The sequence below is a fragment of the Vulpes lagopus genome, chromosome 2, assembly GCF_018345385.1.
Source record: "Vulpes lagopus strain Blue_001 chromosome 2, ASM1834538v1, whole genome shotgun sequence".
Lineage (NCBI taxonomy): Eukaryota > Metazoa > Chordata > Mammalia > Carnivora > Canidae > Vulpes > Vulpes lagopus.
The window spans coordinates 127,338,951-127,403,307 of NC_054825.1; the positions used below are offsets into that span (position 1 = coordinate 127,338,951).

A 64,357-nucleotide genomic window follows, 5' to 3' on the forward strand; every position below is an offset into this window, starting at 1 on the left:
GTGTTATACTATATGTCGGTAAATAAAACTTCAATAAAAAATATTTTAAAAAATTAACCTTCCCTGCATAATCCCAATGTTACCAGAATTAACAAAAATAACAATAACTTCCCTTAATATTTCTAATATCAGATCTATACACAAATTTCCCCAGTTGTTCCCAAATGTCTTCTGGTTTTCTCCAACCAGGACCTGATCCATGAACACATCCTATATTTGACATTTTGTCAAAGTCTAAGCCATAACCTCTGGGGCTTTGGTAGAACCACGGCGCAAGATATTCGTACCCAGTGCTAACCCTCTGCCTACTGGCCCCAAGCCCGCCCAACACACCGGAAATCCGCAAGGAGCCACGGTGTCTCCCTGGGAAATGTAGTCCTGAAGGTCCTGGCTCAGCGCGCGGCATTGTGGGAACGGATATCCCGGATTTCTCCCTGCGCGTGAGAAGTTCTCCTCACTTCCCGGCTTCCGCCCTCTCTGGCCCTGCGGGCGCGGCCTCATTACTTTCAGGTGAGAGGGGAGCCGGTGCCTGGTCCTCCGCGCGCCTGGTGGGGTGGGCTTGTTCCCAGAGGAAGGCACCCGGACGACTAGGGGCATCCCAGCTGACCCCAAGGCGGGAGCACCCCGCCTGTACCCGAGACAGATACGAGCGTCGCCCTGGCGGAGGCGGTTGAGGGGCGGGCGGGGCGGGCCCTCCCCGCGGGCTCTGGGGCCTGGATGGGGCGAGTGCTGTGAGACGACGTTCCCAGTAGCCCGAGCACGGGCGCTGATGCGCCGGCAGGGGAAGATGCCTTGCTGGCGGCGGTGCGCAGTGTGCCTTTAGGATACTGCATGTTGACCGTGAACCTAGCATGAAGCACGGGCTTGAGCCTCAAAGCCAGAAAGACCGAGTAAATTCCGCCTTTGTCACTCAGGTGTAAGTCAGGTTCTCATCTGAAAATAAAGATATTAGTAAAAACTGCTTCCTGGCGTTGTTTGGAAAGAGGTACGTCAGCATCTATGAAGCATGTTGTCAGTGTGAGTTACTAAACAGTAAGTTCAAGGTATAAGCCGACTGGTAGTGTTGTCTCCCATCATATTTAGAAGACACTTTGCTCTTTTTTTTATTTAATATTTAAATTAACCTTCACAGCCATTCTATAGGTATAACCACAGAATTTTTCTGAATTTTATTTTATTTAAATTCAATTAGTTAACACAGTGTATTATTCGTTTCAGAGGCAGAGTTCAGTGATTCATTAGTTGCATGTCAATCCAGTGCTCATTACATTACATACCCTCCTTAATGCCTGTCACCCAGTTCCCCCCCCCCCCTCCCCCAGCAACCCTTTTGTTTCCTATAGTTAGAGTCTCTTATGGTTTGTTTCCCTCTCTGATTTCCTCTTATTTTTCCTCCCTTCTACTATGATCCTGTTTTGTTTCTTAAATTCCACATATGACTGAAATCATATAATTGTCTTTCTCTGATTGAGTTATCTCTCTTAGCATAATACCCTCTAGTTCCAGCCACATCATCACAAATGGCAAGATTTCATCCTTTCTGATAGCTAAGTAATACTCCATTGTGTATATATACACTTCCTCTTTATCCACGTATTGTCGATGGACATATGGGCTCATTCCATAGTTTTAACCATATAATTATAAAAAGACAAAATGGACTCAGAAGAGGGAAATTATAGACTGAAGGTCAAAAAGATAAGGAAGCCAGGATATAAATACAGATATGCTTTACTCCCAAATTTAGCTATTCCTAATATCCTGCCTACCAGAAACCCAGCACTGCAGCCTTCACAGCACTAGCAAAGTGACTTGTCCCCATATTCCCAGGACTATGACTGTAAAGTCAACATTAACTAAATGACACTCTGTGACAGGTATATATATTCCGGGGTTTCTGACATGTCTCCAGAACTGGATAAGACAGCCTCCTGGCACCTCCTGTACTGTTCAGGCTGTCTCGGTCTTGAAGGCTCAGTCTGATATTGTACTGCAGTGCTGTCCAATAGATAAAGTGAGCCATATATATAATTTTAAATGTAGCCCCATTAAAAACTAAAATGTGAAGTTAGTTTTAGAGCGTACTCTTTATCTCAATATATACAAAACATTATTCAACATGTGGCACTAGCCACATTTCAAATGCTCAACAATGGGATGTGGCAAGTGGCTACAATAATGGGTAAGGAGTTCTAATGAATTTGAAGACAATCAAGTTTAAAGCCCTACCAATGGGTCCGAACCAGGATGATTTTGCTCTCTAGAGGACTTTTGGAAATGGCTGGAGATGATTTGGGCTGTCACAACAGAGGAGGAGTGCTAAGAGCATCTGGTGAGTAGAAACCAGAAATTCTGGTAGACATTATACAGCCCCCACATGACAAAGAATTAAACAGCCCAAAATGTCAGCATTGCTGAAGTTGAGAAACTCCTCTCAATGAAAGTTTCATTTAAAAGGAATTTGTTTCCTAGGCCTAAGTCTCCATGCCTCTGGAACAAAGTAGCTCTTGTGTAGCAGGGAGGAGAGGAGCCCCACCTGGGGACAGGAGTCCCACCTGGAGGAAGAGCTCATCTGGCAGGAACCACCCTCACCAGAACTTCAGAACAGATGCAGAAGAACCCAGAAAGGAGTTGTTCCTAATTTGCTCCACAGAAGCAGTTCTTAAATTACCTTGTCCAGAAAGAGCCAGACTTGATGATGTCACCACTGTGTGACATCACTGTGTGACTGTGTCACACAGCCAGACTGTGTGACAGTGGAAACTGGACCAGGTTGCAGAAAGTAGTGAGCTGGGGTTGAAAGAGATAGGTGATTATCAGGCCATATGGGAGAAGCCACAGCCAGGGCTGAGGAAATTTAGTCCAGTCCTTCTTAAACAGCCCCCCATTTTCTTCATTTTCCCTCTTGCCAGATTCTGAGCCACTTTCACATTGTGTCTGTCACAAGTGGCATCTAAATATAGGCTGAGGCTTCCTTTATCTTGAACACATAGAATTATAAAATGACTGACAGTATCAGAGGGGATTTCTACCTCTGACTTGAAATTTAAAAAACAAAAAAAAGTGGAGCCTGAGATGTATATCCCCAGTCACTCAGGACAGAGCTAGGGGCAAAGCAAAGTGTGGTTCATTTTGTCACACATAAGTCACTAGAAGTGCCTTATCAAAAATCTTACCAAAAGGACAAAATGATTTTAAATTTTTTTTTAATTTTTATTTATTTATGATAGTCACACAGAGAGAGAGAGAGAGGCAGAGACATAGGCAGAGGGAGAAGCAGGCTCCATGCACCGGGAGCCCGACGTGGGACTCAATCCCGGGTCTCCAGGATCGCATCCTGGGCCAAAGGCAGGCGCTAAACCGTTGCGCCATCCAGGGATCCTGACAAAATGATTTTAAAATATTTTGGCACTAAGCATCTTTTTTCCCCCCAGAGTTTTCTGTTGATTTTATAACTCAAGGTATAAATAATAATAGGATATTAATATTACCCTCTTTTAATTTTGTGTTAATTAGAGGGGGACATAAAATTAATAGGAAAATAATTTACAGTGACCCAGTGAAAAACAGCAAGGTTACATCCATAGGATCACATCAGACTGTATTACATATTCAGGGAGTGCTGTGTCTATGTGGTGCTTCTTCCCCTTTCTCAAATGTCAACAGAACATTATTCCATAGGGAGGCCCTTTCCCCAGCTGATGTGATGAGATTTTTAGGCAACTGAATCTGGAAGCTCACCAGACCTCTTATAATTCCATTCCTCTTTCCTTATCCCCAGCTTATCCTTCACAGTTCTCTGTACTCCCCCAACAACAGCAGAAAATGAAAACATCTCAGGTGAGTTAATTTATATATACCTATTTTATAATGAATTTAAAGGTAGTTAACACAGAAAAGTAGCAATAGAAATGGATCCAAACTATTCAGGGAAGGTACAAAAAAGCAGATGAGTAGTTCAGCAGAGTTGGCCTATAGATAGATGCTGCTCTCTGAAGTTACACATTGTCCCCAGTGCAGGTGCAGATCTCTTCCTGACCTTTCAGATAGCCATGGAAGAGAGTCGGACAGTATTTGTTTCAAGATTTGCATCGATAAGAATCTTAAATTCGACGTTCCTCATGATCCTAAAGTCAGGCACAGTGTCTTTGTTGGTCTTCAGATAGAGGATAGTCCAGATCTTTCCAATAACAACCCAGAAATAATTGTAGAATATTGTTTTCACTTTTTCCTCAATGGAAGTAAGGGGCACGTTGCCAAAGCAGGGTTTTTGTTAATACAGCTGTCAATGTAAATAAATTAGAAGTAGACCTTTTTCTGATCATCCTGCTAGATCCAGAGGTAATACTGAAACTAATTGGAGGTCAACATGAATAAGTCATATGTTCATGTCCTAAAAATAGCTCTTTTTAAATATTTCTCTCAAGTCCCTGATTCAAACAAGTTGTTTAGCAAATATCTTAAAAGTTCTGTTCTCTAGCAAATGCTATCACACGGCCATTCACGTTTCAGACTCTTCACGTTTCAGTCTCTCCTCCTCTGCCTGTGACCTGCACTCATCCGTGACCTAACTACAGTCAAATCCAGTGGGTCTCACCTTGTGCTTACCTCACAGACCTGTCTGCAGTGCCTGACTCTACCCCTACTCTGTCCTTCTGGAAGGTCTCCCATGTTAGTGTCTGTGACAGCCTCTGCTACTGTCCTGCCTCTTGTTTCTTTCATGGAATCATCTTTTTTTTTTTTTTTTTTTTTTGCCCTTTCATGTGTCTCATCACAATTTCCGTGCCTTCTCACTATTTTTCCAACTGGTCTTCTTGACTCATTTCATCCCCACTCTGGTTTCAACAATGATGTATTTCCTAGTTCTCACAGATAGAACTCTGCGGCCCACTGTGACCAATAGCATTTTTTTTATTGTTAATTTTATTTATTTTTTGAGAGAGAGCATGAATAGGGAGAGGGACAATCAGAGAGGGAGAGAGAATCCAAGCAGACTCCCGGCTAAGTGTGGAGCCCTACTTGGGCCTTGATCTCACAACCTGAGCCAAAATCAAGAGTTGGATGCTTAGCCAACTGAGCCACCCATGTGCCCCACCAATAGCACTTTTTATGATGATGGAAATGGTCTATATTTGCATTGTCCCAAATGATGGCCACTAGCCACATATACCTGTTAGATACTTGAAATGCAGCTAGTGTGACTAAGGAACCAAATTTTTATTTTTTTAAATTTTTTTTTAAAGATTTTATTTATTTATTCATGAGAGACCCAGAGAGAGAGAGGCGCAGAGACACAGGCAGAGGGAGAAGCAGGCTCCACGCAAGGAGCCCAATGTGGGACTTGATCCCGGGTCCCCAGGATCACACCCCGGGCTGCAGGCGGCGCTAAACCGCTGCGCCACCGGGGCTGCCCGGAACCAAATTTTTAATTTAAGTTTTAAATAGTCTCACATGGCTAGGGATTGCCCTATTGAACATAGGTGACTCAACATCTCTGTGCAGGTATCTAAAAGGCAACTCCAGCTCAACTGATTCAAAGTAAAAGTCAATATTTACAGTCCTTCCCAAACTAATTCCCCTCATCTTTCCTTATTCGATGGAAAATAGAATATCCCTGGTCAACCAGACACCCAAGCCATGGAAGTGCAGTACATCCCTGGCTTCTCTTGTTCTCACTGTCTCAACTCCTGCCATGATCTGGTGTGTAATTGTGTCTTGCTACTTTTCCTATTTGTCAAAGATACACCAATTTTACATTGTCAAACCTAATGTATTTTAAATGCATTCCTCTACTTTATTCCTCAAACTGCTGTCTCATGGTCTCACACCTGAACTGTTGGAACAGCTTCTTTACTAACCTGCCTACTTCTTTCTTTACCTACTCAAGCACATCTTCCACATGGGTAGTTCATCTAAATGCTAGTGAGGTAATGTCTCATCTCTATTTAAATCACCTCACTGGCTCCTCACCCCACACAATAAAATTCCCAGTTTCTCAGAATAACGTTTAGGCTTTAGAGGCCTTACCAGCTCCTAGTTCTGTTTTTTACATTATTGGTGCTCTGACTTTTTTGACAGCCTTTTACTGAGCAGCCAAGATGTTCCAAGGAAGTGATATGTGCTATATTTAAAGCTTAAACTATACAGATGTTTTTCTTTCCAAACAGTGTTCACAATCTAGTAGGGGGTGCGATATTTAAAATTTTACTATGTGACTTTATTGTACAGCAAAACCTCATTTGGTTTTTTAAACATATCCTCCTATTCCTAACTGCTTCATATCATCTTCTCATTGTCTTCTCTGGAATGACTTTAGAACCACATCCTCATTCTGTTCACCTGATGCTATGGATTGAGTCGTGTCCCCCCACAAATCCATATGTTGAATCCCTAACCCCCAGTGCGGCTGTATGTAGAAATAGAGCTTTCAGAAGGGAATGAAGATTAAGTGATGTCATAAAGGTAGGATACTAATCCAATAGGATTAATGGTCTTACAAGAAAAGGAAGAGGTCTTTCTCTGTCTCTCTCTCTCAATACATAGGCACCAGGCAAAGGCCATGTGAGGACACAGCAAGAAGCCATCTGTAAGTCTGGAAAAGAATGTCACCAGAACCCATGCATCCTAATACTCTTATCTTGGACTTCTGGCCTCCAGAATTGTGAGGAAAGAAATATCTACCATATAAGCCAGTCTGTGGTATTTCATTATGATAGCCTGTGCAACTAAGATCCCTGGCTCTTTACTTTCTCTTTGTTTTCATTTTATTTTTACTTATGGTAAAGTCCAGATAACATAAAATTTATCATCTTAGCCGTTTTTTTAAGCTGTACAGTTCAGTAATGTTAAGTACATTCATATTGCTGTGCACCCAAACTCTAGAACTCTTCATCTTGCAGAACTGAAGTTGTATACCTGTGAAACAACAGCTCTCATTCCTCCCACCATTCACCTCTGGCAAACATCATTCTGCTTTCTATTTCCCTACTCATATATGCGAAATCATACAGTATTTGTCTTTTTGTGACTGGCTTATTTCACTTAAAATCCTCAAAGTTCATGCATGTTATAGCATGTATCAGAATTTCCTTCTTTTTAAAGGCTGAGTAATACAGCATTGTGTGTATATACTACATTTTATTTATCTCTTCATCAGGTGATAGACACTTAGGTTACTTCCACATTTTGGTTATTGTAAATAATGCTGCTATGAACACAAGTGTACAGATACTTCTTTGAAAATCTGTCAGTCTAATGGATATATATACCTAGAAGTGGCATTGCTATATCATGTGGTAATTCTCTGTTTAATTTTTTTAATAATAAATTTATTTTTTATGGGTTCAATTTGCCAACATACAGAATAACACCCAGTGCTCATCCCGTCAAGTGCCCCCTCAGTGCCCGTCACCCATTCACCCCCACCTCCCACCCTCCTCCCCTTCCACCACCCCTAGTTCATTTCCCAGAGTTAGGAGTCTATATTCTGTCTCCCTTTCTGATATTTCCTACCCATTTCTTCTCCCTTCCCTTCTATTCCCTTTCACTATTAAATATATTCCCCAAATGAATGAGAACATATAATGTTTGTCCTTCTCTGATTGACTCATTTCACTCAGCATAATACCCTCCAGTTCCATCCACGTTGAAGCAAATGGTGGGTATTTGTCATTTCTAATGGCTGAGTAATATTCCATTGTATACATAAACCACATCTTCTTTATCCATTCATCTTCCGATGGACACCGAGGCTCCTCCCACAGTTTGGCTATTGTGGCCATTGCTGCTAGAAACATCGGGGTGCAGGTGTCCTGGCATTACATTGCATCTGTATCTTTGGGCCCAACAGTGCAATTGCTGGGTCGTAGGGCAGGTCTATATTTAACTCTTTGAGGAACCTCCGCACAGTTTTCCAGAGTGGCTGCACCAGTTCAGATTCCCACCAACAGTGTAAGAGGGTTCCCTTTTCTCCCCATCCTCTCCAACATTTGTGGTTTCCTGCCTTGTTAATTTTCCCCATTCTCACTGGTGTGAGGTGGTATCTCATTGTGGTTTGGATTTGTATTTCCCTGATGGCAAGTGATGCAGAGCATTTTCTCATGTGCGTGTTGGCCATGTCTGTGTCTTCCTCTGTGAGATTTCTGTTCATGTCTTTTGCCCATTTCATGATTGGATTGTTTGTTTCTTTGCTCTTGAGTTTAATAAGTTCTTTATAGATCTTGGAAACTAGCCCTTTATCTGATACGTCATTTGCAAATATCTTCTCCCATTCTGTAGATTGTCTTTTAGTTTTGTTGACTGTATCCTTTGCTGTGCAAAAGCTTCTTATCGTGAGGAAGTCCCAATAGTTCATTTTTGCTTTTGTTTCCTTTGCCTTTGTGCATGTATCTTGCAAGAAGTTACAGTGGCTGAGTTCAAAAACGGTGTTGCCTGTGTTCTCCTCTAGGATTTTTTTTTTAAATTTTTATTTATTTATGATAGTCACACAGAGAGAGAGAGAGAGAGAGAGGCAGAGACATAGGCAGAGGGAGAAGCAGGCTCCATGTACCGGGAGCCCGATGTGGGATTCGATCCCGGGTCTCCAGGATCGCGCCCTGGGCCAAAGGCAGGCGCCAAACCGCTGCACCACCCAGGGATCCCTCTTCTAGGATTTTGATGGAATCTTGTCTCACATTTAGATCTTTCACCCATTTTGAGTTTATCTTTGTGTATGGTGCAAGAGAGTGGTCTAGTTTCATTCTTCTGCATGTGAATGTCCAATTTTCCCAGCACCATTTATTGAAGAGACTGTCTTTCTTCCAGTGGATAGTCTTTCCTCCTTTATCGAATATTAGTAGACCATGAAGTTGAGGGTCCACTTCTGGATTCTCTATTCTGTTCCATTGATCTATGTGTCTGTTTTTGTGCCAGTACCACACTGTCTTGATGACCACAGCTTTGTAGTACAACCTGAAATCTGGGATTGTGATGCCCCCAGCTATGGTTTTCTTTTTTAGTATTCCCCTGGCTATTCGGGGTCTTTTCTGATTCCACACAGATCTTAAAGTAATTTGTTCTAACTCTCTGAAGAGAGTCCATGGTATTTTGATAGGGATTGCATTAAACCTGTAAATTGCCCTGGGTAACATTGACATTTTCACAATATTAATTCTGCCAATCCATGAGCATGGAATATTTTTCCATCTCTTTGTGTCTTCCTCAATTTCTTTCAGAAGTGTTCTGTAGTTTTTAGGGTATAGATCCTTTACCTCTTTGGTTAGGTTTATTCCTAGGTATCTTATGCTTTTGGGTGCAATTATAAATGGGATTGACTCCTTAATTTCTCTTTCTTCAGTCTCATTGTTAGTGTATAGAAATGCCACTGACTTCTGGGCATTGATTTTGTATCCTGCCACGCTGCCAAATTGCTGTATGAGTTCTAGCAATCTTGGAGTGGAGTCTTTTGGGTTTTCTATGTATAGTATCATGTCATCGGCGAAGAAGGAGAGTTTGACTTTTTCTTTGCCAATTTGAATGCCTTTGATTTCTTTTTGTTGTCTGATTGCTGAGGCTAGGACTTCCAGTACTATGTTGAATAGCAGTGGTGAGAGTGGACATCCCAATCTTGTTCCTGATCTTAGGGGAAAGGCTCCCAGTGCTTCTCCATTGAGAATTATATTTGCTGTGGTCTTTTAGTAGATGGCTTTTAAGATGTTGAGGAATGTTCCCTCTATCCCTACACTCTAAGGAGTTTTGATCAGGAATGGATGCTGTATTTTGTCAAATGCTTTCTCTGCATCTATTGAGAGGACCATATGGTTCTTGGTTTTTCTCTAGCTGATATGATGAATCACATTGATTGTTTTATGAGTGTTGAACCAGCCTTGTGTCCCGGGAATAAATCCCACTTGGTCATGGTGAATAATCTTCTTAATGTACTGTTGGATCCTATTGGCTAGTATCTTGTTGAGAATTTTTGCATCCATGTTCATCAGGGATATTGGTCTATAATTCTCCTTTCTGGTAGGATCTTTGTCTGGTTTTGGAATTAAGGTGATGCTGTCCTCATAGAATGAGTTTGGAAGTATTCCATCTCTTTCTATCTTTCCAAACAGCTTTAGTAGAATAGGTATAGTTTCTTCTTTAAACATTTGATAGAATTCCCCCAGGGAAGCCATCTGGCCCTGGACTTTTGTGTCTTGGGAGGTTTTTGATGACAGCTTCAATTTCCTCCCTGGTTATTGGCCTGTTCAGATTTTCTGTTTCTTCCTGTTCCAGCTTTGGTAGTTTGTGGCTTTCCAGAAAAGCATCCATTTCTTCTAGATTGCCTTATTTATTGGCATATAGCTGCTCATAATATGTTTTTAGAATCGATTGTATTTCCTTGGTGTTGGTAGTGATCTCTCCTTTCTCATTCATGATTTTATTAATTTGAGTCTTCTCTCTCTTCTTTTTAATAAGGCTGGCTAATGGTTTATCTATCTTATTAATTCTTTCAAAGAACAAACTCCTGGTTTTGTTGATGTGTTCCACAGTTCTTCTGGTCTCGATTTCATTGAGTTCTGCTCGAATCTTTATTAACTCTCTTCTTCTGCTGGGTATAGGATCTATTTGCTGTTTTTTCTCTAGCTCCTTCAGGTGAAGGTTAGCTTTTGTATTTGAGTTCTTTCCAGGTTTTGGATGGATGCTTGTTTTGACATGTATTTCCCCCTCAGGACTGCTTTTGCTGTATCCCAAAGATTTTGAACGGTTGTATCTTCATTCTCATTAGTTTCCATGAATCTTTTTAATTCTTCCTTAATTTCCTGGTTGACCCTTTCATCTTTTAGCAGGATGGTCCTTAACCTCCACGTGTTTGAAGTCCTTCCAAACTTCTTGTTGTGATTTAGTTCTAATTTCAAGGCATTATGGTCTGAGAATATGCAGGGGACGATCCCAGTCTTTTGGTATCAGTTCAGACCCGTTTTGTGACCCAGTATGTGGTGTATTCTGGAGAAAGTTCCATGTGCACTTGAGAAGAATGTGTATTCAGTTGAGTTTGGATGTAAAGTTTTGTAGATATCTGTGAAATCCAATTGGTCCAGTGTATCATTTAAAGCTCTTGTTTCTTCGGAGATGTTGTGCATAGAACACCTATCAAGTGTAGAAAGTGCTAGATTGAAGTCACCAAGTATACGTGTATTATTATCTAACGATGTCTTAACTTTGGTTATTAATTGATATATTTGGCAGCTCCCACATTTGGGGCATATATATTGAGGATTGTTAGGTCCTCTTGTTGGATAGATCCTTTAAGTATGATATAGTGTCCCTCTTCAACTCTCACTACAGTCTGGGGGTAAATTTTATTTTATCTGATAATAAGGATGGCTACCCCTGCTTTCTTTTGAGGACCATTTGAATGGTAAATGGTTTTCCAACCTTTTAATTTCAGGCTGTAGGTGTCCTTCTAAGATGAGTCTCTTGTAGACAGCAAATAGATGGGTCCCGCTTTTTTATCCAGTCTTGACACCCTGCGCCTTTTGATGGGGTCATTAAGCCCATTCACGTTCAGAGTTACTATTGGAAGATATGAGTTTAGTTTCATCATGATATCTATTCACTCCTTGTTTTTTTGGATTGTTCCACTGGACTTCTTCTTAAAGGGGAATTTTAAGAGTCCCCCTTAAAATTTCTTGCAGAGTTGGTTTGCAGGTCACATATTCTTTCAGTTCCTGCCTGTCTTGGAAGCTCTTTATCTCTCCTTCCATTCTGAATGAGAGTTTTGCTGGATAAAGTATTCTTCATTGCATGTTTTTCTCATTTAGGACCCTGAATATATCCTGCCAGCCCTTTCTGGCCTGCCAGGTCTCTGTGGAGAGGTCTGCTGTTACCCTAATACTCCTCCCCATAAAACGCAGGGATTTCTTGTCTCTTGCTGCTTTAAGGATCTTCTCTTTATCTTTGGAATTTGCAAGCTTAACTATTAAATGTTGAGGTGTTGAATGGTTTTTATTGATTTTACGGGGAGATCTCTCTATTTCCTGGATCTGAATGCTTGTTTCCCTTCCCAGATAGGAAAGTTTTCAGCTATGATTTGTTCAAATACATATTCTGGCCCTCTGTCCCTTTCGGCGCCCTCAGGAACCCCAATTAAACGTAGGTTTTTCTTCCTCAGGCTGTCACTTATTTCCCTTAATCTAATCTCATGGTCTTTTAATTGTTTGTCTCTTTTTTCCTCAGTTTCCCTCTTTGCCATCAACTTGTCTTCTTTGTCACTCACTGGTTCTTCCACCTCGTTAACCCTCGTCGTTAGGACTTCTAGTTTGCATTGCATCTCATTCAATTGATTTTTAATTTCTGCCTGATCTAAATTCTGCAGTCATGAAGTCTCTTGCGTCCTTTATGCTTTTTTCTAGAGCCACCAGAAGCTTTATAATAGTGCTTCTGAATTGGCTTTCTGACATTGAATTGTAATCCAAATTTTGTAACTCTGTGGGAGAGAGGACTGTTTCTGATTCTTTCTTTTGAGGTGAGGTTTTCCTTCTAGTCATTTTGCTCAGTGCAGAGTGGCCAAAAACAAGTTGTATTGGGAAAAGGAGAAAAAGAGAGGAGAGAAAGAAGGAAAGAAAAGAGGAAAAGAAAAAAGAAAAAAGGAAGAAAAATAAAAAAGAAGAAAAAGAAAGAAAGGGGAAAAAAGGGTGGGGGAAGCAATCAGAAATCAAAAAGAAAAAAAAAAAACCCAAAAGACACGGTGGAGTATCTTCTGTTTCTGTATACTTTAAGTCCCTTGACTTCCCCTGGAACTTGTCTGTCTAGCTGGTCTTCTGGGGTGGGGCCTGTTGTGCTGATTTTCAGGTGTTAGCACTTGGGGGAACTGCACTGCCTCCTGCCTGGTGCAGGGCCTCAGTGGGGGTTGTTTACCCCATGAGGCCCCAGGAGGAACAACCACAGTGGTGCTAGCCAGCTTTGGAGCCCTGGATTCTGCTCCCACAGTAACTACAGAGCTCACCGTCTGCAGGGGCCTCGAAGCTCCGGGGGCGGGGCTGCTGATCTGCTTAGCTTGGGGCAGGAGCGTCCTTGCTGTCCTGGGCCCTCCTGGCCTCTGTCTGTCCCGGGGGAGGTCTGATCCTGGGCTTTGTCCCCAGTGCCCTGTGCTCCCGGCCAGGCAGCCCCCTCTCCAGAGCCGCCGAGCCCCTCCGAGCTGCTCCCGGGTGAAGCCGTGTGCGCTGCAGTGCTTTAGGGAGCTCGGCGCACTCCCCCCGGGGCGCACGTGACTGTTAGTGTCCCAGGGAGCCTGAGGGCATCCCCGCCCTCCTGGGGTCTTGCTCTAACTCCCTGGGAGCCCCTTTCTGTCTGGGGAGATTGGTGAAGCTCTTGCTTCTCTGGGATGTCCTGTCCTGGGGACACTCGCCGGGGCCTTAGCCTGGCTCCTCTCGGGGCCCCACCTCCTTGGATGCTTTTTGGTTTTTTATTTCTTTTTTCCCCCTGTCTTCCTACCTTGATAGAAGCGTGAACTCTTCTCACTGTATCATTCAGCTGTTCTCTCTTTAAATCTCAGGCCGAATTCATAGATTTTCAGGATGATTTGAAGGTTATCTCGGTAATTTGGTGGAGACAGGTGACTTGGCGACCCTACTCTTCTGCCATCTTCGCACATGGCCTCTGCTTAATTTTTTGAGGAACCACCATTCTATTCCACAGGAGCTACACCATTTTATTTTTATTTTTATTTATTTATTTATTTATTTATTTATTTTTTGCTACACCATTTTAAATTCCCACCAGCATTGCACAGGGATTCTAGTTGCTCCACATCCTCGCCAACACTTGATGTTTACTGATAATGACCATTCTAATGGATGTGAGGTCTGGCTCTTTACTTTTGATCTATCCTAAGTCAGCTTGGGTTGCCAAGTCCAGGAAACAGTGTTCTTTTTTTCCCCCTTGTCTCCCTCTAGGCTAGTTTCCCCTTTACTGAATCTGCACAGCCCCAACTTCATCTCATAACATTGGCAAAAGTCACCTGATAGTGTATTTGTCCAGTTAGACCATTATCTTCCAAGTTTGGGAACTACCATGGGTTCATTTTCATAGGCTCCATTCTAAACCCTGAGTTTCTCTAGTTGAGATTGCTCATTAAACTGTTTTGAATAAAAGATTATTCCCTCTCTGTAGGGAACTGGGCCACTGAACAAATTGGGTTTCTATTCTTCTCGGAAAAACACCTCATTTCTTACAAGATGGACAGAGCCCAAGCAGTTACTATATTTTGTTCTAGAAATCTGTGCATACCTATTCTGTGCATGACAAAAAGACCTATTCTTTTGAATGACGCATTCTCCAAAAGAAAGTTTTCCTGACATCCCTGTCTTTTGCTTTCTTCAAAATGTCAGTTAGCTTCTTCATCTTTAAGACCAGATCATCTCCAGACTGCTTGCATGCTTAGAAAGAAGTACTGAACTTCTTGTGGGCAAGCACAATCCCCTTGTAGGAGATGATACATAGGAGGTAATAGGAATAATGTGAACATTTCTTCCTCCTAAATAGAAAACAAGTTATAATTAAAGGAACTAGTTGATTAATTGAGCATTTGAATTGAATCAGCATCAGAATTTATAATTGTCAAAGATTAATGTGGTAGGCTTAGTTGATCAAAGGCAGATAGTTGGAAAGGATCGTCAGTCCTGAAGAACAGGTGGGATTTTAATTGGTGTAGAGAAGAGGGAGGTTATTGCATTTTGAGGGAACAATATGAAGGCCTAAACAGCATCCAAGGTCCAGTGAGAATCTTATGCTCTGGAATTCCTCTTAGGGAATAACAAGAGATAGAGATCGAGATAAAAGTTGGGACCAGACTAGGTCTATTAGTTTGCTAGGGCTGCCATAATAAAGTATCTCAGACTGTGTGATTAATACAACAGATTTACTTTCTCAGTCTGAAGGCTGAAAGTCCAAAATCAGGGAATGGGCAGGGTTGGTTCCTTCTAAGGGATGTGAGAGAAGACTCTTATGGAGGGCTTTTCCCTGTGTCTTCACACAATTTCCCCTCCATACATATCTGTGTCCTGATTTCTTCTTAAAAGGTCACTAATGAAATTGGGTTAGGGCCCACCCTAACAACCTCAATATATGCATTTTGCATCAGACAAAAAGCATATAACACTATAAGTCCTTGGATACCATCCTTTTATCTGAGTTCTAACAGAACATGGGAAAGAAATTCATACAATAAATGCAGTTTTGTTTATAATGTTTTTATTTGTTTTTAATCTGTTTTAATTTGTTTTTAATCTGGAAGTACAAGCAGAATGTGAACAATGTGAAAGGGATAAGAGTCAAGATGACTTAAGTTTTTCTTGACACGGGCAGAATGATGATGATCCCTGTTTCAGAAGTGAATGAGAGCAGAGATCATGCACAGTTTAGTATATTTCTAAGTTGTGTGTGTCTGCATGTGTGCGCACATGGGTATGCACATGCAGTTGTTAATCAGCCTTCTTTTTGCTAATTTTAAAAGCTTTTTAGGGCAGCCCCAGTGGCTCAGTGGTTTAGCGCCACCTTCGGCCCCGGGGTGAGATCCTGGAGACCCAGGATTGGGTCCCATATCGGGCTCCCTGCATGGAGCCTGCTTCTCCCTCTGCCTGTGCCTCTCTCTCTGTCTCTCATGCATAAATAAATAAAATCTTAAAAAAAAAAGCTTTTTAATTACTAATGAATTAATCCTTTTTCTGACATGTGTGACATATATTTCCCTGTTTCATCATTTGTCTCAACATAGTTTGCTAGACCAGGTTCTTTTATTTTTACCAGTGACATCTTGGGAAATTTTTAACTTATGGAAAGATACAAAGGGATAATGTAATAGACATGTTCCTACTTTCCCAAAATATTAACTAAAATTTGGTTAATTTTTCTCCATGCACTCTTTATTTTTTTTCCTTTTAGTTATTTCTTTAACTGAGGTACAATTTTAATACTAGTGAAGTGCATTTTTATGTATGAACTGGGTGGATTTTTACATCTGTATTCATATGTACAGATGTAATTTACTACTCAGATTAAGATGAAGAACATTTTCATACCCCTGAAGTTTCCAGATGATAACTACTGCTCTGCTCTGCACTATTCTAACATCATATGTCAGGAAAAAAGAATAACTTCATTTTTAACCACATATGAATGGAATCATATATAATCTGTACTCTTTTTCAGAGATAGGGGAGACCTGACTTGCTTCTCTGTACATAACACTGTTGAGATCATCAGTCTTGCTGTGTTTCACTACTTCCTTTTTATTGCTGGGCAGTATTTCATTATATAACTGTATGATGATTTATTTGCTTGTTCTTTTGTTGGTGAGTTTTTCACTTGTATTTTTTCATTTGAGGACTATTATAAATAAAGCCACTGTGAACTTTCTTTTGTGTCTCTTGGTATATCTTCATTTCTTTTGGTTCTACCTAGAAATAGAATGGCTGATTCATAGAATGAACATATGTTCAGCTTTAACATATACAACAATTAGCTTTCTAAAGTGCTTGAACCAATTAATACTACCAGTGTTCTGGCTATACCAAATTCTCACCAACACTTGCTACAATCAGTGTTTTTTATTTTAGTCATCCTGAGGCTATATCATGGTCTCTCATTGAAATTAATAGTTTGCTTCTCTGTAATAAATACTAATTGCAAGTACCATATTTGTGTTTTGGCTGTATAGATATTCTTTTATGTAAAATACTTGTTCTGATCTTTATCTTAATTAGATTCTTTGCTTTTATATTGATCAGAGTTTTTTCTGTATTATCAATATAAGTCATTTACTAGATGTGTATGTTGCAACTTTTTTGGATTCTGTGGCTTGACTTTTTGGGGTTTTTTGGTAATGTCTTTTGATAAACCAAGTTCTTAAATTTAATAAAGATCAGTATCAGGTTTTCTTTAATTATAGCTCTTTTTGCATCTTTTTGAAAGCTCTTTCCCTTCTCCAAGATCACACAAATATTCTCCTATGTTCTTAGCAGATGCTTGATTATTTGAGCTTGATCCACCTGCAGTTGTTTTTGTGTATGGTATAAGGTAGTGTCAAGATTCATATTTCCATGTGGATATCCAGTTGCACTAGCACCGTTTGTAGAAAAGACCATCCTCTGTCACTGAATTACAGCAAGGCCTTTGTTGTCAAGTAAGTGACTATATATATGATATATAGACTATGTATTCTACTTCTTTGATCCAATTATTTATCTTTTTCCTGGTACTTCACTGCCATAATTACTATTGCATTGCATTAAGTCATAAAGTATAGTAGTCGGAGGCCTTAAAATTTTACTTCTTCAAAAACTTTAGTCGCTAATTTAAGTCCTTTGTATTTTCATAGAAATTTCATCAGTTTCCATAAAAACTCTGGCTAGGTAATTTTTCAAAGTAGAGGTGAAGTCTCTTGACATTTTTCATTAGATTTATTCCTATGTATTTGATCTAATTTGTTTTAGCCTTTTTTTTTTTTTTTTTTTTATTTATTTATGATAGTCACACAGAGAGAGAGAGAGAGGCAGAGACACAGGCAGAGGGAGAAGCAGGCTCCATGCACTGGGAGCCCGATGTGGGATTCGATCCCGGGTCTCCAGGATCGCGCCCTGGGCCAAAGACAGGTGCTAAACCGCTGCGCCACCCAGGGAGATTTATTTAGAGTGAGCTTGCAAGTGTGGGGAGGGGCATAGAGAGAATCATAAGCCAACTATACGCTGAGCACGGAGCCTGATGCAAGGCTCAATTTCATGACCCTGAGATCATGACCTGACCCTAAATAAAGATAAGAGTCAGATGCTCAACCAACAAAGCCACCCAGGCCCCCCATTTTGATACTATTATAAATACTGTTTTTTATTTTTTTTTTAAGATTTTTATTTATTTATCCATGACAGACACACACAGAGAGAGAGGCAGAGACACAGGCAGAGGGACAAGCAGGCTCCACGCAGGGAGCACTATGTGGGACCTGATCCTGGGTCTCCAGGATCACACCCTGGGCCGAAGGTGGCGCTAAACCACTGGGCCACTGGGGCTGCCCAAATACTGTTTGTTTGGTTTTTTTTTTTTCCAAATACTGTTTTTTAATTTCATTTTCTAATTGTTGGTTTATTAAAATATAGTGGATTTTTAATATTCTTATATCAAGCTATTTGTTAAATTCACTTATTCTGGTAACTTATTTGTAGATCCTTTTGGATTTTAAGTATGTGCAATCATATCTTTTGCAAATAAAGACATTTTTACTAGTTCCTTTCCAATCTTTATATCTTTAATTTCTTTTTAGCCTTATTCTTGTCTTTCCACTGCAAGGTTGAATACAAGTGATGATAATAGAAATCCTTTTCTTATATTTCAACCCAAGGGAGGAGCTCAATATTTCACCATTGAGTCTGGATTTAACTATAGGATTTTATTATACACCATTTGTTAGAATAAAGAAGTTCTGGGACACCTGGGTGGTGGCTCAGCGGTTGGGCATCTGCCTTCAGCTCAGGGCCTGATCCAGGGGTCCCAGAATCGAGTCCCACATCGGGCTCCCTACAGAGAGCCTGCTTCTCCTTCTGCCTGTGTCTCTGCCTCTCTGTGTCTCATGAATAAATAAATAAAATCTTTTTTAAAAAAAGTTCTGTTTTTGGTTTCCTGGGAGTTTTTAATTATACATAGATATTAAACTTTGAAATGCTTTTTCTACATCTAGTGAGATCATATCATTTTCTTCCTTTATTCTTTGTTAACAAGGTGAACAATGTTTAACTAATCTTGGATTCCTGAGATAATTCCCACATGGTCATAAAATACTGTCCTTTAATATGTTTCTAGATTCAATTTTTTTATATTTCAGTTTGTATTTTTGAATGTGCATTAGTGGAGAGATAATTGGCCCAAACTTTTCCTTTCATGTAATGTCTTGGTTGAGTTTTGGCATCAATATTATGCTCTCATAAAAAGCAGGTCCTCATTTTCTTTTCTCTGGAAGAGTTTAAGATTGCTGTTATTCTTCCTTAGATGTTTGGGAAAATATGCCAATAAAGCAACCTGGCCTTGAGGTTTCTTTGTAGTTGGTTTTTAATTATAAATTCAATTTCTTTAATAAGCATAAGAAAATCTGAATAATCTTATTTTTGTGTTCTTTTTTTAGCTTTATGGAGGTATAATTCACATACCATACAATTCATATGTTTAAAATATACAGTTCAGTGGATTTTTAGTTTATTAGCTGTTGTACAGTCATCATCACAATCAATTTTAGAATATTTTTATCACCTAAGAAAACAAACAAAACCAAAAAAAAATGTACCATTAGCTATCACCCCGCCATCCCAACATTCCCCACTCCAGCCAAAAGTAACCACTAATTTTGTTACTATAGATTTGCCTAGTATGCACATTTCAAATAAGTTAAATTGTATATAATATTTGGACTTTGTGACTTTCTTTCACTTAACATAATTTTCTCAAGGTTTCATTGTAAGGATATACTACATTTTATTTATCCATTCATCAACTAATGGACATTTGGGTTGTTTCTGTCTTTTGGCTGTTGTGAATAGTACTGCTATTAACATTCAAGACTTGTGTACATATATACAAGATATGTTTTTCCTTTCCAGTTTTGATTTTTTTTTCTTCCCTATATGCTTGGGCTAGAACTTCCAGTGTAATAAATGGAATTGGTTACAGTAGGCATACTTGTCTTATTTTTTATCTTTGGAAGAAAACATCCTGTCTTTTAGCATTATGCATGATGCTAGCTCTGGGTTTATCATAACTGCTTTTTTTTTTTCCAGTAAATTCTACCCCCAATGTCCACAATGAACTCACAGCCCTGAGACCAAGAGTCACATGCTCTACTGAGTGAGCCAGCCAGGTTCCCCATAAATGCTTTTTTCATTGTGTTGAGGAAGTTCTCTTTTATTCCTAGTTTGTTGAGTGTTTTTTTTTTCTTTTTTTTATCATGAAAGGGTATTAGATTTTGTTAAATGCTTTTTCTGTAATCAACTGAGATGATCATGTGGCTTATTTCTTCATTCTATTACTGTAGTATGTTACATAGATTGATTTTCATTCAGTGAGCCACCTTCATATTCCTGGGATAAATCCTACCTAGTCATGGTGTATAATCATTTTAATATACTGCTATTCTATTTGCTTATATTTTATTGAGGAATTTTGCATCTTATTCATAAAGGATATTGATCCTTAATGCCCTCTTATGATTTGTCTGGCTTTAGTTCAAAGTAACTCATAGAATAAGCTAAGAAGATTCCCTCTTCTATTTTTTGGAAGAGTTAGAGAAGGATTTATGTTAATTCTTCTTAGACACTTGGTAGAATTCATCAGTGAAGCCATCTGGTCATCAGTAAGCTTTTCTTTATGGGGAGGTTTTTAATTACTAATTCAGTCTCCTATGGATCTGTTCGTATTTTCTATTTCTTTTTGAGTCAGCTTTAGTACTTTGTATGTTTCCAAGAATTTGTCCTTTTCCTCTAGGCTATCTCATTTGTTGGTATACAGTTTTTTATAGTACTTTCTGATAGTCCTTTTTGTTTCTGAAAGGTTGGTAGTAACATCCCCCACTTTCATTTCTTATTTTAGCAAATTTGAGTGTTGTTAAAAGTTCATCAATTCATTTGATTTTTCAAAGAACCAGCTTTGTTCTGTTGATTCTATTGTTATTCTGTTATTTTTGTTTGTTTGTTTGCCCTAATCTTTATTATTTCTTTCTGCTAGTTTGTTTAGTTCACACTTATTTTTTCCAGTTGCTTAAGGTGTACAAGTAGGTTATTGATTTGAGATCTATTTATTTATTTAAAATTTTACCTATTTAGGGGATCCCTGGGTGGCGCAGCGGTTTGGCGCCTGCCTTTGGCCCAGGGCGCGATCCTGGAAACCCGGGATCGAATCCCACGTCAGGCTCCCAGTGCATGGAGCCTGCTTCTCCCTCTGCCTGTGTCTCTGCCACTCTCTCTCTCTCTCTGTGACTATCATAAATAATAAAATAAAAATTAAAAAAAAAATTTAAAATTTTACCTATTTATTCATGAGAGACAGAGAGAGAGGCAGAGACACGGCAGAGGGAGAAGCAGGCTTCCTGCGAGGAGCCTGATGTGAGACTCAATCCCAAGACCCCAGGATCACACCCTGAGCCAAAGGCAGACACTTAACCACAAGCCACCCTGGTGCCTCTAATTTAAGATCTTTTAAAATATAGGTTTTACAGCTATAAATTTCCCCAATAAGTACTGTATTAGCTGTATCCCATGACTTTTGATGTATGTTGTGTTTTCATTTTCATTTCTCTCAAAGTATTTTGTAATTCCCTTGTTAGTATTCTTCAATCTTTTGGGGGTTTCTTTAGAATGTGCTGTTTCATTTCACATATTTTTGAAATTCCCAATTTTCCTTCTCATTGATTCCTTGTTTTATTTTATTTTCATCATAGGAGATATATAATTTTAACCTTTAATATGTATTAAGACTTGTTTTGTGACCTAATGTGTAATCTATATTGGAGAGTGTTCATGTGTACTTGAGAAGAATGTGTATGCCACAGGTGTTGGCCTGGGTAGTCTTGTAGATATTTATCTTTGTATCTGTCTTGGTCTAATTGATACAGTATTAAGTGTGCTTTTCCCATATTAATTTTCTATTTAGTAGTTCTATCCATTATGAAAGTGGGGCATTAAAATTTACAGCTGTTATTGTTGAAGTGTTTGTCTTTTTAATTATTAGTTTTTTCTTCATGTGTTTGTATTTTAGGTATGTTTATAATTATTATATTGTCTTCATGTATTGATGCTTTTACCATTATAAAATGTCCTTATTCTCTCCTATTTTTGCCTTAAGGTCTATTTTGTCTGTTCCTAATATAGGCAGTCCAGGGTTCTGTTGGTTACTGCTTACATAGTATATCTTTCACCAGTCTTAATTTCACGCTATTGTGTCTTTAAATGTAAAGTGTCTCTAGCAGACAGTATATAATTGGATAATGGTCTTTTTTTTTTTTTAATCTATTCTGCCAGTCTCCACTTTTTAAGTATTTAGCCACTAACATTTAATGTGATTACCAATAAGTAGCATGTATGTCTTCCATTTAGACATTTCTTTTCAGTATATGACAAGTCCTTTTTGTTTTTATATTTCAGTTTTTTTTTTGCTTTTTTATTGAACTAATATTTCCTAGTGTACCATTTTATTATTTTCCTAGTGTACCATTTTAATTACCTTGTGACTTTACTGCATTTTTTCCATTAGTTGTTATCTTAATGCTAACATCTTAACCATGACAGTCTTACTCAGATGAATACCAACTTATAATTTCAAGAATATTCTAAGTCTTTTTTTTAAGTCTTTTTTTTTTTTTAATTTATGATAGTCACACAGAGAGAGAGAGAGGCAGAGACATAGGCAGAGGGAGAAGCAGGCTCCATGCACCAGGAGCCCGATGTGGGATTCGATCCCGGGTCTCCAGGATCGTGCCCTGGGCCAAAGGCAGGCGCTAAACCGCTGTGCCACCCAGGGATCCCTAATTTCAAGAATATTCTAAAACCTTCCTCCTCTATAGTTCCATCCCCTTCTTCTTTGTGCTGTTATTATCTAAATTACATTTTTATGCATTGTGTGAGATTTTTAATTACTGCTTTATGCAGTTTTCTTGAAATCATATAGGAGAAAAATAAATACCAAAAAAATATGCTTATAGAGCCCTTTGTATTTTCAGCTGTGTAGTAACTTTTACCTACATAGTTTTCTTTATTCATATTGATTTGAGCTATTATCTAATGCATTCTCATTACAAAGTGAATGACTTCTCTGTTAATGTTTCTTATATGGCAGGTGTACTAGTGACAGATTTTCCCAGTCCTTGTTTTTTTGGGACTTCCATAATTTCTTCTCCACTGTTGCTGAATGTTGAAGTCTTGATTGATAGACTTTCCTTTCATCCTTTAAAATTTGTTATACCACTGTCTTCTGGTCTCCCCAGTTTCTGATGACAAATCAACTGTTAACTTTATTCAGGAGCATTTAAAAGTGATGTCAGTTCCCTTTTGCTGCTTTCAAGATTTACTCTGTTTTTCTGCCCCTTTTCCTCTCTCCTCCTCCTCCTTTCATGTGGATATTGCTGTTTTTGAATATTTGATTTTTTCCCACAGGTCACTGAGGCTTTTTGTTCATTTTCCCTGCTTTTAACTTTCTGTCCTCAGATTGTATCATCTCACTAGGTTTATATTCAAAATTGGTTCTTCATGTTCAGATCTACTGTTAAGACTTTTAGTGAATTTTTCACTTCTATTACTGCATTTTCATATTTTGGATTTCAAATTTTCAAATTCTGTTATTTCAGAATTTCAGCTTGCTTTTTCATCATATATATATTATTTTCTGTCTATATGTATCCTTTATTCCGTGAAAATGTGTTCTTATACCTTTTTTTTGTTTTTTTTAGGTACGGTTTTCTTTAGTTATTGGTATATAAGTTTATTGAAAGTCTTTGTCTAGTAAGTCCAGTGTCTGGACTTCCTCAGAGACAGTTTCTACACTGTTTTATACATATACTTTTTCATTTGTTTGTCTTAAATTTTTGTTGAAAACTTGACATTTAAAATATATTGTGTTGATTTATCATCATAATATCACTCCACCACAGCTGTCATTTGTTTAGTGACTCTGTTGAATGGATTCTGTACAACCTATATTCTTTGTCATGTCTGGCCACTGACGTCTCCACTCTATTAGCTAAATAGTCAGCTAATAATTGGACAATAATTTCCTTAAGTTCATGTAACCGGTAAGGCTCTAATCTTTGCCAAGATGCATATGTTGGGGCATCCCTTCAACAGTTAGCCTGGCATTTACTATTTTGTATTCACCTTCACTTTTCACAGAGCCACAAGGTTAATGAGAAGCAAGTTTAGTACTTTCTCATAGCCCAGGGCATATGTGCCACCTTGTAGATTCCCAGAGAGATGTCTGAGCTTTTCAAAGCCCCTTCTATATATATCATGCTTCAGCTTTTCCTTTTAAGCTTTTTAATTAGACTGTTGTTCCCTTTAATTGTTACAAACTGCCTGAGGTAGCTATGATGGTAAACAATATCTCATGAGTTTTTTTCTTTCTTAACTAATGTCATGCTCCCCAGAGAAAATGCTGTATGCAGTGGGCAAGCTTTGAGTTATGTGAAATGAAGACAGCTATATGAGTGGGATGTTCCAGGGAGCTACAAGACAAGTCAAATAATGACAGTTCTCTGAGGCTTATCTTCTAATTTAACCTCAGTTTTAGGCACTAAGAATTTACATCTCACCATTTAGATACTTTATTACTTAGGAGAGATAAAGTAGATGGGTCTGGGCAACATTTGAAAACTATGTGCAAGGGGACACAACCAATACATTAAGTTATTTGTTGTTGTTTTTTAATAATAAATTTATTTTTTATTGGTGTTCAATTTGCCAACATACAGAATAACAATTGCCAACATACAGAATAACAACATACAGAATAACATCCCGCCAAGTGCCCCCCTCAGTGCCCATCACCCATTCACCCCCACCCTCCGCCCTCCTCCCCTTCTACCACCCCTAGTTCATTTCCCAGAGTTAGGGGTCTTTATGTTCTGTCTCCCTTTCTGATATTTCCTACCCATTTCTTCTCCCTTCCCTTCTATTCCCTTTCACTATTATTTATATTCCCCAAATGAATGAGAACATATAATGTTTGTCCTTCTCCGATTGACTCATTTCACTCAGCATAATACCCTCCAGTTCCATCCACGTTGAAGCAAATAGTGGGTATTTGTCGTTTCTAATGGCTGAGTAATATTCCATTGTATACATAGACCACATCTTCTTTATCCATTCATCTTTCGATGGACACCGAGGCTCCTTACACAGTTATTTGTTTTATTGACCTTTCCCTAAATAAGCAATATATCTATATATGTATGAGTGGATTTAAGCAGTGACTATTATTTCCCTACACTAGCAAGTAGCACATGGGGCAGGAAAGGACTTCCTTCAATTTCTCCCCCAGTCATCTCTATGAACAGACTAGGTTCCTGGAGAAAATTTCACGAAAAGCTAGAAATCACACTATGTCTGTGACACACACCACCTCCTCAGGGACTTCATACTCTAACATTTGTGCACATGTGGCCTTTAGCAGGTTGTTAATATTTTTCTAGCTTTATCTTCCTTTCATCTTATATGAAGTTTGGTAGCATATGGTCCAGTAAACAAACAAGCAGGTCCTGATTCTCCCTAAAGATACCTGTCTCTCTCCTGATTCAAATTGTTTGTTAAGCCGTTTTATTTCTCTGATGAATTAAAAAAAAAACCAAAAACCTTCATTTTTCAACCTGCCTACCTTTGCTTTTATTGTAAGGATGATAGTATTGCTCTTTTCAGCTCTCTACATCTGAGCTAAAACCCAGAGCTACACTGTATGATTGTAGTCTTTTCTAATTTGATGAGACTTACTGTTTTTATTTCCAATACGCAAAATGCACCAGAAAATGATTTGTTATAATTAGGTTATCCTATATGTTTCAGTTACTCAAATTGTTATTTATATCATTTAAACCTTCTGTATCAGTGATCAGCAAACTTCATCTGTAAATGTCAGATAGTAGGCTTAATGGGAGATACGGTCTTTTTGGAAATATTGAACTCTATGGTTGTAGTGCTGTAGCAGTCGTAGATAATATATAAACAAATGAATGTGACTGTGTTCCAATAAAATCTTACTTACAAAACAAAACAAAAAAAAATGAGCAGACCAGATTTTCCCTCTTGGCTGCTGCTGACCCCTTTCTAAATCTCTATTGGTGTTTTCAGTCACCTTGCCCTGTGAGTTGTGTTAAAATTATTTATAATTAATTATGGATCCATCTCTCATTTCTATCAACTTTGTTTATATATAGTTGATTCTTACTATTCTCAGGGGTTTTCTATAAAATTGCTGTGATCACTAAATTAGCAAATACTGAATCATTGCTTCTAGAGTAAAGACAAGGTTAAGTTCCTGTGTTTCTAGTCACATTTTGGTCAACCATTCAACATACAACCTTGTTTTATGTGTGTTTCTGTTTACAAATATCTTATTTAATATATTACTTCATGAACAAGGACTATAGCTAAGAGCAGCATAATTAATTCTCAAAATTTATCTAACACCCTTGATCTCTCTAAGGCATATCACAACCTTCTTGCACTCAGGAATACTAGACAGCATATCTGCATTACATGGGTGGAGGAGCATTTTAAAAATGAAAACACCAAGCAAAAGCACAAAAATGCAAAGAATATGATAAATAGATTGCAAAACAAACATTTGACAAAGCATTATCCTGTTCAGCTCCAGCTGGGAAAATGTGTTGGACACTCAAATTTTTTACCTTTCTCCAAGTGTCCATAAATATTACAAAGTCATGAGTATTGAGGTTAGTAGTATATTTTAGTGAAGTAAATTTACAGATACAGCACCTGCAAATAATGAGAATTGACTGTATTTAGAAGCTAAGTTTTCAAATGCATAACAATTTATGTTTCTTACATCTTCTGTTAAAAGGATCATAAATAATTACCATTTTATTTTTTTTAAGATTTTATTTATTTATTCATGAGAGACACAGAGAGAGAGAGAGGCAAAGACACAGGCAGAGGGAGAAGCAGGCTTCATGCAAGGAGCCTGACGTGGGACTCAATCCCGGGTCTCCAGGATCACACCCTGGGCTGAAGGCGGCGCTAAACCGCTGAGCCACCCAGGCTGCCCAGTTACCATGTTTAATGATAATTTCTTACTCTTATTGTTTTCATAGTAACATAACCACACCAACTTTCTTTTGGCTGATAATTATGTATATTTTTTCGATCTACGTATATCCCTCTCTGTTAATTGTGTTTTCTCTGTTGTTTTTAGTCTTTCCTTTAATTGATTGGATAGTCCAAAAGTTGGCAAATCTTGTCTGTAATGGGTCAGATAGTTTTGATAGTCATAAGGTCTCCAATAGAATTACTAGACTCTGTGGTTACAGCACAAAAACTACCATGAACAGTACAGAATGATGGGGGTGGGTGGGTGGCTATGTTGCAAGAAAACTTTATTTATTAAAGAAGTGGCAAGCTAGATTTGGCCACAGGTCATAATCTGTTGACTCTTACCCTACAATATGCCCAGGGTAGATATTAGGGTGTTGGATAAAAATTGTAGGAAATTTATCATTTTTGCTTTAAAAAAATTTTTTAAAACAAAGTTTAATATACTTAGAGTATGTGCAGAGAACTCACAAATATATAGAAATTAAGTTATAAACATTTTTACTCATTGACTACCTCCAAAATATAAGTTAAAGTTAGATTCAAAATAAGCATTCTTTATGTTCATTTTTTTAAGATTTTATTTATTTATTCATGAGAGACACACAGAGAGAAGCAGAGACAGAGGCAGAGGGAGAAGCAGACTCCCTGTGGGGAGCCCAATGTGGAACTTGATCCTAGGACCCCAGGATCATGAACTGTGCCAAAGACAAATGCTCAATTAATGAGCCACCCAGGCGCCCTATTCATTTGTTTTAAATTCTTTACAGTAAAGTTAAGAATTGTTTTTATGAGTATGTCACCTAATTTTGAACCCTTCAGATTGAACAGAAGTGTACTGTTACAGGCATCAATATCATTCAAGGATGTGACTGTGGAATTCACCCAAGAGGAGTGGCGGCAAATGGGTCCTATGCAAAGGACCCTATATAGAGATGTGATGCTGGAGAACTACAACAACCTAGTCTCAGTGGGTGAGCATATAAATATAACTTACCCTCATCACACCATATTGAAGGCATTTCCTTTTTATGCACTAATATATATGAATATTTAGATTGTAATGTCTTTGAGGCATTTCATTCAGGAGTATAAAATTAACTAAGCCTCTTGAGAATTAAGAGGAGTTGTCAATTCCACATGATGATTTTAAATCAGGATCTTCAGGGTGCTACTTCTGAAGCTGTATCTTTTTACAATTAAGAAACCAAAAGCTCAAAAAAAAAAAAAAGAAAAGAAAAGAAACCAAAAGCTCATCATCTGTCCTAAGTACTCCATTGTTCTCTGTCTACAGGGAACTGCATTTTTAAACCAGCAGTAATCTTCAAGTTGGAGCAAGGAGAGGAGCCTTGGTTGTTGGAGGAAGAATTCTCAAACCAGAGCCACCTAGGTGAGTTACTAAGCACTAGCAGACAGAATTCTCTTGGGGTATTTAAAACTCAAGAAGGTGGGATCCCTGGGTGGCGCAGCGGTTTGGCGCCTGCCTTTGGCCCAGGGCGCGATCCTGGAGACCCGGGATCGAATCCCACGTCAGGCTCCCTGCATGGAGCCTGCTTCTCCCTCTGCCTATGTCTCTGCCTCTCTCTCTCTCTCTCTGTGACTATCATAAATAAATAAATAAATAAATAAATAAATAAATAAATAAAAAAAACCTCAAGAAGGTCAGTTTAGGAATAAACACCTTTGTATTTCAAGACTTTTTCTTTTAGGCTCAAAGACCAAAAAAGCACCAATCAAAAGAAAATGATTAATAAACCTGACTACATAAAAATTGAAAACTTTGTTTATAAGAGATACTATTAAAAGGATGAGAAGAAAAAAAAAAGGATGAGAAGACAAGCACAGAGTACCAGAATAGGTATATAGTACAAGTATCCTTGAAAGGATTAGTATCCTGAAAATGTTAAAACTTTCACAAGTCAACATAGGAAAAGGTGGCAACCCAATTGAAAAATAAGCAGAAGACTGAACAGGAACTTTTAAATGGCCATTAAATCTTGGAAAATATGTTCAAGCTTTCATTAGCTTTCATGGATTTCAAAATAAAATACAAAGCAAAAGGAGAAACACAGTACGAGATGAGATTAACAATATGGCAAAGCCAAATCCTGATGGGGATATGAAATATTAAAGAATCTTTCTGATGGAAAATGTAAACTGGTAAAACCCCTGTGTTACCAAGTCAGGTTAAAGTTTTATATAACCTGTGAGCAAAGAATTCTTTTCCTAACTATATGCCCTCCCAAAAGGCATGATTGTATTCCCTAGGATGAATAAAACAATATTTATGGAAATATTGTTTGTTTTTGTTAAAAATTGAGTTCATCAGCAGTAGATGAAGAGTTATATTCCTTAAGGGAAAATTAGGTACATAATCTTAAAAGAAACCAAACAATGTAAATATGCATGTATGGTTACATTTGTGTAGATGTCAGAAATGCAAAACTCAATTATGTTTTTGGGAATTCATACATTGATGGTAAAACCTCAAAAAAAATCAAAGAAACAATTACATAAATATTAGAAGCATAGTCAACTCTTAAGCATGAAGAATTGTAACTAGGCAGAGATAAATAGGGATTTTTGCAGAGCCATTTTTGTGTTGTGTTTCTCGGCATGTTTTTTTTTTTTTTTTTAACTCAAGTTAACATACAGTGTAGTATTGGTTTCAGTTTGACATTGTTTTGTATTACACTAGTGTTAACTCTGTACTGTTAAGTTGCACATATAAGTTTTATGCAGATATAAATTATGTTTCATACTTAAGAAAGTGAAGAGATGAACCAAAAATAGTAGATGGTATTTACAACTCCTAAAAATCTCAAAGGACAGCCATCTATAATGCATAAATTATTTTGACTTTCTTAAGTGCCGTCTTTGCAGTAAAGCCTTCCATGATACCCCATTTAAAATCATATCCCTCGGAGCACTTCAATGGCTCAGTTGGTAGAGCATGCAACTCTTGATTTCAAGGTCTTGAGTTCAAACCCCACACTGGGCATAGAGCCTACATATATACATGCATACATAAAATACATGAACTCCTCATATCAAATTAAAGTGTGGAAATTTAGGATGAGATGATCAGGTTCACTTATCATTGAATTTTGATAAAATAAAGGTACCAAAGCAGAATTGAGCAGCAAATCTAATTTAGTTGCAAGAAGGATTTTCCTTTTGTCAGTTTTATATTTGTTTGTACTTCCATGACTTATTACTATGAGATGGATTAGATCCTGAGCTGCTTCATTTAATCATGAGGAAAGTTGAAATCAATTTTGATTTGATGTTGAAGGATTGAATAGAAATAAGAGATATCAAATTGGAAGTAGTAGACTCTTGAGTAGTCTATCAGTATATCCTAGGTAGCATAGGACTATAATATATTTCCTCAAAGCAAACTCTTCCCCTGTTGGTCCTAATCTATCAGTGTTCATTATCTCCTAATTATTTTGTTGCTGAACTTAAGTTTATATAGTTTTGTTGTGTTCATCCCATTATCTGGTTTTCCTGTTGCTCAAAATAACCACGCCTATAAAGTCTAATTTCTATTCTTTCTCCACCTCAGTTGGAAGGGCAACTTATCACAATCCAAATACAGATAGGTATTTATTACCAGTTTCCTCTCTCATTTTCACTGTACCAATAAGTTTTTTAAAGAAGGGTGAGGACACACACACACATAAATTATTTAATCTTGGAAAACGAAAAAACAAAATGCAATATAGGTTATTTGTCTATAGGTCCCTCCCATAATAAATGTAAGATTCTTAAGATGTTTTCAATTTATCTCTGTTTTAGAAGATTACAGAGATGATGACCTGATGAAGAGGAACAAGAAAATCAAAGATAAACACTTGCAGGAAATAATACTCATCAATAATAAACCATTGACTGGAGAGGAAGAGGAAGTTTGGGGAAAACAATTTAATCTGCACATAGCTCCTGTTTCAACAAAAATGTCCCATAAATATGACTCGTGGGGAGTAAATTTGCAAAAAATTTCCCAATTTGTCATTAATAGTAGAACTTACCTAACCAAAAAAACAAATTGCTATAGTGTATGTGAAAATTTGTCTTTCAAAATTAAGTTTGAGACAACTCATACTGAAGAGGAATTTCATGAATATAATAAAAATGGGAAAGCTCTTAGTTATAAGGAAAATCTTCCTGAGAATCAAAAGTGTCAAACGTTGGAGCAAGCTTTTAAATATAATGCAATTGGAAAAGCCTTCTATGATGAGGCTACTTGTGTTACACATAAGAGTATTCATACAAGAGAAAAATCCTATAAAGATGAATGTAGGGAAAACAAAAAAACAACTATCTTTGACTGTAAAAGAACTGGGATAGAGGAGAAATGCTCTCCTTTTAACCAATATGGGAAATCCATCTGTGAGAAGTCAGCTCTTAAGGAATATAGTAAGTTTAACATGGCTATGAAACAAAATGAATGTAATGCAAGTGGAAATAATTTCAACAGGAAGTCACACCTCACTCAACTTCAGAGAATTATCACAGAAGAGAACCCATTGGTGTGTAATGAAAGAACACAAACTGAGGATAAATCCTCTGAGTATCATAAAAGCAGGAAATCCTACCAGATATCAGCTCACAAAGTACACCAGAGAACTCACTCTGAGATAAAACCCTATAAATGTAAAGAATGTGGTAAATCCTTCTTTCAAAAAGGACATCTCATTCAACATCAGAGAACTCACACAGGAGAGAAACCATTTGAATGTAATGAATGTGGAAAAACTTTCTCCCAGAAGTCACACCTCAGTACACATCGGAGAATTCACACAGCAGAGAAACCCTATAAATGTAATGAATGTGGGAAAACATTTGTCCAGAAGTCAACCCTCAGGGGACATCAGAGAATTCATACAGGAGAGAAACCCTATAAATGTAGCGAATGTGGGAAAACTTTTGTTCAAAAGTCAACCCTCAGAGATCATCATAGAATTCACACAGGAGAGAAATCTTTTCAGTGTAAAGAATGTGGGAAAACTTTTGGTCAGAAGTCAAACCTTAGAATACATCAGAGAACTCACAGCGGTGAGAAAACATATCAATGTAACGAATGTGAAAAATCCTTCTGGAGAAAAGACCATCTTATTCAACATCAGAAAACACACACAGGAGAGAAACCATTTAAATGTAATGAATGTGGGAAGACTTTTGCCCGGACATCAACCCTTAGAGTGCATCAAAGGATTCATACTGGGGAGAAACCATTTAAGTGTAATGAATGTGGCAAAAAATTCGTCCGGAAGGCGATCCTTAGTGATCATCAGAGAATTCATACAGGGGAGAAACCTTTTCAGTGTAACAAATGTGCGAAAACTTTTGGCCAGAAATCAAACCTCAGAATACATCAGAGAATTCACAATGGGGAGAAATCTTATGAAGGTAATGAATTTGGAAAGTTATATAAGAAGTCAACTCTAAATGTTTGCCAGAGAATTCAGGAGGGCGGAAAACCCCATTGATAAAATAACTTTGGAAAATCCGTATGGTTGAAGGACCAAGCCATTTGACTCCAGGAAACCCACACAGGAGAGAAACTATATAAATATGAACGTAGGAAGAATTTTATCCAAAAAGCAATCCTGAAAGGATATCAGAGAATACACATAGAATGATAATTCTTTTAGGATACTATGGAAAGCCCTTTTGAATGAAGCCATGTCCTTTAAATAACTCACACAAAATTTCCAGGTCTCCTTTTGCTCCAAGTAGGGCTTTGGGACTGTGGATTTTCATGTTTTATGCCACACCCAGTCATGACAAGAGACCTCGCTGATGAACTACTAGGATGCTGTCACAATAGAATGGAGATGACCCAGGACAACCTGGAGTATCATGTTGTAACATGGCACAGCTTTTACAAGGTAAAAGCCAGGGTGCCTGAAATGTACAACAAAATTCTCGTTCATATCTTTACTTTTTGAACATTTTGTGATCAAGCAGTAAGCTTGTATTCTGTTGAGCTCTCACATATTCATGTCTGTTTCCTTTTGAACATAATTTAGCCATCCCGCTGTTGGGGAGGTAGAAAGTTACTGTGTAAGCCAAGCTTACATCAGTCAGTGGGTACAACACTTATTAAAGGGTTGGTGTTGTGAGGAGTCTCTCTAAGATCATCAGAGAATTCATTAAAAAAAAAAAAATCTCCCTTCAGTGTAATGAAATAGATGCCACCTGTTAAAAGGCTTTCAGTGAACCTAAAAAGTTGAAAAAAATTTTGGTTGAAGCTGCTCTCCCTTCACGCTTTGTTGTACCTCTCTATGCCCCAATATCAGCTGTTTCAAGGAAAATAAATTTTCCTGACTCCAAAGGGGACATATATTCATTGGCACCCACCCAAATATTTGGGGGAACTTTAAGGGAGAAGAGAGGCTCAAACTTTTATGGTTTTATGGGATACAAGTGCCCAAGTCAAAATTTTACCACTTTACGTGGAAGTAAGAAGGATCTAGATTTAGAAAATGCTGTTAGGGCAGGGGTTACAGTAGGAGGGGGTGAAATGAATGTGACCCTGTGAATAAATGAGGCCTTTAGGCCAGTGCTGTGTACTGTGGTTACTTCTAAATATGAAAGTGTAGTAGGAGTGTGGTATATGTCATATTTACCCTTCCCATAACTCAGAAGGGATTCTCCCAGTCAGGAAGATTTGTGTGTAAAGAAGATACCTTTGAGTTCCCACAGCCCTTAATGACCACTTTGGGCTTCAGTCTCTGTGACTGGTCATTCTGTTGATTGGAATTTCTGGCAAAAGGAGATGGCCTGGAAGTGTGGGAAAGGGTAGTTTGACTTGATACCCTAACAAGTATATATATTTTTTGTAAAGCAACTATTAGCTTACTCTTGGACTCTATACACTATACACCTGACTCAGAGGAGCTTCTGACTTGATATTCCAATTTTAGAGTGTGTTATCTTAACTGGCTAAAAAGATACAGAGGATACAAGCCTTGTGTAAAATGTACATGGTATATTTAAGAATACAGCTGTACTGGTCCCAGCAGTATCTTAGCTGTATGTTGAATTGTAGCAGAGGAAACTTACCGTCCATTCTGCTGCCTGAAGCAAAGCTGCTGGCTTGGTAGGGCCCTTCATTCATGGAACTTACTCGAACTGGGCCTGGTTAACTGACAGGCTAGTGGGCATCACTGGACACTGACTACTCAACTTCAGTGCCATGATGCAGACCTAAAAATTGATGTGGCTGCTCTCCTTGTGCAGGACTTAAGGATGTTCTCAACACTGGCAAATATTCCATTTGAAACTTTGGGCATTTTTACTGACTCTGGTCCTTATACTGCCTAGGTTTTTGACACACAGTAGTAAAACTGCTGACAAAAGCACCCCTCTTTGGTGCTGTCAACTGTGGGAGGAAAGTCAGCTGCTGAGCACATCTGAGTTGTCAAACTAGATGCCCTTGGTGAGTGACTATTCTGTGATAACACTGGAATCAAGCTACTGAGCAAGACTTCACTACACTAATGGCCAGCATTGCTACCTGGATCCATCATCATACTGACAGAGCAAAATATTCACCATCCTAACTGCATACAAAGTAAAATCCTCTGTATCCAGTGCTCCCTTTGATGTCAATTGCCCTAAGAATCTACAGTCTTTTTCTTGTGTATTAATACTCAATTCCACATACCATTTGATAATTCATCCCTTTCCTACTGATTTTAAATATGATCACATACCAAATTGTCATTCTTAAAGACATTGCACAAGACTGCTCATGACCCAATCCCTACATTCTGTTAGCAACATATCCTTTTGGGATCAGGGCTGGCATATACCTCATATGAACTGAAATACTACAACTTTCTAGCCTGATACTGAGTTTTTCACTGAAGTGTTTCAATCAGGAAATGAAGAACACCTAGAACTTTGGAAATAGAACATCACACACTAGAGCTTCCAGCACCTTTGCCAAGATGCATCTGCAAAAACAGAGGATAATAACTAATTAGTGCTGTGTTCCCTGAAAATAAGAGATTACTGTTTGCTCTGTTTTTATAATTAGGTGGAATATAAAGAAAGTCATTCATCTTAGAATTTTTTCTCAGTTTCTCAAAATATTTCAAATCATCCCCTTCATACTCCTTTTTATATATATACTTTTAGAATTATGATTGGATTTGCTATTAAGTTCAAAATCATCTACCCAATAGGATGAAATGAATTCACATAAGTAGTCTGAGTCATTCATTGGAAGTCCAGGTGACAGTCCCATTATTGGGCACTTAGGCTTTATCTGCTGTCCCGTTGCTGGGGTAGGCCCAAGAACACCTCTCTGTGTAATACATTATCAACTGGAGACCGTAGTCTATGCTACAGCCACAAAGGCTCCCTTCTCCCTGCCTGGCTGATCACCTTTCCAGCTTTTATTCCAACAGGTGGATGCCACATCTAGAGACCCTGGAAGAGTCCATTTTCTGTCCTTGCCTAGTGAGGGTCTTTCTGCTAATTTTTAAAAGCCTTCATTTAAGGCAAGAATCTTAATGTTTTGTTTATAATATATCCCAAGCAACTGAAACAGACCCTCTAAATATTGGGCACTCAGAAATACTTGGTGAAGGTGGAACTGTCAAAATGAAATCTGAACATATTTTCTCTTGATACTGCAATGATCTTTTAGGATTATTCATATATTATTAATAGTTAAGGAGAATTATTGCTGTGAGGTCTACTCAAAGACTCGTGTTTAGGATATTTTCAAAAGTTTACTAAATGTTCTTAATACTCAGAAATATACAGTATTGTTCTTCAAATATTTGTCACCCAAAATAAAATTTATTTATTTTTTGAAATTTATTTTCTTGATTTTGGGGGGGGATCTCTCTATCCCCTGGATCTGAATGCCTGTTTCCCTTCCCAGATTAGGAAAGTTTTCAGCTATGATTTGTTCAAATACATATTCTGGCCCTCTGGCCCTTTTGGCGCCCTTGGGAACCCCAATTAAACGTAGATTTTTCCTTCTGAGGCTGTCATTTATTTCCCTTAATCTATCCTCATGATCTTTTGTTTGTTTTTTCCTCAGTTTCCCTCTTTGCCATCAACTTGTCTTCTATGTCACTCACTCGTTCTTCCACCTCGTTAACCCTCGTCGTTAGGACCTCTAATTTGGATTGTATCTCATTCAATTGATTTTTAATTTCTGCCTGATTAGATCTAAATTCTGCAGTCAAGCAGTCTCTTGAGTCCTTTATGCTTTTTTCTAGAGCCACTAGTAGCTTTATAATTGTGCTTCTGAATTGGCTTTCTGACATTGAATTGTAATCAAATTTTGTAACTCTGTGGGAGAGACGACTGTTTCTGATTCTTTCTTTTGAGGTGAGGTTTTCCTTCTAGTCATTTTGCTCAGTGCAGAGTGGCCAAAAACAAGTTGTATTGGGAAAAGGAGAAAAAAGAAAAGAAGAAGAAGGAAAAAAAGTGGGGGAAGCAAACAGAAAACAAAAAACAAGGGGCAGTATCCTCTGATTCTATATACTGTAAATCCCTTGACTTCCCCTGGTACTTTCCAGTGCTGCTTGGTCAATAACTTGCTTTTCCCCTGTCCGTCTAGCTGGTCTTCTGGGAGAGGGGCCTGCTGTGCTGATTCTCAGGTGTGAGTACCTGGGGGAGCTGCTCAGCCCCCTGCCTGGTGCATGGCTCAGTGGGAGTTATCATGTGAGGCCACTGTGAGGCTCAGTGGGGTTGTTTATCCTGTGAGGCCCCAGGAGGAACAACAGTGGCGGAGACCAGCTCTTAGCCCTGGAGTCATCTCTCACAGTAACCACCACAGCTCTCAGTCCCAGGGGCCTGGATGCTCTGGGGCCGGGGCGCCAGGCAGCAGGAGCATCCTCGCTGTTCTGTGCCCTCCTGGCCTCTGCCTGTCCCGGGGGGGAGCGCCAGATCCTGGGCTGTGTCCCCCGGCGACCTGGGCTCCGGGGCCTACACTGCTTGAATCGCGCTCCAGGCCTGCGCAGCTTCTTCCGCGCGCAGCGCCGCCTCCGAGCTGCTCCCAGGCCCAGCCAGGTAGCACTGCAGCCCTTTAGGGAGCTCAGCCACGGTGTGTGGCGTGCTCTCCCCGGGGCACAGGTGCTCTGTTACTGTCCCTGGGAGCCTGAGGGCATCCCCTCCCCTCCTGGGATCCTGCTCCAACTCCCTGCAAGTGCCTTTCCCTCCAGGAAGATTGGTGAAGCTCCTGCTTCTCCAGGCTGGGGCTTTCCTGTCCTGGGGGCACTCCCCACGTGGCCTTAGCCCGGCTCCTCACGGGGCCCCTCCCCCTTGGATTTCTTTTGTTTATTTATTTTTCCCATCTTCCTACCTTGATAGAAGTGCGAACTCTTCCCACTGTAGCATTCTAGCTGTTCTCTCTTTAAATCTCAAGCCGAATTCATAGGTTTTCAGGATGATTTGAAAGTTATCTAGGTAATTTGGTGGGGACAGGTGACTTGGGGACTCTACTCTTCCGCCATCTTTCCTATCTCCAAGATGTCTGAACTAGACTTTATTTTATTTTTTAAACGATTTTATTTATTCATTCATGAGAGACACACACAGAGAGAGAGAGAGAGGCAGAGACACAGGCAGAGGGAGAAGCAGGCTCCATGCAGGGAGCCCTTGTGGGACTTGATCCCGGGACCCCAGGATCACCCCGATGGAAGGCAGTCACTAAACTGCTGAGTCACCGGGGCCTCCCTGAACTAGATTTTAAAACAATGATTATAAACTAGCTGGGCTTGAAACACTAGAGAATCCTTTACTGGAGAAATTAACTAAAATCTAATCCGGCTGAAATTTAAAATGCTATTATTGAGATGTGGTAAAAATAGAGGCTCTAACAAGGATAAATGAGGCAGAAGAGAGATTCAGTGATACAGAAGACAAAATGTTGGAAAATAAGGAAGCTAAAAAGAAGAGAGAAAGACTACCAGGTCATAAAGGGAGACTCTGAGAAATCAGTGATTACATAAAGCAAAATAAAATATGGATTATGGAGGTTTCAGAAGATGAAAGGGGAGGGTAGAAGGTTTATTTGAACAAATTATAGCGGAGAACTTCCCTAACCTGGAGAAGGAAGCAGGCTATTCAAGTCTAGGTGGTATAGAGAACCTCCCTAAAAATGAGTAAAAATACATCAACATTTCAACATATAATAGTGAAGTGTGCAAATTTCAGAGAGAAAGAGAAAATTCTTTTTTTTTTTTTTTTGAGAAAGAGAAAATTCTAAAAGCTGCTAGAAGAGTAGAAACAAGACTGGCAACAGACCTGACCACAGAGACCTGGCAGGCCAGAAATGACTGGCACAATATAGTCAATGTGCTAAATGGGAAAAATTTGTAGCCAAGAATATTTTATCCAGCAAAGCTGCCATTCAGAATAGAAGGAAAGAAGAAGAAGGAAAGAAGAGTTTCCAAAACAAACAAAAACTAAAGGAATTCATGAACACTAAGCCAGCCTGGCAAACACTAAAGAAGATGCTTCAAGTGAAGAGAGAGGTGAAAAGTAACAAAGACCAGAGAGGAACAGAGGCAATTTACAAGAAGGGTGACTTTACAGGTAATACAATGCACTAAATTCATATCTTTCAATAATTCCTCTGAAGATAAATGGACAAAATGCTCCAATCAAAAGATGTAGGGCAAGAGATTGGATAAAAAGAATGAGATCCATTAATATGCTGTGTACAAAAGACTCATTTTAGACCTAAAGACACCTCCAGATTGAAAGTGAGGGAGTGGAGAACCATTTATCATACTAATGAACATTAAAACAAAGCTGAAGTAACCATCCTTATATCAAACTAGATTTTAAACCCAAGACTGTAGTAAGAGATGAAGAAATATGTTGCATCATAATAAAAGGGTCTATCCAAAAGAAGATCGAACAATTATAAATACTTATGCCCCCAAATTGGGTGCAGCCAAATATATAAACCAATTAATATCAAAATTAAAGAAACACATTGATAGTAATACAATAATATCAGGGTAGTTTAACACCCCACTCACAGCAATTGATAGATTGTGTAAGCAGAAGATCAAGGAAACTAGGGCTTTGTATGACACACTGGGCCAGAAAGACTTAGATATATTTAGAGCATTTCATCCCAAAGCAACAGAATATACATTCTTCTCAAGTGCACATGGAATATTCTCCAGAGTAGATCACTTATTGGGTCACAAATCAGGTCTCAACTAGTACCAAAAGATTGGGATTATTCCTTGCATATTTTCAGACCACAGTGCTTTAAAACTTGTTATCACTCAGAAGAGAAAATTTGAAAGGAATACAAATATGTAGAGGTTAAAGAGAATCCTACTAAAGAATGAATGGATCAGCCAGGAAATTAAAGAAGAATTTTAAAATACATGAAAACAAATGAAAATGAAAACAGGTACTTCAGCACCTTTTGGGATGCAGCAAAGGTGGTCCTCAGAGCAAAGTATATAGTAATACAGGCCTTTCTCAAGAAACAAGAAAAGTCTCAGATGCACAAGCTAATTTCACATGTAAAGGAGCTGGAAAAAGAACAGCAAATAAAGCCTAAACCCAGCAGGAGAAGAGAAATAATAGAAAACAAAAGAACAGTAGAACAGATCTATGAAACTAGGACCTGGTTCTTTGAAAGAATTAATAAGATAAAAAAAAACCCTACTTGGACTTCTCTAAAAGCAGAGAGGACCCAAATAAATAAATCATGAATGAAAGAGGAGAAATCATAACCACCACCAAGGAAATATAAACAATTATCAGAACATATATTATAGGCAACTATATGCCATCAAATTAGGCAATCTGGAAGAAATGGATGCATTCCCAGAGACATAAATCGAAGAAATAGAAGCCTTGAAAAGACCCAAACCAGCAAAGAAACTGCAGCAATAAAAAATCTCCCAAAAACAAGAGTCCAGGAACAGCTGGCCTCCCAATGGAATTCTACTAAACATTTAAGAATTAATACTTACCTTCTGAATCTGTTTCAAGAATAGAAATGGAAGGAAAACTTCCAAACTCACTATGAGACTAGCATTACCTTGATTTCAAAGCCAGACAATTCTGTATGTTGGCAAATTGAATTCTGTATGTTGGCAAATTGAATTCTGTATGTTGGCAAATTGAACACCAATAAAAAAATAAATTTATTATTAAAAAAAATAATAATAAAATAAAATAAAATTCCAAAAAAAAAAAAAAAACAGAAAACAAAAAACAAAGCCAGACAAAGACCCCATCAAAAAGGAGAATTATAGACTAATATACCTGGTGAACACAGATGCAGAAATTCTCACCAAGATACTAGTCAGTAAGATCGAACAGCACATTAAGAGGATTATATACCATGATCAAGTGGGATTTATTCCTGGGCTGCAGTGGTGGTTCAACATCTGCATTCAATCAATATGATACACCACATTAATAAAAGAAAGGACAAGAACCATATTATCTTCTCAATAGATGCAGAAAAAGCATTTGAAAAAACACAGCATCCTTTTTTGATTAAAACTCCACAGTGTCGGGACATAAGGATCATACCTCAGTATCATAAAAGCCATATATGAAAAACCCACAGCAGGCAGCCCCGGTAGCGCAACGGTTTAGCGCCGCCTGCAGCCCAGGGTGTGATCCTGGAGACCCAGGATCGAGTTCCACATCGGGCTTCCGGCATGGAGCCTGCTTCTCCCTCTGCCTGTGTCTCTGCCTCTCTCCTCGCTCTCTCTGAATGAATAAATAAATAAATCTTTTAAAAAAAAATGAAAAGAAAAGAAAAACCCACAGCAAATATCCTCAACAGGAGAAAACCAAGAAATTTTCCCTGAAGGTCAGGAACAAAGCAGGGATGTCCATTATCACCACTGTTATTCAACATAGTACTGGAAGCCTTAGCCTCAGCAATCAGACAAGAAAAGGAAATAAAAGACATCCAAATCTGCACAGAAGTGAAACTCTCACTCGTCACAGATAACATGATACTCTATGTTGAAAACCCAAGAGATTACCCAAAAATTGCTAGAACTCATAAAGCAAGTCAGCAAAGTGGCAGGATATAAAATAAATGCAGAAATCAGTGGCATTTCTATACACTGAGACAGAAGAAAGAGAAATTAAGGAATGATCTCATTTACAATTGCATCAAAAACCTTACAATACCTAGGAGTAAAGTTAACCAAACAGGTAAAGGATCTATACTCTGAAAACTGTAGAACATTTATGAAAGAAAATGAGGAAGATTCAAAGAAACGGGAAAATACTCTATGTTCATGGATTGGAAGAACAATTATTGTTAAAATATCTGTGCTACCTAGAGCAATCTTAACATTCAATGTACTTCCAGCAAAATACCATCAACAGGTTCATCTGAGTGGCTCAAACAACTGCTTTCAGCTCAGGTCATGATCCCATGGTCCTGGAATCCAGCCCCAGAGAGTCTGCTTCTCCTTCTCCCTCTGCCCCTCCCCTGGCTCATGCTCTCTTTCACACACTCTCTCTAAAATAAATAAAATCTTTTTTAAAATACCATCAACAGGGATCCCTGGGTGGAGCAGCGGTTTGGCGCCTGCCTTTGGCCCAGGGCGCGATCCTGGAGACCCGGGATCGAATCCCGCATCGGGCTCCCGGTGCATGGAGCCTGTTTCTCTGCCTGTGTCTCTGCCTCTCTCTCTCTTTGTGTGACTATCATAAATAAATAAAAATTTTAAAAAAAAACTACTTTATAAAATACCATCAACATTTTTCACAGAGCTATTACAAATAATCCTAAGATTTAGATGGAACCAGAGAAGACCCTGAATAGCCAAAGGAATGTTGAAAAGGAAAACCAAAGCTGAGGGCATCACAATGCCAGATTTCAAGCAGTATTACAGAGCTATAATCATCAGACAGTGTGGTACTGGCACAAAAACAGACACATAGGTCAATGGAGCAGAGTAGAGAACCCAGAAATGGGCCCTCAACTCTATGGTCAACTAATATTCGACAGAGCAGGAAAAAATATGCACTGGGAAAAGGACGGTCTATTCAACAAATGATGTTGGGCAAATTGGACAGTCACGTTCAAAAGAATGAAACTAAACCATTCTCTTACACCAGAGACAAAGATACACTCAAAATGGATGAGATACCTAAATGTGAGACAGGAATCCATCAAAATCCTGGAGGAGAATACAGGCAACAACCTCTGTGACCTTGGCCACAGCAACTTGTTGCTAGACATGTCTCCAGAGGCAAGGGAAACAAGAGCAAAAATGAGCCACTGGGATTTCATCAAGATAAAAAGCTTCTGCACAGCAAAGGAAACTATCAGCAAAACTAAAAGACAACCTACAGAGTGGGAGAAGGTATTTGCAAATGACACATCAGATAAGGGGCTAGTATCTGTAGCCAAAATCTATAAATCTATAAAGAACTTCTCAAACTCAACACCCAGAAAACAAATAATCCAGTCAAGAAATGGGCAGAAGACATGAACAAACATTTCTCCAAAGGAGACCTGCATATGGCCAACAAACACATGAGAAAATGCTCCACATCACTTGCCATCAGGGAAATACAAATCAAAACCACAGTGAGATACCACCTCACACCAGTGAGAATGGCAAACATTAACAACTCTGGAAACAACAAATGTTAGTGACAATTCAGAAAAAGGGGAACCCTTTTGCACTATTGATGGAAATTCAAACTCTGGAAAAGCCACTCTGGTACAGCCATTCTGGAAAACAATGTGGAGGTTCCTTGAAGAGTTAAAAATAGAGCTACCCTATAACCCAGCAATTGCACTACTGGGTATTTACCCAGAGGATACAAACATAGTGATTTGAAGGGACACCTGCACTCTAATGTTTATAGCACAATAGGCAAAATATGGAAAGAGCCCAGATGTCCATTGACAGATGAATAGATAACAAAGTAGTGGTATATATATATATATATATATATATAATAGAATATTATCCAGCTTTCAAAAATAAGGAAATTTTATCATTTGCAACAACATGGATGGAACTGGAGGTTATTATGCTAAGTGTAATAAGTCAGCCAGAGAAAGACAATTATCATATGATCTCACTCATAAGTGGAATTTAAGAAACAAAATAGAGGATCATAGGAGAAGGGAGGGAAAAATAAAATAAGACAAAATCAGAGAGGGAGGTAAACCAGGCTCTTAACTATAGGGAGCAAACTGAGGGTGGCTGGAGGGGAGGTGAGAAGGGGGTATGGGGTACCTGGGATATATGGCATTAAGGAGGGCATGTGATATGATGACCACTGGGTGTTATATGTAACTGACAAATAACTAAATTGTACCCATGAAACTAATAATGCAGTATATGCTGTGTTTAAAAACAAAAAAAAAAAGAAGAAGAAGAAGAAGAAAAAGACCATCCCAGGGGATCCCTGGATAGCTCAGTGGTTTAGCACCTGCCTTTGGCTCAGGGAGTGGTCCTGGAGTCCCGGGATCGAGTCCCACATCAGGCTCCCTGCATGGAGCCTGCTTCTCCCTCTGCCTGTGTCTCTGCCTCTCTCTCTCTCTCTCTCTGTGTGTCTCTCAAGAATAAATAAATATTTTTTTAAAAGACCATCCTGTGAAGTTTTCATTTCAGATATTGTTCTTTTCATTTCTTGGATTTCCACTTTGTTCTTTAATTCTTTCCACTTCTCTGTGTATAGCTTACATCTTTTTACTCATTATAGGCTTTTCCATATATCCTTGGGCATGTTTATAAATACTTTCACTGCCCCTTATCTGCTAATTCCAACATCTTGACTCTTTTGGCTGTTTTTTTCTTAATTATGGGTTATACTGTTCCTCTTTTACATACCGCATAATTTTTTATCCTATGCTGGACATTTTGTGTGATATATCACAAGGAGTCTGGATTATGTTGTCATCCTTTAAAATATGTTGTTCTGGCCTCCTGTTAAATGACTGATAAATCCTTTTGATCTCTTCAGGTTTGGTTTTATTCTTGATTAAGACAGGCTTATGTGTTTTCATCCCGACAGCATGGCCTTTTCTCAGTGTGGTCCATATTGCTAAGGTGTGGCATTTCTGGACATCAGCTAAATGCCTTGGGTCCTCAGAGAGGTCTCTCTTCTTTTTAATTTTTTTAAAGATTTTATTTATTCATGAGAGAGAGAGAGAAAGAGAGAGGCAGAGACACAGGCAGAGGGAGAAGCAGGCTCCATGCAGGGAGCCCCACGTGAGATTCGATCCCGGGTCTCCAGGATCACACCCTGGGCTGAAGGTGGTGCTAAACCGCTGAGCCACCGGGACTGCCCTTCTTTTTTTTTTTTTTTTTTCTCTCTCTCTCTCTCTCTCTTCTTTATCTGAATTGGACTTTTGCTTCCCCAACATGACTCTTGATAGCTGAGGCTAGCTCTCAGCACTACAGCAGGCACTCCCCACTAATTCTGTGTTTTGAAAGAAACGTTGGAACATATTCTTTGACAGCATTTGTCTATACAATATCTTTGAGAATATTTCTCCTTTCTGGAGCCTGTATTATTATGTACAGTGAAATTACACTAGAGAAGAATGTTTGGTTGCTAGTGAGTTGCAGGCAATAGAGTTTAGTTTTCAATGTGAATGATTCTAACAAAACTGGAGGTACAAAATGAGACTTCTCTGTAAGCCTTATAAGATACCACAAAAAAAAATCACTGAATATCTTGGAGGAGTGGAGCAGCTTGGCTCAAACTCAATTTAATTTAGTTTAGTTTTTTTTTTTTAATCTTATATGAGGTAGTTGAATTGTGATTCAGTAACTTTTTTTCTTTTTTAATTGTTTTGCTTTGTTTTGTTAGAGACAGGAAAGCTGTTTAAAGCAGTGATAATTGATAGTTGAGACTGAGGTTGGGGCACCTGAATGGCTCAGTCAGGACAGCCTGCAACTCTTGATCCCCAGGTTGTGAGTTTGAAACCCATAACTAGGTTCAAGACACAATCTTAAAAAAAAAAAAAAAAAGACTGGGGTGCCTCAGTGGGTCAGTAGGTCACAGTCTGCCTTAGGCTTAGAACTGGATCCTAGAACCCTAAGATCAAGCCCTACATCAGGCTCCCTGCTCAGTGGGGAACCTGCTCCTCTCCCTGCTTGTGCTTTCGCGCGCTCTCTCTCAAATAAAAAAGAAAATCTGAAAAAAAAAAAAAGGGAAAAAAAAAGACTGAGGTTAAGAGCCTCATACAGACACTTTAAGTTTTATGTAGCTGATTTGTTTAGTTCAACTAGGAAATGTAACAGTACTCATTAGGTAAATATAGATTTAATACAATTTTATTTAAAATATTAGAATATGATTTGACAAAACACTGCAAAGTAATAGCCCAAGACAAGATTACTAAGAATTATTCTGAGGGAAGCTCCAGGAGTAGGAGGAGCAGCAGCAGCCATGCACCCCACATCACAGAGTCTCTGGGTATCCTCATGCACCTGGTCTGCACCAGTGGGCACATACTTGCCACCATCCTCAAGAGGAAGGGCAGCCTGGCAGAGGGGCAGCTAAGGAACAGCCCAAGAGATCAGCGTGCTTGTTGGCCAAACCTGCTCCTATATAAGAGTGGAAATGATGCCAAAAAGGTAGCAGGAAAAGATAAAACTTCAGACAACAAAAAGTACAAAGAAGATTTACCTGGCAGAAAATGGAGAAACTAAAAACAAGGAGTCCAGCTCCTGGTGAACAGAAAGAAGACTGGTCTGATTAATATCCTATACCTGGTCTTTCAACAGTCCCTGTCTCTTTTCTTGTATAATCCAGAGGAATATTTTTATCAACTATCTTGTAAATGCAAGTTTTTTAGTAGAAGTGTGTTAAGAAGAAGGGAATCTGACTTCATCCCATTTTTTAAAGATTTATTTATTTATTTATGATAGACATAGAGAGAGAGAGAGGCAGAGACACAGGAGGAGGGAGGGAGAAGCAGGCACCATGCCGGGAGCCGGATGTAGGATTCGATCCCGGGACTCCAGGATCGCACCCTGGGCCAAAGGCAGGCAATAAACCGCTGAGCCACCCAGGGATCCCTTCATCCCATTTTTTAAAGTGTAAATGCTTTTTTTAAAGTGGTGAAATCATTTCTGGTTGTTTATTTTTTAGTAAAACTAGAAAATAGTGGGAAATTGATTTGGGGAAGCTTTCATTGTCTTGGGTGTTAGCTTAACATTCCATAGATGGGGTAGTTTTTATATACTATAATACAAAGCACAGTACATGGCAATTTGGAGTCAGTCATGCATTTAATATGTCTTCCATATTTTAAGTTACTCTTATTCCCATATTGTTGTTGGTAGAATTGTTTCCTAGAGAAAAGCATTCCTTGATCTTGGCTCTCCCTGTCAGAGTTTTGTACACTTTGTAACATCTTGGTCGTGGTAATCCAATTTTCCTAGTAACTTTGCTAATGTGCTGTGCAAGATTGAAAATTTGAGTATGTACTGTATAAGATATTAAAATGTGAATCAGTAGAACTCAACAATGCAATAGCATATCAACATTTGAAGATATTGGTACTTGACATACTGTTAAGGAAACTTTACCTCCATATTCTAAACTGGAAAGGTCACTGGAATAACTTATTTTTATTTATTTTTTTCAACTGTAAATGTCTTTACTACGAGACCAAAAGCAAATGCTCAAGACCCAGGTGGTGTGGAGGCAGCCTTCCAATTTGAGCAGGCTGCTGCATTTGGATCATATCCATACCAACTAACGCTATACCAGAGTTGTAAATAAGGAGGAAGAAACCAGAGCCAGCACTTCCTGTTGATAACAAGTGCTGCCAGTCAAGCCAGCAACCTGAGGACAGGTGGGAGCTCGAGCAGCATGCTGCAGTTCCCATGGACATGCTCTGCAGGCTGCCACAGCTCAGGCATGTTCAGGGCAAGGCAGGCGGCCTCAGGTCTGCATGGGCATGGTGGGATCCCAGCTGAGTGTCAGCAGCATGAGAGACAAGAATTTGACAAGGTCCCTTCCTTAAAAAGCAAACTGAGCAATCCCCATTTTAAATGTGACTATGGCAACCCAAACCTAGAATAGGCATGGGTGTCAAATTGTTGGCAAAGAACTATCAAGGTAACTCTCATATCAATGAATTGTCTACACACGACTTCCTGTGAAATTCTGGGCCCGGGAAAGATGCCATAGGTATGAACACAATATAATTTTAGGAAAAGTAGGACTTTAGGTCAAACATATTTACACAAAGCCACTGTTCACTAAGGAGCCAACAAGGCAGACTGGTTTAAGTTCAATAGTCTGCTGGCTTGTTTTGCATTAAGCTTTAAAAAATGGATTACATTTCAAAATACAAACTTTGACACCAAGTAGAAAGGTATTTGCACCTATGGGCACCGGGTCTCAAAACTTCCGCTGGGTATAGGCATCTGCACAATTGAAGTGCTAGCAGGGAGATTCCAGTGGGAGCACACGTTTATTAACATGATAGAGGGCTGGGGAAGGGCCAAGAGAGGCACACGGAGACGCTCCAGGAAAGACACGGAAATAAGTTCTAGAAGATGGAATACCGGCCACGCAGGAACAGCTAGACTCACTTTGCTCTTTGTCTGTAGCTCCGATTACTCGATGTTCAAGATTCAGCTAAAGTATAGAATCCGAGGCGGGGCCAGATGGCGGAAGAGTAGGGTCCCCAAGTCCCCTGTCCCCACCAAATTACCTAGATAACTTTCAAATTATCCTGAAAACCTACGAATTCAGCTTGAGATGAAAAGAGAGAACAGCTGGAATGCTACAGTGAGAAGAGTTCGCACTTCTATCAAGGTAGGAAGACGGGGAAAAAGAAAGAAACAAACAAAAGGCCTCCAAGGGGGAGGGACCCCGCGAGGAGCCGGGCTGAGGCCGGGACGAGTGTCCCCAGGACAGGAGAGCCCCGTCCCGGAGAAGCAGGAGCTGCACCAACCTTCCCGGGTGGAAAGGGGCTCGCAGGGAGTTAGAGCAGGACCCAGGAGGGCGGGGATGCCCTCGGGCTCCCTGGGACACTAACAGACACCTGCACCCGGGGAGAGTGCGCCGAGCTCCCTAAGGGCTGCAGCGCGCACGGCGGGACCCGGAGCCGCTCGGAGGGGCTCGGGCGGCGGCTCCGTGGAGGGGGCTGCGGGGCGGGAGCGCGAATCCAACAGCGCAGGCCCCGGAGCACAGGGCGCTGGGACACAGCCCAGGATCCAGCCTCCCCCCGGGACAGGCAGAGGCCGGGAGGGCCCAGGACAGCAAGGACGCTCTTGCCCCAAGCTGAGCAGATCAGCGGCCCCGCCCTGGAGCCTCCAGGCCCTGCAGACGGAGAGCTCTTTAGTTACTGCGGGGGCTGAATCCAGGGCTCCAGGGATGGCCGCCACCACTGTGGTTGTTCCTCCTGGGGCCTCACGGGGTAAACAACCCCCACTGAGCCTCACAGTGGCCTCACCGGATAAACAGGATAAACAACTTTCACAGAGCCCTGCACCAGGCAGGAGACTGAACAGCTCCACCAAGTGCTGACACCTGAGAATCAGCACAGCAGCGGGCCCCTCTCCCAGGAGACCAGCTAGATAGACAGGGGAAAAACATTATTGACCAAGCAGCACTGGAAAGTTCCAGGGAAAGTGGAGGGATTTACAGTATACAGAATCAGAGGATACTCCCCCTTGTTTTTTGTTTTCTGTTTGCTTCCCGCCCCATTTTTTTCCTTTTCTTTTTTTTCCTTCTTTTTTTTTCTTTTCTTCTTTTTCTTTTCTTCTTTCTCTACTCTCTTTTTCTCCTTTTCACAATACAACTTGTTTTTGGCCACTCTGCACTGAGCAAAATGACTAGAAGGAAAACCTCACCTCAAAAGAAAGAATCAGAAACAGTCCTCTCTCCCACAGAGTTACAAAATTTGGAATACAATTCAATGTCAGAAAGCCAATTCAGTAGCACAATTATAAAGCTACTAGTGGCTCTAGAAAAAAGCATAAAGGACTCAAGAGACTTCATGACTGCAGAATTTAGATCTAATCATGCAGAAATTAAAACTCAATTAAATGAGATGCAATCCAAACTAGAGGTCCTAATGAAAAGGGTTAAAGAGGTAAAAGAACGAGTTAGTGACATAGAAGATAAATTGATGGCAAAGAGGGAAATTGAGGAAAAAAGAGATAAACAAAGTATCATGAGGATACATTAAGGGAAATAAATGACAGCCTCAGAAGGAAAAATCTACGTTTGATTGGGGTTCGAGGGCCCCGAAAGGGACAGAGGTCCAGAATATGTATTTGAACAAATCATAGCTGAAAACTTTCCTAATCTGGGAAGGGAAACAGGCACTCAGATCCAGGAGATAGAGAGATCCCCCCTCTAAAATCAAGAAAAACCACTCAACACCTCGACATTTAATAGTGAAGCTTGCAAATTCCAAAGATAAAGAGAAGATCCTTAAAGCAACAAGAGACAAGAAATCTCTAACTTATATGGGGAGAAAGATTAACAGCAGACCTCTCCACAGAGACCTGGCAACCCAGAAAGTGCTGGCAGGATATATTCAGGGTCCTAAATGAGAAGAACATGCAACCAAGAATACTTTATCCAGCAAGGATCTCATTCAGAATAGAAGGACGAATAAAGAGCTTCCAAGATAGTCAGAAATTGAAAGAATATGTGACCACGAATCCAGCTCTGCAAGAAATATTCAGGGGGATTCTGTAATAGAAAGAGGAAGTCCAAGGGAACAATCCACAAAAACAGGGACTGAATAGGTATCATGATGACACTAAACTCATATCTTTCAATAGTAACTCTGAACATGAATGTGCTTAATTACCCCATCAAAAGGTGCAGGGTTTCAGAATGGATAAAAAAGCAGGACTCATCTACTTGCTGTCTACAAGAGACTCACTTTAGATATAAGGACACCTACAGCCTGAAAATAAAAGGTTGGAGAACCATGTACCATTCAAATGGTCCTCAAAAGAAAGCAGGGGTAGCCATCCTTATATCAGTAAAACGAAAGTTTATCGCGAAGACTGTAGTGAGAGATGAAGAGGGACACTATATGATACTTAAAGGATCTATCCAACAACAGGACTTAACAATCATCAATATATATGCCCCAAATGTGGGAGCTGCCAAGTATACCAATCAATTAATAACCAAAGTTAAGACATACTTAGATAATAATACACTTTTAATTGGTGACTTGAATGTAGCGCTTTCTACAATCCACAGGTATCCTAAAAACAACATCTCCAAAGAAACAAGAGCTTTATTTTTTTAATTATTTTTTAAATATTTATTTATTTTATGCAGAGAGAGAGAGACTGAGAGGCAGAGACACAGGCAGAGGGAGAAGCAGGCTCCATGCACCGGGAGCCCGATGTGGGACTCGATCCCGGGTCTCCAGGATCGCGCCCTGGGCCAAAGGCAGGCGCCAAACCACTGCGCCACCCAGGGATCCCCTCCATCTGTTTTTGAATGAAGGGCGGCTCTGTTTGTCCCACTGAATGCGATTCCCAAAACCTTCTTGCTTGTTGAGCGACTTGGGGGGAAACTGGAACTCCCCGCAGGAGATGGTGTCCACCGCGTTGAGGGCTATGCGGACCACCTGCTGGCCCTGCAGGCTGATGAAGTCGTACTTGCAGATGAGCCGCACCTGGTCTGTGATGAATACCAGCCACTCCTCCTCGTTGTTCCAGTGGTCCACCTCGGTCAGCAGCCACACACCCTGGATGTCGCTGTCCTCCACCGGCCGCACCACCATGCCCATCTCCTCCACCACCGGCTCTATGGTGCCCGGCCGGAACACGAGGTACTCCTTGATGCAGGCACGGCGCGTGGTGTGGTGGATGCTGATGCTGAGTGGCCACAGTGTCTGGCGCAGCGGCGTGCCCGTGCCCGGCCACCCTCCGCCCGCGCCCCAGCCGTCCACGCCGACCTCCTCGCCCGCCACCAGCACCGCGGTGGGGCTCGTGCCCACGGAGTCCGCTGAGTCCCGCAGCTGCAGCATGGCCAGGCCGGCCAAAGCCGCCAGACCCCGCCAGAACAGGCCGCAGTGGCCTTCTCCGTCCCTACCACCCCCAGTCCTGCCCCCTGGAATAACTTTTAGAAAAGAATAACAACTACATGATTTTTTAGATTTTTGGTAGATATATTAAGAATTGTGTACAAATTAGGGCACCTGGGTGGTACAGTCAGCTGAGCATCTGACTCTTGGTTTCAGCCCAGGTCATGATCTCAGGATGATGGGATGGAGCCCCAGTTGGGCTCTGTACTCAGCTAGGAGTCTGCTTGAGATTCTGTCTCCCTCTCCCTATCCACCCCCACCCCTGTTGTGTGCTCTCTCTCTCTCTGTCTCTCAAATAAATAATAAAATAAATCTCATAAAAAGAGTCTCTTAAAAAAATAGTGTACAAATTACAATGTTTATACTGATACCCAGAACAGCCAGTAAAAACTCAATTATGGAAAAAAAAATAATTATTTTGAAGGATACCAGCCAGGCTGGTTCAGTTCAGTAGAGCATATGACTCTTGATCTTGGGGTTGTAAGGTTGAGCCCTACATTGGATCTAGAGTTTACTTTAAAAAATATTTTTAAAATTATTTTGAGTGAAATAATAGATTTTTTAAACTACTCCTGCCAGACAAAAAATTTAGGCCTCAGTGGCTTCCTAACTGATCTACTTTTATCAAATGTAGACCACCCCACCTTTACCCCCATGAATCCATCTTCTACATTGCAGCAACTGTGAGTTTTGTGGGGCATTTCGGTGACTTCCCATTGCTATTAAGATAAAACAAAGCAAAACAAAAAGATAAAACTAACTCTTTATAGGGATTACAAGACTTACAGTGTCTGACCCCTGCCTATCTACCTATATACTACCTCCCCCTCCAGATTCACCTCTCATGACATCATGTCTCACTCTCTCAGCTCTGACTAAGTAACATTTTCTTAATCCCTTTTCCCTGTCTCACTCCTTTCTGTCACAGGGACTTTGTCCTTCTGTTCTCTCTGCCTGGAAAGTTCTTCCTTCCTCGTCTTCACCTAGATAACTCTAATCTTATACATATCAAGTATTATTTTCTTGGGGAAGCCTTCTCTGGCCTCATGGTCTGCCACATCCTATTATTTTAAGTATTCATAGTATTTGAACTCACTCAGAGTGTGTTGACTGAGTGTGTACAACTCACTCAGTTGTAGTCCACAAGTTGGTATCAGGCATTTTAAGTTTATTAATTAATAGTATCTTAGTCTCTTCCAGGTAAATGGTCTTTTTTGGATAGCTGTCTTTAGAAGAAAATTATCTTTCAGACTTCCTCCCTTTCTCTAAGATGGCATCTGAGTATTTAGAGGAGCTTAACACATCTTACCCCCTTAACCTTGAGGGAGTGGTAGGTAAACAGGAGGAGCTGAGAGACAGTAGGTCAAAAGATCAAAGCAAGAGGTAAAAGCTTCTATCCCTAAGGAAAGGGAAAGTCTGACCTGTGAAGAGACTGCATTAGGAGTGGCTCTGAAGGAATCTGAAGGTACAGGCCCAGTGTTTCTCCAACCTCTTAGGTAATACCTCTGTTTTTTTCATCACTGGTCACCAGTCTTGCTCATCTTGTTTTCTAACAAGGTTGTTGGTGTTTTTTCCCCTTCCTTTTTTTTTGTAAGCCCTAGATCAACCTCAGTTCCACAGAAAACATAATCTCCCAGGTTCCTGTCTCCACTGGGACCTCCTGTCTTCACTGGATCCACATAAGGACTCTGCTAGTTCAGTAATAAAGTATCTCCCTAAGATTCCCACCTAATGGTGAAACTACATGCCAGTGTTTGTAGTAAAAATTTCTATGAACTCTGATTTATCCTACCCCTCACACATATAATGGTAAAGTGTTACACAGTTTTCACTGGCTATGTATGCTTTTTACTTTAAATGTTCTTTTCTGTAAGTGAAAAATATGGTCTATGTATATATTTTTTTTGTTTCATGTTTGAAAGTATATTAAACTGGGAAGAAATGGTGTCTGAGATTCAGGGGAGAAGACTTGCAGGAGAGGTTGTTGCTGGAGGGAGCTGGTTAGATTGGGGTCGAAGTGGGTGTGAATATGTTGAAGAAGATGGAGGAGAGCCGAGCTCTCAGATTGGAGCTCTTGTGTGAGGCATCAAAAGATGCCAGGCTTTTCTTCATCTCAAAAGCCACTTTTTCAGGGAGGAGGGAGTCAGGCAGAAAAAACAGTGTCTCAATTTTGGTGGAGAAGAGGCCAATCTCCCACTAATAATCTTCAGTTACTATAACCTCCAATTATACCCATGGGAGTTTAGGGTAGAACACAGTACAGGGAAAATATCTGGTACTTTTCTTATCATGGAGAGAGGGGGTCGTGCAATGTCGAGGGTGAGGCCCTCTAATTTACCTACCCAAGATGTGTAATCAATCAATTGGTGAATGAAATAAGTGATATTGAGTAATTCAAGAGGTGATACAAATATGATTTGACCAGGAAAGGCAAAAAAAAAAAAAAATGCAGGTGTATTTCTCCACCCCTGTTGGGAAAAGAGTTCTGCCAGAGTTCTCCCTCATCATGGGATTCTTCCCTGGTGAAAAGGGGAGGCAAAGGGCCAAGTTCTTCATGGTTGTTATTGTCATTCATTTACTCAACACAGTGATTGTCCATCATGTACCAGATTCTGTTATAGGAACTGGAGTGTGAAACAATGACTAAAACATATTTAAAAATAATAAACATGGATCTTAGATTCTAGCAGAGAAGACAGAAATAAAATAGTAAAACACCTGGCATATGAGACAGTCACAGGTGCTAAGGGGAAGCTGAAAGCAAAGGTTGTGATTATGATGGTGATTTGTGCTCTATCTACTGCTGCTGGACAAATTCCACCAGTACCCAAGAGTGACAACAGGCATTTGTTGTGTAAAACAGGTGAGTGAGGTGTCTCTGACTCACTCTCACAAGTTTGCAGTCAAGATATTATCCAGGACTACAATCATGTGAGAGACCCAGATGTAAGGTAGTCCTTCTTAAGACATATCCATCCGCAGGGGTCACATAGCACCGCTTGTAGATTACTTATCTCTTACTGCTTAACAAATCACCCCAAAACTTAGTGGCTTAACACAAAATAAACATGTAAAAGATTGGTTTGAGTCAAAAATTGAGACAGGACACAATGCGGTTGGTTTGTCTTTCTCAGCCACATCCTCAGCTGGGACACGTAAAGCCTGGGCATCTGAGATCATCTAAAGGGATCCCCTTCCAGGAGCTCACTCAAATGTCTGCCTAGTTGCTTCCTCTCTATCTGAGCTGCCCAGCCAAGGGCCTTTCCCCAGCCAAATAGTCTCACTTTCTAAATGAAGAATGGGAGAGGCCTGGGTGGCTCAGTTGGTTAAGCAGCCAACTCTTGATTTTGGCTCAGGTCATGATCTCAGGGTTGTGAGAGAGTCTGGTGTTGGATTCTACACTGAGCCTGAAACCTGCTTAGGATACTCTCTCTCCTCCCTCTGCCCCTCCCTGCTAATGCTCTCTCTTTCTAAAAAGATAGTAATAATAAACTTCTTTGAATAGAGTAATGGGAAAGGGAAAGAAGACAATACTTGTGTGTTTGGTTTACCATTTATTCAGCATAAACTTATAATTGTCTATTATGTATGTTATATGCCAGATTATATTTTGGGTGTACTTGGGGGTAGAATGTTGACTGAAACAAATCCCAAAAGTATCACTTTTTAGAGAAGACAGAATATGTGTATATATACATACTAATTTACTATATATATACTAATTTACCATATATAAACATGTATAAAATATGTTTGCTGGGACACCTGGATGACTCAGTGATTGAGCATCTGCCTTTGTCCCAGGGCATAATCCTTGAGTCCCATGATGGAGTCCTGCATCCGGCTGCCCCCAGGGAGCCTGCTTCTCCCTCTGCCTCTCTCTGTGTGTCTCTCATGAATAAATAAATACATGCATACATACATACATACATTTTTTAAAAAGAAACACAAAAACAAAACAAAACAAAAAACCCCAGGGATTCCAGAGTAAGCTGGGACCTTCAAATTGGGATCTGCTAAAGTATTCAAGAAAAAGAAAAGGGGGGGGGAGGGGGCAAGAAGCCGGAAGAGTAGGGTCCCCAAATCACCTGTCCTCAACAAATTACCTAGAAAACCTTCCAATCATCCTGAAAATCTACGAATTCGGCCTGAGATTTAAAGAGAGACCAGCTGGAACGCTACAGTGAGAAGAGTTCACGCTTCTATCAAGGTAGGAAGACGGGGAAAAAGAAATAAAGAAACAAAAGGCCTCCGAGGGGGAGGGGCCCCGCGAGGAGCCGGGGAGTGTCCCCAGGACAGGAGAGCCCCGGCCCGGAGGAGCAGGAGCTGCACCAACCTTCCCCGCGGAAAGGCCTCCCGGGGAATTGGAGCAGGATCCCCAGAAAGGCGGGGATGCCCTCGGGCTCCCTGGGACAGTAACAGAGGAACTGCGCCCCGGGAGATGCGCCGAGCTCCCTAAGGGCTGCAGCGCTCGGCGGGACCCGGAGCAGCTCTGACGGGCTCGGGCGGCGGCTCCGCGGAGGGGGCTGCGGGGCTCCGGGAGCAGCTCAGCGGCAGCGGCTCGGGCGGAGGAAGAAGCTCCGTGGAGGGGGAGGCGCGGCTCCGGGAACAGCTCGGAGGGGCTCAGGCTGCGGCTCCGCGGAGGGGGCTGCACGGCTCCGGGAACAGCTCGGCGGCGGCGGCTCGGGCGGAGGAAGAAGCTCCGTGGAGGGGGCGGCGCGGCTCCGGGAACAGCTCGGAGGGGCTCGGGCGGCAGCTCCGCGGAGGGGGCTGCACCGCCGGGAGCGCGAATCCAACAGCGCAGGCCCCGGAGCACAGGGCGCCGGGACACAGCCCAGGATCCGGCCTCCCCCCGGAACAGGCAGAGGCCGGGAGGGCCCAGGACAGCAAGGACGCTCCTGCCTGGAACTGAGCAGATCAGCGGCCCCGCCCCGGAGCCCCCAGGCCCTGCAGAAGGAGAGCCCCGGAGTTACTGCGGGAGCTGACTCCAGGGTCCCAGAGCTGCCGGCCCGCCACTGTGGCTTCCTCCCAGGGCCTCACGGGGTGAACAACCCCCACTGAGCCCTGCACCAGGCAGGGGCAGAGCAGCTCCCCCAAGTGCTAACAACCTGAGAATCAGCACAGCAGGCCCCTCCCCCAGAAGACCAGCGAGACGGACCAGTTCCAAGGGAAGTCAAGGGACTTAAAGTATACAGAATCGGAAGATACTCCCCAGTGTGTTTTTTTTTTTTGTTTTTTTGTTTTTTTTTTTGTTGTTTGTTTGTTTTGTTTGGTGCTTTTTTTTCTTTCTTTCTTCTTGATTTCTGATTGCTTCCCCCACCCCACCCCACCCTTTTTTTTTCTTTTTTCTCCTTTCTTTTTCTTTCTCTTTTTCTTCTCTTTCCCCCCCTTTTTTCCTTCTTTCTCTTTTTTCTTTTTCTCTTTTCTTTCCTTCTCTCTCTTTTTCTCCTTTTCCCAATGCAACTTGTTTTTGGCCACTCTGCACTGAGCAAAATGACTAGAAGGAAAACCTCACCTCAAAAAAAAGAATCAGAAACAGCCCTCTCTCCCACAGAGTTACAAAATATGGATTACACTTCAATGTCAGAAAGCCAATTTAGAAGCACTATTATTACAGCTACTGGTGGCTCTAGAAAAAAACCATAAAGGACTCAAGAGACTTCATGACTGCAGAATTTAGATCCAATCAGGCAGAAATTAAAAATCAATTAAATGAGATGTAATCCAAGCTAGAAGTCCTAACCACGAGGCTTAATGAGGTGGAAGAACGAGTGAGTGACATAGAAGACAAGTTGATGGCAAAGAGGGAAACTGAGGAAAAAAGAGACAGGCAATTAAAAGACCATGAGGATAGATTAAGGGAAATAAATGACAGCCTGAGGAAGAAAAACCTACATTTAATTGGGGTTCCCGAGGGCACCGAAAGGGACAGAGGGCCAGAATATGTATTTGAACAAATCCTAGCTGAAAACTTTCCGAATCTGGGAAGGGAAACAGGCATTCAGATCCAGGAAATAGAGAGATCCCCCCCTAAAATCAACAAAAACTGTTCAACACCTCGACATTTAATAGTGAAGCTTGCAAATTCCAAAGATAAAGAGAAGATCCTTAAAGCAACAAGAGACAAGAAATCTCTAACTTATATGGGGAGAAAGATTAACAGCAGACCTCTCCACAGAGACCTGGCAGGCCAGAAAGGGCTGGCAGGATATATTCAGGGTCCTAAATGAAAAGAACATGCAACCAAGAATACTTTATCCAGCAAGGCTTTCATTCAAAATGGAAGGAGAGATAAAGAGCTTCCAAGACAGGCAGGAACTGAAAGAATATGTAACCACCAAACCAGATCTGCAAGAAATTTTAAGGGGGACTCTTAAAATTCCCCTTTAAGAAGAAGTTCAGTGGAACAATCCACAAAACAAGGACTGAATAGATATGATGACACTAAACTCATATCTCTCAATAGTAACTCTGAAAGTGACCGGGCTTAATGACCCCATCAAAAGGCGCAGGGTTTCAGACTGGATAAAAAAGCAGGACCCATCTATTTGCTGTCTACAAGAGACTCATTTTAGACAGAAGGACACCTACAACCTGAAAATAAAAGGTTGGAGAACCATTTACCATTCAAATGGTCCTCAAAAGAAAGCAGGGGTTGCCATCCTTATATCAGATAAATTAAAATTTACCCCGAAGACTATAGTGAGAGATGAAGAGGGACACTATCTCATACTCAAAGGATCTATCCAACAAGAGGACTTAACAATCCACAATATATATGCCCCGAATGTGGGAGCTGCCAAATATTTAAACCAATTAATAACCAAACTGAAGAAATACTATGATAATAATACACTTATACTTGGTGACTTCAATCTAGCTCTCTCTATACTAGATAGGTCTTCTAAGCACAACATCTTCAAAGAAACGAGAGCTTTAAATGATACACTGGACCAGATGGATTTCACAGATATCTACAGAACTTTACATCCAAACTCAACTGAATACACATTCTTCTCAAGTGCACATGGAACTTTCTCCAGAATAGACCACATACTGGGTCACAAATCGGGTCTGAACCGATACCAAAAGATCGGGATAGTCCCCTGTATATTCTCAGACCATAATGCCTTGAAATTAGAACTTAATCACAACAAGAAGTTTGGAAGGACCACAAACACGTGGAGGTTAAGGACCATCCTGCTAAAAGATGAAAAGGTCAACCAGGAAATTAAGGAAGAATTAAAAAGATTCATGGAAACTAATGAGAATGAAGATACAACTGTTCAAAATCTTTGGGATGCAGCAAAAGCAGTCCTGAGGGGGAAATACATCGCAATACAAGCATCCATTCAAAAACTGGAAAGAACTCAAATTCAAAAGCTCACCTTACACATAAAGAAACTAGAGAAAAAGCAACAAATAGACCCCACCCCCAGCAGAAGAAGACAGTTAATTAAAATTCGAGCAGAACTCAATGATATCGAGACCAAAAGAACTGTGGAACAGATCAACAGAACCAGGAGTTGGTTCTTTGAAAGAATTAATAAGATAGATAAACCATTACCCAACCTTATTAAAAAGAAGAGAGAGAAGACTCAAATTAATAAAATCATGAATGAGAAAGGAGAGATCACTACCAACACCAAGGAAATACAAACGATTTTAAAAACATATTATGAACAGCTGTACGCCAATAAATTAGGAAATCGAGAAGAAATGGACGCATTCCTGGAAAGCCACAAACTACCAAAACTGGAGCAGGAAGAAATAGAAAACCTGAACAGGCCAATAACCAGGGAGGAAATTGAAGCAGTCATCAAAAACCTCCCAAGACACAAGAGTCCAGGGCCAGATGGCTTCCCAGGGGAATTCTATCAAACGTTTAAAGAAGAAATCATACCTATTCTACTAAAGCTGTTTGGAAAGATAGAAAGAGATGGAGTACTTCCAAACTCGTTCTATGAGGCCAGCATCACCTTAATTCCGAAACCAGACAAAGACCCCACCAAAAAGGAGAATTACAGACCAATATCCCTGATGAACATGGATGCAAAAATTCTCAACAAGATACTAGCCAATAGGATCCAACAACACATTAAGAAAATTATTCACCATGACCAAGTAGGATTTATCCCCGGGACACAAGGCTGGTTCAACACTCGTAAAACCATCAATGTGATTCATCATATCAGCAAGAGAAAAACCAAGAACCATATGATACTCTCATTAGATGCAGAGAAAGCATTTGACAAAATACAGCATCCATTCCTGATCAAAACCCTTCAGAGTGTTGGGATAGAGGAAACTTTCCTCGACATCTTAAAAGCCATTTACGAAAAGCCCACAGCAAATATAATTCTCAATGGGGAAGCACTGGGAGCCTTTCCCCTAAGATCAGGAACAAGACAGGGATGTCCACTCTGACCACTGCTATTCAACATAGTACTGGAAGTCCTAGCCTCAGCAATCAGACAACAAAAAGACATTAAAGGCATTCAAATTGGCAAAGAAGAAGTCAAACTCTCCCTCTTCGCCGATGACATGATACTCTACATAGAAAACCCAAAAGCCTCCACCCCAAGATTGCTAGAACTCATAGAGCAATTTGGTAGCGTGGCAGGATACAAAATCAATGCCCAGAAATCAATGGCATTTCTATACACTAACAATGAGACTGAAGAAAGAGAAATTAAGGAGTCAATCCCATTTACAATTGCACCCAAAAGCATAAGATACCTAGGAATAAACCTAATCAAAGAGGTAAAAGATCTATACCCTAAAAACTATAGAACACTTCTGAAAGAAATTGAGGAAGACACAAAGAAATGGAAAAATATTCCATGCTCATGGATTGGCAGAATTAATATTGTAAAAATGTCAATGTTACCCAGGGCAATTTACACGTTTAATGCAATCCCTATCAAAATACCATGGACTTTCTTCAGAGAGTTAGAACAAATTATTTTAAGATTTGTGTGGAATCAGAAAAGACCCCGAATAGCCAGGGGAATTTTAAAAAAGAAAACCATAGCTGGGGGCATCACAATGCCAGATTTCAGGTTATACTACAAAGCTGTGGTCATCAAGACAGTGTGGTACTGGCACAAAAACAGACACATAGATCAATGGAACAGAATAGAGAACCCAGAAGTGGACCCTGAAATGTATGGTCATCTAATATTCGATAAAGGAGGAAAGACTATCCATTGGAAGAAAGACAGTCTCTTCAATAAATGGTGCTGGGAAAATTGGACATCCACATGCAGAAGAATGAAACTGGACCACTCTCTTGCACCATACACAAAGATAAACTCAAAATGGATGAGAGATCTAAATGTGAGACAAGATTCCATCAAAATCATAGAAGAGAACACAGGCAACACCCTTTTTGAACTTGGCCACAGTAACTTCTTGCAAGATACATCCACGAAGGCAAAAGAAACAAAAGCAAAAATGAACTATTGGGACTTCATCCAGATAAGAAGCTTTTGCACAGCAAAGGATACAGTCAACAAAACTAAAAGACAACCTACAGAATGGGAGAAGATATTTGCAAATGACATATCAGATAAAGGGCTAGTTTCCAAAATCTATAAAGAACTTATTAAACTCAACACCAAAGAAACAAACAATCCAATCATGAAATGGGCAAAAGACATGAAGAGAAATCTCACAGAGGAAGCATGGACATGGCCAACATGCACATGAGAAAATGCTCTGCATCACTTGCCATCAGGGAAATACAAATCAAAACCACAATGAGATACCACCTCACACCAGTGAGAATGGGGAAAATTAACAAGGCAGGAAACAACAAATGTTGGAGAGGATGCAGAGAAAAGGGAACCCTCTTACACTGTTGATGGGAATGTGAACTGGTGCAGCCACTCTGGAAAACTGTGTGGAGGTTCCTCAAAGAGTTAAAAATAGACCTGCCCTACGACCCAGCAATTGCACTTTTGGGGATTTACCCCAAAGATTCAGATGCAATGAAACATCGGGACACCTGCACCCCGATGTTTCTATCAGCAATGGCCACAATAGCCAAACTGTGGATGGAGCCTCGGTGTCCATCGAAAGATGAATGGATAAAGAAGGTGTGGTTTATGTGTACAATGGAATATTACTCAGCCATTAGAAACGACAAATACCCACCATTTGCTTCAACATGGATGGAACTAGAGGGTATTATGCTGAGTGAAATAAGTCAATCGGAGAAGGACAAACAGTGTATGTTCTCATTCATTTGGGGAATATAAATAATAGTGAAAGGGAATATAAAGGAAGGGAAAAGAAATGTTGGGAAATATCAGGAAGGGAGACAGAACATAAAGACTCCTAACTCGGGGAAACGAACTAGGGGTGGTGGAAGGGGAGGAGGGCGGGTGTTGGAGGGGAATGGGTGACGGGCACTGAGGTGGACACTTGACAGGATGAGCACTGGGTGTTTTTCTGTATGTTGGTTAATTGAACACCAATAAAAATTAATTTAAAAAAAAAAGAAAAAGAAAAGAAAAGGAAATAAATGTCTAAAGTATTGCAACCCAATTAATCTGACTTATATGTTAATTTTCTCATCTTCAGTGCACACTTTACCAGGGGGGAGACCTCTCGTTCTAGTTCTGGGACAGCCCTCACAAAAGGGATAATATTTAGCCCCCTCACCTACAAACTTTTTGCTGGACATCTCGACCCCTAATGTCCAGGCCCAAGAAAAAGTAGCAGAAAGAGTGTCCCTTGTCTGAGCTAGTGCTAGGAAGAAAGAATTTCCAAGACTGTAAGACTCTCTTTCAGTCTCAGTAATAATACCAGTAGTTACCCTTTCTGAAGGTTCTTCCATGCCTGGCAAGACCTCACTCTTCTAAGTGTGGTCTTCACAGTCTCAAAAGTCCCCAAAATTCCAGGAAACACCTCTCCAGTCAGAGTGTAATCAGTAAGCAGAGGCCAATCCTGTGGGGAGTCCAATGTGGGACTCGATACTGTCATAGGACAGGATATGTCCCTGGGGCCCAGTACTTCCTATTTCTGTCTTCTCACCTCTCCTTGTTGAGAGGGTTTCCAGTCAGGAGCATGCATTCCAGGAGCATGTTATGGCATATGAAAAGGACCGTTGGTGGTTCAGCATGGTGAGCCACTATTCTGAGCAAATATGGTTTACAAGAGGTATGCAAGTCTATCAGTAATGTTTATAACTAGAATCTGGCCTGGAATGGCTGAGTCCCACGTGATACTATCTGAATCATGATGTCTAGGAATGACAACAGACTGTTAGGCACTATCAAATATGGGGGGGGGGACTAGTAACAGATTGGAGTGCCTGGAGTGGCTTAGTTGATAAAGGATGCAACTCTTGATCTCAGGATGGTCAGTTTGAGCCCCACATTGGGTATAGAAATTACTTTAAAAAAAAAACTGGTAACATCATTTTGCTACCAGGTCTGAGTGAAGATTTAGACATATATATTTTCCAAGATAAGAATAATTAACAGAACCAAGGAAGTAGGTCTTCTCAAGAGTGCACTTTTGAATTTCCTTCTACCAAAAACAAAATGCAACTGAATCTGAATTGTCTTTCTGTTTACAATATACACAAGCAAACAGTGCCACCCAGGCACACTATTCTTGAGATTTCATCCAATAAAATTCTTTGCAAAATATTTATTTGCCAGTTTTAGTAGATCAAAGTTGATTCTTTAGCATATATGCCTTTTATCTTCTTGTTTAATGAACCAACTGATATATGAAACATAAGAATTTTAACTCATTGGGAAATATCAGAAAGGGAGACAGAACATGAGAGACTCCTAACTCTGGGAAACGAACTAGGGGTGGTGGAAGGGGAGGTGGGAGGTGGGCGGGGGGTGGGGGGTGACTGGGTGACAGGCACTGAGGGAGGCACTTGATGGGATGAGCACTGGGTGTTATTCTGTATGTTGGCAAATTGAACACCAATAAAAAATAAATTTATAAAATATATATATTAAATTTGTTATTTCTGCAATAATAATAAAAGCATTTGTTGAACACACACACAAAAAAAGAATTTTAACTCATTTTTTCTAATCTGACAGAATAATTCAGATAAATTCACGAAAACTTAGGTTTGATTTTACTTTTGAGCTATTTCCATTCTATGTTTTCAACAGCAAGCAAAAGAGATGGTGACTTGTAACTTCACTTTGTCTTAACATATGTCAGCTATCTGCAGAAAGAAAAATTCAGTTATAGGTGCTGGGGTTACAGAGAACAATATATATGAACTAAATCTTCTAGAGAATTCGTTCTCGACAACCAAAATCACCATCATTCATAGGGTCAGTAGAATTTCTACAGTGAGTTGCAATAGTTTTAGTTACAAGTTGGAAAACAGTATAGAATCAGCTTAAGTCACAGAGATATTTGTTATCAGGATTGAAGGTGACTCACAGAACCTAGGGACTGAGATGCAGCCCATGCTTCAGTAATGAACTGAAGCCAAAGATTCATTTGTGCCAGCAAATTTTTATCTTTCACACAGTCTGTCTGCATGAGTGCTCTGCTCTCTTTCTCAGCACACTGGACTTCTATACAACTTAGGCAACAGAGCAGAACATGTCTTTTCAAAGGTACACATTCACATATGTCCTGTTTGAGAGACCAGCCAGACTAAAATTGGAAGGAGTGGAAAGACTGGGGGACCAGACCATGAGCTCAGGTTTCCTACAACTAGCATTTTAGAGAAAATTTAGTCTAAGAGTCTCTCTCTCTCTCTCTCTCTCTCTCTCTCTCTCTCAGTTTTTAAGTATTACACAGACATACTCTTGTGGTCATTCACACCATACATAAGCATACACAGGAAAACACCAAAATCTCCTCATAACTCCAATTCTCCTTTCTGCATCAAAGATAACCACTGTTAACGGTTAAATATGCTTCCAGTTTGCTACCCATATCTGTACCTATATCTGTATCTGTATCTCTATCTATCAACTCAATACACTTAGAATAAAGCAGAGTATCCTCTATAATATGATATATGCCTCATCTAATCAACTGAGGCTCTTAACAATGTCAGGTTTCTTGAGGAGGAAGCAATTCTGCGTCAAGATTGCAGCATACGGGATGCCTGGGTGGTTCAGCGGTTGAGCGTCTTGGTTCAGGGCGTGATCCTGGGTCCTAGGATCGAGTCCCACATTGGGCTCCCCACAGGGAGCCTGCTTCTCCCTCTGCCTGTCTCTGCCTCTCTCTCTCATGAATAAATAAATAAAAACCTTTAAGAAAAAAAAAGATTGCAACATAAAAACCCTGCTTGAGTTTCTAGCCTGCATATCTCAGACTCAAGACTGCAACACCAATTCATCCCTGAATTTTCAGCCTGCTGGCATGCTATATAGATTTCAAACTTGCCAACCCCCATATCCTATTGGTTTTACTTCTCTAGAGAACACCAAATAATACAAATTTTGGTACTGAGAATGGTTTTAGAGGAACACAATCTCAAAGTTGAGCTTCTTGAATTGAT

The 64,357-nt window shown here is 40.1% G+C and overlaps 2 protein-coding genes across 6 annotated transcripts; one reads left to right on the top strand and one right to left on the bottom strand.

Moving 5' to 3' along the window:
* Window positions 1–363: 363 nt before the first annotated feature.
* On the top strand, window positions 364–35,708 carry ZNF510 (zinc finger protein 510). Of its 5 annotated transcripts, none has more exons than XM_041742748.1 (6): window positions 432–510; window positions 2,265–2,332; window positions 3,782–3,840; window positions 27,661–27,787; window positions 28,108–28,203; window positions 30,615–35,708. In XM_041742748.1, the coding sequence occupies exons 2-6, from the start codon at window positions 2,278–2,280 to the stop codon at window positions 32,306–32,308; spliced, it is 2,031 nt and encodes a 676-aa protein (XP_041598682.1). In that variant the 5' UTR covers window positions 432–510; window positions 2,265–2,277; the 3' UTR covers window positions 32,309–35,708. The 5 variants fall into 5 exon arrangements, with proteins under 5 accessions (XP_041598679.1, XP_041598680.1, XP_041598681.1 ...); XM_041742744.1 differs by having other exon boundaries at window positions 497–510; window positions 30,618–35,708; XM_041742745.1 differs by lacking the exon at window positions 2,265–2,332 and having other exon boundaries at window positions 364–510.
* A 12,558-nt stretch (window positions 35,709–48,266) lies between these two features.
* Window positions 48,267–51,073, bottom strand: LOC121478179 (tumor protein p63-regulated gene 1-like protein). Its single transcript, XM_041733080.1, has 2 exons — window positions 50,132–51,073; window positions 48,267–48,363 (listed from the first exon to the last, which is right to left on the bottom strand). The coding sequence occupies exons 1-2, from the start codon at window positions 50,794–50,796 to the stop codon at window positions 48,267–48,269; spliced, it is 762 nt and encodes a 253-aa protein (XP_041589014.1). The 5' UTR covers window positions 50,797–51,073.
* Between the last annotated feature and the right edge of the window lie 13,284 nt (window positions 51,074–64,357).

Coding starts and splice junctions, on each gene's coding strand:
- ZNF510 (XM_041742748.1), top strand. CDS start 2,278: ATGGCTGGAGATGATTTGGGCTGTCACAACAGAGGAGGAGTGCTAAGA. Junction 3,841..27,660: donor AGAAAATGAAAACATCTCAG/GTGAGTTAATTT, acceptor GTACTGTTACAG/GCATCAATATCATTCAAGGA. Junction 28,204..30,614: donor CTCAAACCAGAGCCACCTAG/GTGAGTTACTAA, acceptor TCTCTGTTTTAG/AAGATTACAGAGATGATGAC.
- LOC121478179 (XM_041733080.1), bottom strand. CDS start 50,796: ATGCTGCAGCTGCGGGACTCAGCGGACTCCGTGGGCACGAGCCCCACC. Junction 48,364..50,131: donor TGGAGCCTGCTTCTCCCTCT/GCCTGTGTCTCT, acceptor CTGTCTATCTAG/CTGGTCTCCTGGGAGAGGGG.